Source organism: Dermacentor andersoni, chromosome 1 (genome assembly GCF_023375885.2).
Source record: "Dermacentor andersoni chromosome 1, qqDerAnde1_hic_scaffold, whole genome shotgun sequence".
In the NCBI taxonomy this organism is placed as follows: domain Eukaryota; kingdom Metazoa; phylum Arthropoda; class Arachnida; order Ixodida; family Ixodidae; genus Dermacentor; species Dermacentor andersoni.
In genome coordinates this window covers 349,817,398-349,868,486 of record NC_092814.1, presented here as the reverse complement: position 1 = coordinate 349,868,486, position 51,089 = coordinate 349,817,398, and the positions used below count along the sequence as shown (strand labels likewise).

The window sequence follows — 51,089 nt, the reverse complement described above, 5'->3', positions numbered from 1 at the left end:
GTCGACCAACAGATTGAACTGGTGGACTGGGCGGAGAAGGCCAAGCAGGCTCAGGGCCTTACTTGAGCCCGATCCCTCAGCCACGTCCCCTTTACCCTTCCCCCTTTCAATAAAGTTTACCACCACCACCACAGATGACGACTATTATTGTGTGGCAAATATACACACCAAAAGGTGTGCATTTGGTTAAGAGTGTACTGGCATTTCTTACGCTACATTTTCAGTTTTTAATTGTATTTTCTGACAGTTTTCATGGTTGATCAATCTCTACACTGCATCAAATAAGGCGAATAGACGCTAATTATCGCGCGAATTTGTTTTCTATTTTGCGACCGCTGCATATTCATGCCCATAAAATGCCTCAGTACTCAGATATCTGCGATCGGGAGACCTACAATTTGGCTCGCCTCATAGCCCGCAGTGTGACATCAGAACTTTAAAATTCTTTAAACAATTGAAAACGGTTGGAAAAGTCGGCGAACAGCGCTGCGAACATCTTGGGAGGCCGCTTCTTGCCCCCCGTAAGATGGCCGCTGCCGGCTTCACCCGAGCCCATAGGCGGGTACAGGTCACTTCCACGCCATCAATTTTTCTTTAACCTTCTTGGTGGCCACCTACCTAAGGCCGCACATTTGCAGCGAACCACTTCCATGCGTCAAGAAGAAAAAGTAGCGACACACGCTGAGAGCACTGAACTGTTTGAAGAAACGTGAAGGGTGGCGGCACCACAGGCAGCAAAAGACGTCATACGGACGCAGTTTTTCCTGTCACTGTCTGTGATGGGAAATAATTGCGTCCATACGAACCGGTGCACAGTATGGTGTGGTGCGGTGTGGTGGGGTCGGCCGTTGCCATCATGCACTACACCCATTTTAAAATTGTGGCTACTATCATCGCCAACCAATCTGCTTTGCCTGTAGCCATTTCATGCTTACATCTTTTCTCTATTACGGGAGAGCCAGCATTTTTTTTTTTTTTTTGTCGCATCTAACGTTTTTCTTGGGATTTATTCCTGCGGTTACTGCCCCCTTGGGTAGTTTGGCTAACGAAAAAATACACCAAGAACACATTTTCCAAACGCATGAAAGCTATTATTTTTTAAAACGATGAATGAGCGCAACTATGACAAGTGCAAGCGTGGCCTTTATTCCAAGTCACAAAGAAAAAGCACTGGTTTCAAGTTCACAAATGCTACCATGACTTGTTGTATCACCGATTTCGCCCAGCTCTATAAAAGGATATTAAATGGCTGAGTTCTAAAGACTATGCGTAAATACCTTTTTTTTTTGCATTGCATTTTATTACTCCGCAGCTGCCGAACCTATTTACCACATTCCAGATGGCAACGACTCAGGAAACGGACTGTTCTTTCCACCGGAATGTACGTGCCATTAACAAAGGGCATTAGTTTCTAGCTGATTTATACCCGGTGGTGACACACGCACGCTGCAATATTGGCTCATCCTGTGCTGCTAAGTTCATACGCGGTGGGCATTCAACTTCAAGGCATAAAATAATTTACAAAGAAAAACATACTTGTTTCCACTCATAATTCGATGCTGTTTAAATAGCGAGTTCATAAAGCCCTGAGCTAGTAGAGAGGAGCTAAAAATACAGTTCATATGACAAACTTCGTGCTTGTTTTATAATAGAAAAAGTAGCAAATGGCGAGCTTTTCGACCAGAGAGAGAGAGAGAGAAAACTTTATTCAGGAAAAAAATTTTGCATTTATTTTTATTTTATTTTATTGTACCCTCAAGACCGAAGTATTACAGACGGGAGTGGGTAAAAAACATACACAAATAAATAACACAACAGCAAGAAATGGTTCGTTATTACAGCAAAATTGATTAGTTAATTGTGTCCGGGAGTGATGATGTCTGATAAGGCCGTACAAAACTTTGGTTTGTCCTTGATTGCGACAACTGCGCCGGGAAGGTGGTTCCATTCCTGAGAAGTCCTAGGAATAAATGATTCGTTACAGGTTCTGGTGCGGCATTGAATGATTCCAACTATATGGCTATGCTCTATGCAAGAGGAAATGTAGGTAGGTGATCGCGCAGGTAGGAATTGTGAAAATATAGTTTATGAAATAAAGCAAGGCGAAAGCACTTACGCCGGGCTGAGAGAGGAGCAAGCAGCAAGGAGTTTTTCATGGCAGTTACGCTTGTTGTGCGGCTGTAATTGCTATGAATGAAACGTGCGGCATTGTTTTGGATTAGTTCAAGTGCTTGAATAAGGGTTTCGAGGTGCGGGTCCCAGATGGATTAGGCGTACTCTATTTTACTCTTAATAATTGTTTTTATACGATTAATTTCAATGATGTAGGAGCAGAAGAAAAATTTCGGCGAAAATAACCTAGCATGCGATTAGTATTGTTAGTTACATTATCGATGTGCAACGACCAGGAAAGTGACGAGGTTATGTGGACGCCTGGGTATTTATAGGAGGTTACGACCTCTAGCGGAGTATCATTAATGTAATAGTTCGGCGGAAGAATATTGCTGCGAGTTACACGCATACATTTACATTTAGTTACGTTAAGTTGCATTAACCATACGTCACACCAGTTAGAGATAGCGTTTATATCGTCTTGTAAGAATTTGTTATCAGATTTGTCCGAGATTTCACGGAGGATAACACAGTCATCTGCGAAAAGGTAAATATTAGACCAAACGTCATTGGGTAAATCGTTAATGTAAATTAAGAAGAGAAGAGGGCCTATAACTGATCCTTGGGGCACACCATAGTCTACAGGATTAGATGGGGACATATGATCGACACAACATACTGTGACCGATTAAGGAGAAAATGCTCAAGTCATGCAAAAAGGTTAGGATCTATATTAAGTTTACTAAGTTTAAGTAAAAGCAATTTATGACACACTATGTCGAAGGCCTAGGTGAAATCAAAGAAAACACAGTCTGCGAATGAACCTTTGTCGAGAATGAGATGAAGGCTGTGAGTAAAAGAAAGAAGTTGGGTCTCACAAGACAAGTTTTTTCGGAAACCATGCTGTGCTCTTGAGAAAAATAAATTATTCTCTAAGTGCTTTGCTAAATGTGAGTACAAAATATGTTCAAGAACCTTGCAAGGAATGGGGGAAATGGGGCGATAGTTGAGGGGCGAATGTGTGCTACCGGACTTATGTAGTGGGACCACCTTCCCGACCTTCCAATCTGCAGGTAGCTGATGGGTATCTAAGGATTGCTGAAGAAGTTTCGAAAGCAGAACAGATGAATAAACAGCAGTATTTTTCAGAAATATTGCGTTAACCAAATCAGCACCATGACTTGATGATAACTTCAGATCTTTAATTACATTTTCGACCTCAACAGGTTCAATGATAATAAAGTCCATACGTCGGTAATTGCAGCACTTGAGAGTTGGAAGCACAGGGTTGCTACATACGACAAAGTTATTACAGAACACAGAATTAAGGATATGGGGACATACATCTTCGGGTACCGGTGAACCACTCGAATCAATCAACATGACTGAAATATCTTTGGAAGGGTTAATAACACGCCAAAACTTTTTAGGGTCATTTGCAAGCATTGTGGGTAACGTGTGTACTTGGAATGCCTTTTTGGCAAGTTTTATAGCTTCTCTGTAAATACTGTTCGCCTCCTTATAAGCGTCCCATTTCGATGCCAATGAACTTTTATTCGCTATTCGATACATTCGTTTTTTCCGGTTGGAGAGCCTTTTTAACTTGGAATTGAACCAGAATTTCTCAACATTGCAGGATATTACTCTTGAAGGAATAAACCTGTCGGGCAGCTCATGCATTTTATTTTTGAAAACGGTCCAGTTCTCATCAACTATGCGATCGTCAAATTGGCTTAGGAAAGGATCAAGAAAATTAGCTAGCTTAATATTAATAGCGTCAAAGTTTGTCCTATCGTAATGGTCAATTATTTTTTTTCAACAATTGGTTTTATCACAGGAGTTAATATGTTGGAAGAAAGACCCAGGTGATCGCCTAAGCCCGGTAAGCATCAAACATTGGTAACTATGTCAGGGTGAGAGCATAAGATTAAGTCAAGGAGGTTAGGAGCGCTTTTCGAGATCCTAGTTGGTTTTAATACTAATTGTGTTAGGGAAAACAAAGAGCAGAGATCTAGAAAGTCGTTACTTTGTGAAGAAAATGGATAACAGTGCGGAGGTTCACTTGTACAGCATATGTTGGGGAAGTTGAAATCCTCCAATAATATAATGGGGTTCGAAGGATACCGCAAAGTAAGGGTGTTAAGCACATCGTGAAGCTCAACGGTGAAAGTGGATGGGTAGGATAGAGCGCCGCAGCCAACAACGATCGTAATTTTACGGTAACGGATATGAACGCACGCACCAACAACTTCCAGGTTACAGTGAATGTGGACTTGATGACATTGCAGGGATTTCGAAATAGCGAGTAGTACGCCTCCGCCTTTGAGATCAGTGCGATCGCAACGGAAGATACGAAATCGAGACAAGTCAAAGATTTCACAATCTTGCACATGGGAGTGTAGCCACGTTTCCGTTAATGCAATAATACCAGCATTACAGCTATCAATGAGTGATTCAAGTTCGTCGCGTTGGCGAAACACAGCTCTAGTGTTTGCAACAACCATTGTTGCGAAGTCATTGTCCTTTGCGCATTGCTATGTAGTAGGATGATGACGCAGATTATCAGGTGTGCTTGCGTGATCTGTAACACCACTATTAACTCGCTTAACGCTGTGACTTGTTGGATCGTACATGAAACATTGTTCATTAATGAAAAACTTGTTAAAACGTAGCGTAAATGAGGGGGAATTAGGCTAGTTTTTACCAATTTCTAGAAGCTTTTTTTCGAGCGAGCCTTGTCGCAGGCGAGAAGTCCTCAGATACTGAAACGTTACTACCTTTAAGCTGGCTGCGCGACGAAGGTATGCTCTCCTTAATTTTGAAGTGTGATAGTTTCATTATAACCGGACGACATTTCGTATTTGAAGAAGTCCCGATTCGATGCGCCCGTTCAACTGAATTTGGTGGCACGGCATTTCCCAATAGTGACGACAGAGCATCCAGAGTTTTCTGTTCAGTTTGCAGCCATGACTCATTGGAATCGAGTATGCTGTAAAAAACCAAGTTAATGCGCCATGATCTATCTTCCAAGTCGTCTAAGCGTGAGACTAAGGTGCCCTGCTGCTTTTTCAGTGATGCACAAACGCGCTACCCATGCACTGTGCAGATTTTTGACCACACGACCCACAGCAGGCAATTCTGTGGGTGACAAAGGCGGAATTGTCCTAGTCGATGAGAAGGCGTTAACTGTTCATAAAAAGATGGCGTCGTTTCCGATTAGAATTTGTTACTTTCGCTGTAAAGGAGTCGGCAGAATGAGGAATGGCTGATATCTGCAGATTCTTATATTGTCACGTAGTAGTGACGTTAAAGAACACAGTAGCAGTACTGTGAAAGACAAAACTAGCTTTTATTGGGCGAACCTGTGCCCACAAAACAGGCTACACTTAAAGCGCAACGATAGCGGCGAACACAGTCGGCGATCGTCGAAAATCTGATCAGCGGGTCCAGCGCGTCGGCTTTTATACAGTAGTCATCGAATGTTCCAGACCAGTCGTTGGGACCCGCGTGCCTTCCACAAAGTTCTACACCGTCGCGTCACGCGATGAAATCAGATAACACAAGGTTCGGCGACAACAGACAGCGGATAGAAGCATCGATAACTTTCCAGAAACTTCGGATACATGCAGGCGCGTCCCGCGCTGTGCGATAACATTTGTTCGGCGGCGAAACGTGGTCGCCCGATAAAGATAAGTACACGTGTCAATATTAACTTGAACATTCCAGTGCAGCCTTATTCAGTGATGCAATGTATCCATATGTAATTAAACATTTCATGGCTAAGATAGCGTGGTGATCATCTGTGCACAATGCATGCATTCAAAATTTTCGTCCACTGTAGAGGGTGTTTCACGTAACTTCAACCAAGGATTTAAAAAAGTAGTTAGCCACAGCTGAATGAAACCAATGGCATATTGTGTGCCGTCATGTGGCGCTCCTTTGAGTATTTTATTATATTCCGCCTAATTAGTTAAATAACTAAGACGAATTATGCAAAATTTTCAATGTTCACTTTAGGGCCAACACTCTAAGAACAGTTTACACCCTTTGGCTTGCCCCTTCTGCCACACAAAAATAATCGTCATCTGCCTTGATGCGTTTCCTTTCTTTATCGCTGCGAGCCCGGAACTTTCCAGTAACGAACGGCACGCGCGTTATCAGCATAGAACAGTTTACACCCTTTGGAGTGCCCCTTCTGATAACGCGCGTGCCGTTCGTCACTGGAAAGTTCCGGGCTTGCAGCGATAAAGAAAGGAAACGCATCAAGGCAGATGACGATTATTGTTGTGTGGCAGAAGGGGCAAGCCAAAGGGTGTAAACTGTTCTTAGAGTGAAGTGCGTTTCGTTGCGTTGTAGAGGGAATTCAGAAACAACCGATCCAATTTCTTGTGGCAACGTACAGGCTGCGTGGTGATTTTTATCGGCGTTTAAGGAAAGTCCGCGAAATATGAAATAAAACTACGTGACAGTGCTCATGCGCTATCGTATGCAGCGCTCTCCACCACGCTTCATGCAAACGAACCGTGCGCGCGGACCGTGACGAAGTGAGCGGCCGTGGCTCTAGGCATCGGATTCGTAGTGCGTGTGTGTGTTTTTTTTTTTCGGTATCCCACTTTTTGCCCGACTGCATTCCTTATATTGATAAATGTTTTTACTGTGCACGCCATTAGTTCCTGCGTTTTTATCATGCCCTACCATTGTGCGTATTTTAAACCCTGCCAACTGTTCATGCGCCTAGATTTCGCATATTTGTCAGTCTACCTTTGGTTGTAGTTTCTTTTCTTGTTACTGTTGTCATTGTAATCGGTATACTTTATAGTTCTTGTATCCAGTTTTGCCATATGTATAATGCCAGCCAATATTTTTTTTCTCTCTTCATGTTATCCTTTTTCCCGCCCAACCTTCCACTTGCCGCCATACCACATTATCATCGATTCCTCTCCTTTATGTTAAACTGCAAACTTGAGCCGTACGTTGCACACCGACAAGTTACTTTGCACTTTTTTATTACCCCCCTTACTCAATGCCCTGTCAAGGGGCCTGTAAGGTATGTTCAATAAATAAATAAATAAATAAAGTATATGAAATGCGTGACATGTTCATTACTACTGAACGAATTGAAAAAGACATGGCAGAACAAAAATACCATTACTAAAAACTGAAATACACTTTATCACATTGTTTTGCAGTTGGCCACAACTTTAGTAACGGTGGCAAGGGGGAAAAGAAGGTAGTCAACTTTTGCAGCAGCACATACAAAACGTTCGCAGAAAGGCCTATTCCTGAATCGAAGACCAGGTAAAATAAGCCAACAACACGACTTTTCTTTCACCCCGAATGCAATGCTTAGCAGTAAAATTACGTCACTTAAGGCACTAAGTCGTACCAACTGGGCACTCCTTTGTGTAATAAACACGAACTGCAAAAGTCTGCATTTAGGACACTTGCAATGCTCATGCTTTCCAGAAGAAAAAAAAGCGTATCATGCCTACACATGAAGGTTGTTCGCGCGGTTTTCCCATCGGCGATTACTGAGATAATACGCAGACACGAACAGTAATTTTCCAGCTGTTAGTACGTTTACTGAACGTGACACGCAGAAAAAGCACTGAGGGCGGGATGGAAAGCTGGGCAAGTTACTAAACTTGCAGAATGAGACTTGGCACAGAAAAACACAAGTCATAGACCAGGGGGCAATGTGGAGGATCATCAGCTTTCACAACCGGTAAGAGAGAAGTGTAGCACAATCAAGGCGCAACGACGTCCGGAGACTCATGGAGCACACACATGCACAGGGCCGTGTTCGTGTACATGCGTCTTCTGATGTCCTTGGGTCTGCGCGCTCACCTGTTGTCTTTAGGCACCCGGAACAACCTTGCAGGGCTTGGTTTTGAGGTATTCGTGCAGCACTGCACGATGTACGAGAGGTGCGAGTCGTGAAATGGGTGAAACCTCATGGAGCACAAGCACACAGCTATCGAGGACCACGAAACTAACGAAACTGCCCACGTCGGTCAACGCACAGCAGCGCACGCTTCCCGATAACAGCAGATAACGAAACATGAACCGTCATGCAGCGGGCTAAGCTTGCGCTGGGCCGCCAGGCGCGCGTGGAAACCGTCAGAGGTGAGGGCGTTGCGAGACAGGGGAAGGGGCAAGAAGTTGAGAGGAGGGGAGAAAGGGCACCGCTTCCTGGATCGGCTAGCGCGGGCGCGCGCCCATCTAGGAGGTCGTACAAGGGAAGCGGATTTGCTTTCCCGCCCTCCCGGTGGATAGCGCTTTTTAACCGCTGCCACCGGAGTGGCCGAGTTTCCTAGGCCGGCCGTCGTCCCTGTTAAGCGGTAGGCTCTATGCATGGTTGAGAGCGCTGCAATACGATAGCGCACGAGCGCAGTCACGTGTTTTTGTTTCATATTTCGCCGGCTTTCTTTAAACGCCCAAAAAGAAATCACCATATAGCATGTACTATCGGCCCAAAAAAGTTACCGGACCACGGCTTAGGTGGCCAGAGCGGCTGGGGGGCCACACCGGGGCGCTGCTATCTCGCTCCGCGAGCTGACGGCAAGACTGCCCCGAGTAGCGCCAGACTTCGCCCTCACTCTCACGCGGAGCCTTGTCAGGCTTGATAAATTTCTAGTGCACCGGTCGGTTGCTCTGCTGCTGACGGTCGCGACGAAGGGGACTGTGCATCGCCGGTAGTCTAGCACATGGCGCTGTCGCACAACTGCGGACGGCAGTGGGGCATCAAACCGCGGAACTGAGAAAGCACGAAGAGCAGTTCTGATTGTTATTTTGCTTATATTCACCTTATCGTTCATATAAGTGCATGTCGCCGGCATCCACCGCTGCTCGATCGCGCGCTTTTTCACGCCGGCGCGATAAGTTACAGGCGCAAAACTTTAGTGAGGGCCCGGCTTTTCTGTCGAGATTACTTTTCCGGCATTGTCATCAGCAGTGGGTTTAATATTTATATCAGCGTCGCGTCTGAAAGCTGCTTTAGTTAGCTACTACAATGCGTAGGCGGTTATGAAACTTTACAAAAGTACGGCCAGGAAGAGATAATTGGGAAGGCGAATCGGCATAACTACTCAATCATGAAAGTTTCTTCACGGAAGCATTCCATGGCTTGAAGGGGTCCTCAGTGCGATGAAAAGTTGCCGTCGAACGCGATGACTTGGCTTACTCGCCTTGACATCGAGTCCTAGAGCGCCGCCGCCATAGCTCCGGCCATCCCCGCAGCGCTTCCCACTCTAACTCCCCGCAGGGGCGTCTGTGTCAACAGGCCTTTGGTGTGTGGCGACACCACGTACCCGAGCACACGAGGGTTGGACCCTCCCGCGTGTGGCCATGCGCGGCTTAGCCGTGTCCGGGGAAAGGGGAATCCTGGGGGTTGAGCCGATGCTGGGTGTTCGGACCTTTAAGGCCCCCCGGCGGAGGCAACACACCCCTTTTGCCTCTGCTTCGCGTAGACGGCACCCCCGGACTGACCCACCCGGGGGAAATCGGTAGTTACCTTTTGCTATCCTCCTCTCCGATCTTCGTCTTTCTCTCTAGCCTTTACATCTTTCCTATCTCCTACTCATTTTTTATTACTTCCGATCTTCCTGGCAGCAAGGGTTAACCTTGTGTGAGTAGCCAACCTAGGTTATATCATATTTGGTTATAGTGGTAGCGTACAGCTGGCGTTTGTAGGCCCTGTTTTTACGGGCCCTGCAGCATCCCCCTGTTGGGCTCCATGGTGGGTGGCTGGTGCTACTGCCGAAAAATACTCTCACTTATGGCTAGTTCCTTCCCTCCACTACCTGATCGCTCCCTGAAGAGGGGGCGCACTGAAGAAATCGTTGAATTTTTCGGACGCCAAAAAGAGACTTTCCCGCGATTTCATGTCATCTATTCTGGAAAACAAGAAAAACAAGCACGAACAACCTCACCTTTCGTTGTTTTGAAATCCCTAACTCAGGCACTTGGACCAGGTTATAAAGCATCAAGGATGGCTAGCGGTGAACTCTTTTTGGAACTCCGCGACAAAAAGCAACACGAGAAACTGCTTAACATTGTATCATGTGGAGATGTCCCAGTGACAGTGACCCCGCACCGCATGATGAACACCGCCTGTGGTGTAGTTTCAGATGATGATCTGATGGAGCTTACGGACGTTGAACTATTAGAAGGCTGGAGCGATCAAAACGCAATCAATGTTAAGAGAATTCTGCTAAGGCGCGATGGAAAAGAGATTAAAACAAAACATCTAATTCTTACCTTTGGTTCAAGTGTGCTCCCTGGGACTATTGAGACAGGATATCTGAAGATCCGGGTCAGACCATATGTGTCCAAACCCTCTGAGATGTTTTAAATGCCAGCGATTTGGCCACAGCTCATCGAACTGCCGCAGTCGCCAAACTTGTGTAAAATGCAGTGCTCATGAGCACTCCGCGGAATCGTGTGAAAACACTCTCCACTGCGTGGACTGTGATGGGGACCACGCCGCGTACTCGCGGTCGTGCACATCCTGGAAAAAAGAAAACGAAATTGTAATGATCAAAGTAAAAGAAAATATAAGTTTCAAGGAGGCACGCAGGCGGGTATCCTACATGCACAAGAACTATTTTGCCGATGTGACGCGCCAGGGGGCAGCGACACAAAGGCTTCCTGCGGCTGTCCGACCCACAAGCAGTCAGTCGGCAGTTACGCCAACTGCCCCCGCGGCGGTTGCATCTAGCTAGCGCGCCTAAGGAGCGGCAAGGCTCCCACGAACGCTCCAGAAAGGACAAAACCCCCGTTACAGGGCCCCGAAAGAGCTCTGTAATCTAATCTCTGTAATCTCTGTAATTACTACTTCTGTTTCCGTACACACAGCACCTATTTACTTCCAATATGGATGCACAAATTATTCAATGGAACGTCAGAGGTCTTCTTAGAAACCTTAATGATGTGCAAGAACTCATCCACAAACACAATCCAAAAGTGCTGTGTTTCCAGGAAACACACTTAAAATCGAAACACACAAACTTCCTCCTACAGTATGTTACGTTTCGCAGAGATCGCAATGATGCTGTCGCATCATCGGGCACTGTTGCCATTGTTATTCATAAAAGCAGTGTGTCAACGTTTGCAGCTACAAATGCCCCTTGAAGCAGTGGCGGTTCGAGTTGTTCTCCTAAACACACTCATCGCCATTTGCTTGCTTTACATAACCTCGCATTACCAATTAAACAAACATCAAGTTCAGTCCTTTATAGATCAATTGACAGAACCTTATGTTGTTCTTGGCGATTTCAATGCACACAGCAGCCTGTGGGGCGACTCGTATAGATGCGCGAGGTCGTCTTGTTGAACAGTTCCTTTTTTCTTCTGGTGTGTGCTTTCTGAATAAGAAGGAACCCACATATTACTGTCTTGCAAACAGAACCTTTCTTCAATTGATCTTAGCCTAGTTTCCCCGTCTGTACTGCCTGAACTCTAATGGGAAGTTACCAACAATCTTTCCGGAAGCGACCACTTCCCCATACTGCTAAGAGCACCTAAAGAAAACGAATATCCATCACAGGTTCCTAGGCGGAAGATTGATACAGCTGATTGGGAGAAATTCCGAACTTTCACTAGTATCTCATGGGATGACATGTCCTCGTTAGGAATTGATGCTGCTGTGGAGTACCTTACAGCCTTCACAATAGATGCCGCATCTAAGTGCATATCAGAAGTAAATGGCTTGGCATGCAAACGGCATCTCCCGTGGTGGAACGACGAACATAGAATCGCTCGTAAAAAACAGAACAAAGCGTGGGGGTTGCTACGCGCCTCTCACACTGCCGAGAATCTTATTAACTTTAAGAAAGTAAAGTCCCAAGGCAGGAGAAGGCGCCGACAGGCCAGAAGAGAGAGTTGGCACACGTTTTTATCAGGCATCAACTCGTATGCAGATGAGGCCAAAGTCTGGAACAAGGTTAATAGGATAAGAGGGCGACAAGCATATTCACTCTCTTTGGTAAATACACAGAGCGATACACTGAAATATCAGGCAGACTCACTTGGGGAGCACTTTGAGCGTGTTTCGAGCTCAATCCACTATTCCCAATCCTTTCTTAAACATAAAGAAATAGAAGGACGTAAGCCAAACATACGAAAATCCAGACAGAATGAACGGTATAACCGGCCTTTCAGTATTGCCGAGTTGAGGGCAGCCTTGAACACATGCAAAAGCACTGCACCTGGACCTGACAGAGTCATGTATGACATGATGAGAAACTTACATACTGACACACAAGTTACACTACTCACACTTTTCGACACTATTTGGGCTGCGGGATACCTCCCATCCACATGGAAAAAAGCGACTGTGGTTCCTGTTCTGAAGCATGGAAAATACCCTTCCTTGGCAGCAAGTTATCGTCCGATAGCTCTTACAAATTGTCTGTGTAAGCTTTTTTGAGAAATGATTAATCGCAGACTCATACATTTCCTTGAACTCAACAATATGCTCGATCCCTATCAGTGTGGCTTCAGACAACGGCCGTCGACAACCGATCATCTTGTGCGCATTGAATGATATATCCCCGATGCATTTGTACACAAGCAGTATTTCCTCTCAATATTCCTCGATATGGAGAAGGCATATGACACAACATGGCGTTACGGGATCTTGCGAGACTTGTCGGGAATGGGCATCTGTAGAAATGTGTTGAAAATAATTTAAAGCTATTTGTCGAATCCTATCTTCCGCGTGAAAATCGGCAACGTATTATCGCGACCTTTTATACAAGAAACTGGTGTACCCCAGGGAGACGTACTAAGTCGCACACAATTTATCGTTAAGATGAACACATTTCGTGCTTCTCTACCACTGGCAATTTTTTATTCCGTCTACGTGGACGATATACAAATAGGTTACAAATCGTGCAACCTTACAGTGTGCGAAAGACAGGTACAGCAGGGCTTAAACAAGGTGTCCAAGTGGGCAGACTAAACTGGATTTAAAATCAACCCCCCAAAAAAGCTCTTGTGTTCTCTTTACAAGAAAGAGAAGCCTGGTCCCTGATCCTTGTGTAGAACTGGGTGGACAACAAATTCCCTTCAACAAAGAGCACAAATTTCAAGGTGTTATCCTTGACTCCAGGCTCACTTTCATTTCACACATAAAATGTCTTAAAGCAAAATGTCTAAAAACTATGAATTTACTTAAAATCCTATCCCACACAACATATGGGGTAGTGACAGGAATTGTTTACTGGATCTTTACAGGAGCCTAGTGCGATCACGGTTAGATTATAGTGCCGTAGTATATCACTCTGCCGCACCGAGCGCGCTTAAGATGTTAGACCCCGTTCATCGTCTGGGTATCCGCCTGGCCACTGCGCATTTAGAACAGGCCCTGTCGAAAGTCTATATATAGAGTCAGATGAGTGGTCACTCCATCTTCAGAGAACATACATCAGCTTCACCTATTTTCTCAAAGTGCGCTCTAATAAAGAACATCCGTGCTTCACAACCGTTAACGACTTCGCATGTGAAGCATTTTTCATAATAGACCCTCTATGAGACTTCCTTTGTCACTGTGTGCAAGAGAGCTTAGCGAAGAAATGGATGTCCCAATTCTCGAACATCGCTTAATGCCTCCAGTTAACCTACTACCGCCCTGGGAGTGGCAGGTGATAGACTCTGATGTATCCTTTGTGGAGGTCACAAAGCACGCTCCTGACCTCGAAGTTTCTATGCATTTCCGTGAACTTCAATCGAAGTACTGCTGTTACGAATTCTACACAGACGCGTCAAAATCACATTCTGGTGTATCTCATGATGCTGTTGGTCCCTCTTTTTCTAAATCTGATGTATTGAATCCCTTAACGAGTATCTTCACTGCAGATGCCTATGCTTTACTGTCTGCATTAAAACATATAAAGAAATTAAAGCTTGACAGAGCACTAATATTCACAGACTCGTTAAGTCTTGTAAAAGCGCTGATCTCTTCACAAAAGTTTACAAATCCGGTTCTCATTGAACTTTATTTGCTCTTATGCAGCATTTATTTATCATATAGACATGTAATGATGTGCTTGGTACCTGGCCATAGAGGCATCGACGGTAATGTACTAGCTGACAAAATGGCCACATCACTCACATCACTAGCTATTATTCCTACGGCTACTGTCCCTGTCACAGATCTGAAGCCTTTCTCACGTAAGAAACTGCGGGACTACTGGCAACGCATGTGGGACGCGGAAACAAATAATAAGCTCCACGTGATAAAGCCACAGTTAGGATTCTGGCCCTCTGCAACAAAATCACGCCGAACAGACATCCTATTCTGTCGTCTCAGAATAGGACACACAATTGGTACCCATAATTTTCTACTCACTGAAAGTAACCGCCATTGCGGCTACTTGCCCGATGTTGCCTAAAATGTAGCAGCAGTGGACGCCGGCCACATGCACTAATATGAAAGACAAGGTGAATATAAGCGAAACAACAATCAGAACGGGTCTTTGTTCCTTCTCAGTGCCGCGGTTTGATACCCTTCGGCCACCCATGGAATGGATGGATGGATGTTATGAGCGTCCCCTTTGGAACGGAGCGGTGGGTTGCGCAACCAAGCTCTTGCTATTATACTGCCTAATGTCCTACCTAGGTTAAAAACGAAAAAAAAAACACTATGAACTCCTACAACCAAATTTTCTGACCCCCTATTGAGAACTTTACTTTTATACGTCTCCGTTTCTTGTTGTTTCATTACTTCTCTTCCACCAATCTTCCAATTGCCTCTTACTAATCTCTATTGCGGACATGTTTCCTTTTCCACTGCTCTCACTGAACCCAAGGGCTTAAAGGAGGCCAGTGGTGCCTAAATCGACCGCGGGGCAGACGTCTTCACATTCTAATAAAACATGCACCATCGTTTCCCTCGCTTTACCGCAGCAAGCACATGATTCTTCTTCCTTGTTATACCTTGCTTTATGGGTGCGTGTACTAAGGCATCCCGATCTCGCTTCGGAAAGTAATGAGCTTCCTTTTGAGTTATCATAAATTGTTTCTTTCCCGATTTCATTTTTTCCTCTTAAGTAGTTGCTCATGGCAGGTTTCTTTTCCATTGCCGCCACCCGTGAGATTATTTCACCCTCTCTGACTTTCCGCTTGACGTTCTTTGTTGCTGTGTTGCCCACCCTACAGGCCGCATACTTGTTGATAAGCTTCCTAGTTCTTTTCCTCCACTGTGAATCAATGTTTTTCCTGTACAGATACCTCAACACTTTCCCAGCCCATTTACTTTTTTTCCATAATCCTCAGTCGTTCTTCATAATCAATTTCATGCGAGCTTCCCTCAGTTCAAAACTACTCCAGCCCATATCACCCTACACAGCTTCATTTGTAGTCTTCCCGTGAGCGCCCAATGCGAGGCGTCCCACTGAGCTTTGGTTCCCATTGAGTCCTGATTGTGCCCCTGATTTAAAGCAAACAACCGCTTCTCCAAAAGTAAATCCTGGAACCATTACACCTTTCCACATACCCGGGAGCACCTCGTACCTATTGTATCCCCATAGTGCTCTGTGCTTCATTATGGCTGCATTTCTCTTCCCCTTCACTGTTATTGTTTTTTCCTGTGTTTCCATATACCAGGCCGCCATTGGAATATGAACCTGGCAACGTTTAACGCTAGAACGTTATCTAGTGAGGCGAGTCTAGCAGTGCTATTGGAGGAATTAGAGGGCAGTAAATGGGATATAATAGGGCTCAGTGAAGTTAGGAGGCCAAAACAAGCATATACAGTGCTAAAAAGCGGGCACGTCCTGTGCTACCGGGGCTTAGCAGAGACACGAGAACTAGGAGTCGGATTCCTGATTAATAAGAACATAGCTGGTAACATACAGGAATTCTATAGCATTAACGAGAGGGTGGCATGTCTTGTTGTGAAACTTAATAAGAGGTACAAAATGAAGGTTGTACAGGTCTACGCCCCTACATCTAGTCATGATGACCAGGAAGTCGAAAGCTTCTATGAAGACGTGGAATCGGCGATGGGTAAAGTCAAAACAAAATACAGTATACTGATGGGCGATTTCAATGCCAGGGTAGGCAAGAAGCAGGCCGGAGACAAGTCAGTGAGGGAATATGACATAGGCTCTAGGAATAGCAGAGGAGAGTTATTAGTAGAGTTTGCAGAACAGAATAATATGCGGATAATGAATACCTTTTTCCGCAAGCGGGTTGGCCGAAAGTGGACGTGGAGGAGCCCGAATGGTGAGACTAGAAATCAAATCGACTTCATACTTTGCGGGAACCCTGGCATCATACAATATGTAGACGTGCTCGGCAAGGTGCGCTGCAGTGACCATAGGATGGTAAGAACTCGAATTAGCCTCGACTTGATGAGGGAACGGAAGAAACTGGTACATAAGAAGCCAATCAATGAGCTAGCGGTAAGAGGGAAACTAGAGGAATTCCGGATCAAGCTACAGAACAGGTATTCGGCTTTAGCCCAGGAAGAGGCCCATAGTGTTGAAGCAATGAACGACAATCTTATGGGCATCATTAAGGAGTGCGCAATAGAAGTCGGTGGTAACGCCGTTAAACAGGAAACCAGTAAGCTATCGCAGGAGACGAAAGATCTGATGAAGAAACGCCAATGTATGAAAGCCTCTAACCCTACAGCTAGAATAGAACTGGCAGAACTTTTCAAGTTAATCAACAAGCGTAAGACAGCGGACATAAGGAACTATAATATGGATAGAATTGAACAGGCTCTCAGGAACGGAGGAAGCCTAAAAGCAGTGAAGAAGAAACTAGGAATAGGCAAGAATCGGATGTGTGCGTTAAGAGACAAAGCCGGCAATATTGTTACTAATACGGATGAGATAGTTCAAGTGGCTGAAGGGTTTTATAGAGATTTATACAGTACCAGTAACACCCACGACGATAAGGTGAGAGAGAATAGGCTAGAGGAACTTGAAATCCCACAAGTAACACCGGAAGAGGTAAAGAACGCCTTGGGAGCTATGCAAAGGGAGAAGGCAGCTGGGGAGGATAAGGTAACAGCAGATTTGTTGAAGGATGGTGGGAACACTGTCCTAGAAAGATTGGCCGCCCTATATACACAATGCCTCATGACCTCGAACGTACCGGAATCTTACAAGAACGCTAACATAATCCTAATCCATAAGAAAGGGGACGCCAAAGACTTGAAAAATTATAGACCGATCAGCTTACTGTCCGTTGCCTACAAATTATTTACTAAGGTAATCGCAAATAGAATCAGGAATACCTTAGATTTCTGTCAACCAAAGGACCAGGCAGGATTCCGTAAAGGCTACTCAACAATAGACCATATTCACACTATCAATCAGGTGATAGAGAAATGTGCAGAATATAACCAACCCTTATATATATAGCCTTCATTGATTACGAAAAAGCATTTGATTCAGTCGAAACCTCAGCAGTCATGAAGGCACTACGGAATCAGGGTGTAGATGAGCCATATGTAAAGATACTGGAAGATATCTATAGCGGTTCCACAGCCACCGTAATCCTCCACAAAGAAAGCAACAAAATCCCAATAAAGAAAGGCGTCAGACAGGGAGATACGATATCTCCAATGCTATTCACAGCATGTTTACAGGAGGTATTCAGAGACCTGGAGTGGGAAGAATTGGGGATAAATGTTGATGGAGAATACCTTAGCAACTTGCGATTCGCTGATGATATTGCCTTGCTTAGTAACTCAGGAGACCATTTGCAATGCATGCTCACTGACCTGGAGAGGCAAAGCAGAAGGGTGGGTCTGAAAATTAATCTACAGAAAACTAAAGTAATGTTTAACAGTCTCGAGAGAGAACAACAGTTTACGATAGGTAGCGAGGCACTGGAAGTGGTAAGGGAATACATCTACTTAGGGCACGTAGTGACCACGGATCCGGATCACGAGATTGAAATAACCAGAAGAATAAGAATGGAATGGGGTGCGTTTGGGAGGCATTCTCAAATCATGAACAGCAGGTTCCCACTATCCCTCAAGAGGAAAGTGTATAACAGCTGTGTCTTACCAGTACTCACCTACGGGGCAGAAACCTGGAGGCTTACGAAAAGGGTTCTGCTGAAATTGAGGACGACGCAGCGAGCTATGGAAAGAAGAATGATAGGTGTAACGTTAAGGGATTAGAAAAGTGCAGATTGGGTGAGGGAACAAACGCGAGTTAATGACATCTTAGTTAAAATCAAGAAAAAGAAATGGGCATGGGCCGGACATGTAATGAGGAGGGAAGATAACCGATGGTCGTTAAGGGTTACGGACTGGATTCCAAGGGAAGGGAAGCGTAGTAGGGGGCGGCAGAAAGTTAGGTGGGCGGATGACATTAAGACGTTTGCAGGGACAACATGGCCACAACTAGTACATGACCGGGGTAGTTGGAGAAGTATGGGAGAGGCCTTTGCCCTGCAGTGGGCGTAACTAGGCTGATGATGATGATGATGATGATGATGATGATGATGATGATGATGATGATGATGATGATGACTCAAACCCAAATTGTTGCCTTCCTCTTCACAGATATTAGCCAGATGTTGCAAATCACTTTGCTTGTTAGCTAGCAACACAATGTCGTCCGCATAAAATAAACCTGGAAGCTGCTGCTATCCTACTGTACCCACCTGTTTATATGAGAGATTGAACCTTATATTGCTTCCTTCTAGCGCCTTCTCCATCTTCTCCATGTACATCATAAACAGCAATAGGGATAAAGGGCACCCCTGCCTCTGTCCCTTGTTGATATCAACTTTCTCCTCGCTCCTCATCCCTTCCCATTCAACGCACACAGTATTTTCTAGGTAAATCTCTCTCAAAAGCTATAGACAATCGTCACCTAACCCTTCTCCTTCCAGAATATCCCACAAAATATTGCGGTCTACGTTGTCATAGGCTCCTGTAACGTCTAAAACGGCCACACATAACGGTCTGCTTTCTACTTTTGATATTTCAATACACTGAGTAAGAACAAATAAGGTATCATCCAAACGTCTACCTATTCTGAAGCCATTGTTAAGTTCTCCAAAAATGTCATTATTCTCTGCCCACGCTTGCAGCTTTAATTTGATTGCCTTCATTGCTAGCCTGTATGTTACTGATTTAATGGTCAACGGTCAATACGAGTGAATTCTATCTTTCTTCCCCTTACCTTTATAAATTAAATTCATTCTACTTTGTCGCCAACTGTCTGGTATTTGTCTATCTTTTAAAGTTTTTTCCGCTGCTTTCACTAGAGCTTCCTTACTTTTTTGTCCTAGTTCATTAATCAGCCTAACGGGAACCTCGTCTAGCCCTGTGGCTGTGCGCTTACGAATTTTCTCTTCCGCTTACTTCCAGTTTAAATTTGTCAGCACCAGCTCCTTTTCCACTTGGGTCTCTTTCATGCTCTTCTTTTTCTTCAAGTACAACCTCGTCATTGCCTTGGAAAGATTCGGCTGTTACTTTTCGGATGTAATTTATTGCCGCTTCTCCTTCCAGTCTGTTTCCATCTTAGTCTAGGATATGTTCTTGTATTGTTGTTGACTTCCTGCCTAATAATTTTATGTGGCTCCAAAATATTCTAGGTGCGGGCTTCTTTTTCTCACGTATTTCTGACAACCAACGTTCACTGCGTGAACGTTGGTTGCACCAGTATACTGCTTGCACCAGTATTTGAACCATAGACTTCTTCTCCCGGTATATTTCGAATTTACTGGCTACTTCATCCTGCGGCAACTGCGCCTTCTTTGTCTGCCCGTGCTCTCGGGATGCTTTCTGTCGTTCGGCGATCGCTTGTCGTATCTCCCTGTTCCACCATCTTTTTGGTTTCTTTTTTCCTTTCCAACGAATATGTTGTTTCTCTTTTCGTATTTCTATTGTTGTTACACTGAGAAGCTCACTATATTCCCACTCTTTACTTGGCCATTTGCCAAGTTCTTCCTCGACTCTAGTGACTACATTTGTTATTTTTTCAGTGTTCACATTTGGACTGGCCATTTTGCACTCCTTGCTCTCTTTCCGAACTATATATCCCGTTTTCAAAATGTTGCGTTTATGGTCCTTCCCTATGCTGCTATGCCCTTCCTCATCAATGACCATTTCTCTCAACTTATCATGAAGTCCTTCTGTCATCAGACAGGAATCAATGGCGGATTACCGTTTTCCCACTTTCCACGTGATCTACCCTTCACACTTAGGCCCTGTATTTACGATAACGAGGTTATGTTGCTCACAGAGGTCTAGAATTCACTTCCCGTTGTTCTTGGTATAGCCATCTAAATCTTGTATGTGGGCATTCATGTCACCTAATAGGATAATTTCAGCATCATTCCCGTAACCCTTAATATCAGCACTTATGCATTCCATTAACCCTTTATTCTTCTCTGTGCAATTATTTCCGGTCCACAAATGCTTAACGCCCAGCCAAGTTTTTTCCCACTCATTGTACCTGATAACCAAAGGTGCTCTTGACATTTTGAATTTACTCTTTTCCATTTGGCTCCCTGATGGATGAGCACTCCGACTCCCCCTCCCTTTGTTTCCGACTTAGTTATGTTGCACCATTCCCAAACATAATTATCAATCACTGGCGGCTCTTCCGAGTCTCTAAGGTGCGTTTCTGTAACCGCATACACCCCATTTGTTCCCTATTGAACTTCTCCTCAATCTCTGTTCCCTTTTCCTTTCTTCTGCCTCCCTGCATATTTATGTAGCCTATTGCATGGCGAGCTCTCTTTCTTCCTTTCCTCCTTTTTCTGTTATTGACGGCGATGCTATACTTGGGTTCCCTCAGGGGAATTTCTTGATTACTAGTTACTGTGGCCTCCTGAGCGCCCGCGGGCCCCCTAAAAAAGCAACAGCGCGACGAGCCAGTCGCCAGCCCACTTCTCCTGCAAGCCTGTAAATGAAGTTGACCCCGTCTCGTTAAAAACCACCACACCTTCTCACTTCCCTGTTTACTTCGACAACCTCGAAGCCTTTCTCTCGGCTCATTTTCCGTATCGCCTCATTAGTAGCCACTACGACTCTTTGTACGTGACTGTCACGTGCAGGAACCTCCGGCACCGTGCACACCACGATCTGCACCTGAGGGGACAGCTCGCGCAAGTTGTCCACCCACTTTGGGAAGCGCTGGGCTAGTCCAGTCCCTTTCCTGTTGAGGACGTCATTTAGCCCACCTGCTACTATGACAAGGTTGCGCACGTGGGTATTTTCCGCGAGCTTTGCTTTTGCTCGATCCTTGACAGAACCCAGCGTCCGCCCCGGAAATGTCCCTACCGCCACTCTTTTATTGCCTTTCACCCTCTCCACAATTGCTTCTGAGCACCTAGCCAGGTTTGAGTCACCGGCGATAATCACCATTTCACTCTCTCCTACCTCTCCCTGCTTCCCTTTGTTCTTTTCCACGTGATTCGAACTTGACAAGGGGTATTGATCCATGCGCTCCTGCTTTTTCCGCGTGGCGGCTTCAAGGTAGGTGCCGCTCTTTCCAGCTAACCCCTCACCACGTTGACCGCATTCCACGTACTTTGCTGGCACTCCCTCTCCTGTCACGTCGGGGGACTGCGTTCCATTGTCACGACCATTCTCGTTCACAATGGCGACCCTGTTTAGCTTTGCCTCGGCTGCTTCAAGTCTTTTTTCCACTAGCTTCCGTGCATCACGCTCCCTATTTAGCTCATTTTTGAGCTCTTGGACCTGTTTCACAAGCTCTTCCTGGAAAGCCTCCATTTTCTTTAGCCTCGCATCGACATCACAGTGTGTGCCGATTGATTCGGTTCCCTCTCCATCCTCATCCGCCCCTCATCTGCCTTGAGGGACCCCGCGCACACTTCACGCCTTCCGGGCTTTCTTCCCATACATTGCCCGGCTTTTTTGAAGCAATTTTTGAAACACAGTCGCCCAAGTTCACGTGGTATCCATAAAAACCCGAGCGTATCACTTGCGGGAGCCTTGGAAGCCGCGGCCGAGTCGTTTAGTCACTCGCACCTATCGTCCCGTGTCATGCTGTTAACGGTTCGATGCCCTGCTGCGAGAGGCTTTTTTACCAGCACGTAGGTGGCCGAAACACAAAACTCAAGATTTGGTTGCAGTATTGGTTTTTGCAGTGGTGCTCTTCAAATATTATATTTTCAATTTTTACTTCTTAAAACATATCAATTTGTTGCTTATTTATTAAGTAATTGCTTTTAGTCTCAGGTTTTATTCCTTGGACAATATAACAACAAACATGCGCATCTCTTTGTGCTACATAAAAAGAAAGCTATAGTGCCTTGTAGCATGGACATACTCAGGAATTCTGGACAAAGCACATTCACCATCCTGTGGAAATTCATGGCAAGGCACATGCGTAACTGAATGGGCAAGACTTAAAAAAATATTTCTATACAGTAGCCGAGTATCAACAAGTTTCAACTGTCTGAGCCAAGAGGGTACCTTGTAACATACGCATTGATGGCACTTAGTCGGAACATTGGTGGTGCGTGAAAGCAGCGTTTTGGCCGGGGATGGGCGGTTATGTCACACGACAGGAGCAAATGGTTTTGCATCTTCTCAGCAGAGCGCATGTTGACTTGAGGAAGCGCCAAATTTAAACACTAAAGCGATATATTACAGCTGGAGTTTGGACGGTAATTGCAGAGCGATTGTCATTCAGCCTGTTTGCCCACGCATGTTTTTGTGAGGCAACAGCGAAAGAGAGGGAGGGCATATGGGTGTGCTCGCCTTAAGCTTGCGTGCGTGTGTACTTTCATTTCCGTGTTCGCGCCTGTTTGTGTCTCAGTATTTGAATATGCGTACGCACGAGTGCGTGTATGTGCGTGCGACCATACGCGTGTTTGCGCGTGCAGGGGCCGTATTTTGAAACGTTCGCCTTCCGCGATAGTTTCGCCGCCGCGATAGTCACCTTCCATAAATCAAGCGACTGCTTACCCGTGACGTCAGCGTGCACTACCAGCACGCGCTCTCGAATGCTTCACAACGCACGAGAGAGCGCACCGTGCGAGTGCAGAGCAGCTCGGGTGTGTTGTTTTCGAGTGTAGTGGCCGCAGTACGGGTTCTGCACACTGACTACGATTAGTTACGGCCACTTTAGGTTAAAAAAAATTGAATAAGAAAATGTGAAATGCTTTATTTTAAATTAACCAACAGATATCGCCGTGAAACAACGCGTGTAAGACGCCACTAAAAAGACTACTATAAACTACCACCTATTTTATCTCTGGTACACTCCACCACCAACCGAACGCCAAAAGGCGCCAAAGGACATGTTCGTTTATTCAATATATGTCGAGAGCACCCATCGACACCATGACGTTAAAATGACGTAGTCCGGAGCTACTGGATGGTGCTGTTTATTTTCCGGTTTTGCTAAAACATCCAAGCAGGGCGCGCCGATGGCGGAGGCGTGGCCAAGGTGATAGCTTCGCGGAAGGCGAACGTTTCAGAATACGGGCCAGTTCCGTGTGCGTGCGTGCGTACATACATATTTGTGCGTGTGTGCAGGCGTGGGCGCGTGCAAACGTGAATGCGGGCGAACATGTATCATATCTCTCTGTGCGTGCGTTTGTGCGAGCGAGCACTTCCCCGCTCACACCTACTCTTGGGGATGAATGGGATATAGAGTTTATTGAAACCCATATTTAAATCTACGAGACAAGAACGAATGGCATTGCGTTTATATCATTATCTCTTTCTGAAAGCGAAACCAGCGCAAAATACTCAGTTCCCTTCCACTCTGGGAATAAATATGACCAGCGAAGCTGTGTATGTGGGTCCCTTATCCCGGCCACGGCGGCCGCATTTCGTTGGGAGAGGGGGGGGGGGAATGCGAATACACCCGTATACTTAGATGTAGATGCACGTTAAAGAACCCCACGTGGTCAAAATTTCCGTAGTCTCCCACTACGGCGTGCCTCATAATCAGAAAGTGGTTTTGGCACGCAAAACCCCATAATGTAATTTAATTGAAATGTGGGCCCCTTAGCGGCGAACTGCATCTCCGCCGCGGGTCGGCCCGGCATTGCACTAACTTCGGGAAGTTGTTCTACGCGCGGACATGGTAGTGGGGAAAGTAGCCCTTAACATCTTTGCTGTAAAAAAAAAGGACAGAAAAAAAGAAAGCCCTCAGCCTCAATATCGCCGACCCAGATTTCGTCCCGGTGGCACCGTCACCACCGACACGGCTCCGTGAGCAGCTACCAAGCTGTTCACTTTTGTAACTTCATTCCCTCGGCGCCAGCGTATTGTCTTGATGCCAGAGATGCGCTAAATCTGCACCATCAAGGAGTAATGCATTGCATCTGCGACCAAGCAAGCTTTCGGCGGCACACGCTCGCTGCTATATCGACATTAAAACTTCAGACTGCTTGCCTTCGAAAAAACAGCGTGAATAAAAATCGAAAGCGCACTGGCCACGAGGAACATGCTCACGGAGCCATACTGTTGATGACATCACAAAAGGCTAGGTGCGGTCAGGTTGACTTTACAGGTTTGGAAGGTATGACTGACGGGCTAGTTGCTTCATTATCACATAAAGAACAGCGCTTAATATTAGCACAGTTTGTGTGTGATTCCTCCTTTGTGTCCCGTCGTGAAGTGCTGTTCTTTCTGTGACTTTACAGATGTTCTTTTTCTGCGTCAGTTACGCTTTTCAAGAGCGTTTGATTGGAAAATTTTTTGTTCGCTTAGCTCTTACAGAAGCATGTTTGATCAAAATTTATTTGCTCGGCTAGATAATGTCGAGCCACTCATTTTCATAGACACCTAAGATCAATTATTGAAAAGTTATTCAACATAGCTTGGTTAATTATGCACACAACTTCTCAACTTACTCCGTATCCAGATGTTACCAATCTGAACACTCGAATGATAAAATGATGTCACCAATATTTGTATTGGTTTATTAGTTTTGTTTGTTGCCGTTAAAAGCAGCCGGCATAGCTATGGTCCCGTAGGCTTGTTATAAGGCAAGTGTGAAAGCTTGGTCAGGTTATCTTGGCGCAAATCAACTTCATGAACTTATGCAGCTGTGCCCAATTGTACACTTCTGCCTTTATAACCGATTCTCCAAGATTACACAAGTACTTCAGCGCTACGGTACATCTTACAAGCTGTGCGAGAACATTGTGCGCGCTCCCGATTAGATTGCTGGGCGTTGGTGGCATCAGGCTCGGTTTCCTGGCATCATCAAGAGTAATAACCGCTGCACGGGGGAAAGCATTGGATACATTTTCAGTACTTTGTAACATATGGATCAGCGCGGACATGTACGTTAGAAGGAAAAGTACTGAAATATTAAAATGAGGATTTTGCTGCATTTATTTTGGCTGTGTAATGTTAAGGTGTAAAGAAGAAAATACTGTGATTTTGTGGCAATTATTGGTGGCATACGTATAGTCACGTGAAATATGAGCTCCGACACAATACCCGTGGTGGAACTGGCCTCAGGACTACAGGGCTACATTCAACCACGAAATGCTGGTTTGATAAATACCAGTAATCGGAAAGTGCTTAGCTCTTGAATTTTTGGTATGTCGGTGCCGCTGTGCAGTCTTGGGGGCCCTTTTTACCACGAGCACTACGTTTCAGCTAATATTCAAAGCAACTGTACCCTATCTTCTTTTTTTGGGGGGCGGGGGGCGGTGGGAGAGCTTTCTTTAGCGTCTAACCGCTGTTCCAAGGTTATCGCTTGGCTCAAGACGCGCCTGCATGTACTGCAAATATCCATAATGAGTTCACAGATTCAATAGCGAAACAGCGTTATCTAATCAGTATGCGCGCGTGAAGCGAATGCTGGCGTATATTCTATATTATTATATTATGGGGTTTTACGTGCCAAAACCACTTTCTGATTATGAGGCATGCCGTAGTGGAGGACTCCGGAAATTTCGACCACCTGGGGATCTTTAACGGGCACCTAAATCTAAATACATGGGTGTTTTCGCATTTCGCCTCCATCGAAATGCTGCCGCCGGGGCCGGGATTCGATCCCGCGACCTCGTGCTCAGCAGCCCAACACCACAGCCACTGGCGTATATTCTCGATGACATTTAAGCGCCAGAGTTCGCGCTGCAATCTACGAGCATTACAATTCAATGGACCGATGCCTTGATCCGTAGATTAGATTAAGAGGAAGCACTGCTTTGCGCGCAGCCATCATGCTTTGAATACTTTTTTTTTTTCAACGCAAGCTCGCCTTATAATGACTTAGATTCGTGATTCACTCTTTTGGATCGGCCTTGTTCTTCACCTCACTACAACGTGACAGTGTACACGTGTTACACTTTTACTGAGTCAATACTGGGAAATTTACTAGGACTTTTGTTGCGGGCGCGTTCATTTAACGCGATAATTTATTGTTCATAACTTCCTTTTTAATTTAGGAGGTTTTAAAATACGGCAACTTTGTATTAGCAGGAGGTCCTAAGAATAAAGAAAATTTAAATGCTTATTAGTCAGGTTTCATCTCATAGCAAGGCAGGAAATTTCAATAAAAAATATCCTTATGATAATTAACAGCCTATCCCCTCGAAAACGTTTCATCTGAGTTCCTCCTTTGCAAGCTAATACCCACCGGAAGGTGGTTTTTATCGTGGGCCCTTGACATATGTCCAATTGCCAAACGGAGGGTTACTCCGTATGTTTCATTTCAAGAAGACGAAAATGCTGCGTGAAGAGCGTCGTTAGTTCAAAGCCACGAGCTACCGTAACTCCCCTCGCCTATATCGCTGTCATTCAGGCTTAGAAAAGAAATGTGTATTTTATATCGACGCATCACGAATCCGAAGAGGGCTGCCCGCGACCAGCCCATGGAGCTATGTTTCTTTCATTTCGTACTTCGTCCTAGCGGCTAACGGTAGCTCACGGCCCAGCAGAGTGCTGAGTGTGGAAGTGGCAGAGAAGGTGCTGTATACTGTCTCGGCACCCACCGGAAATTGCATGCCGCGCTGCTGGCCATTCTTAGAAAATTGTATATGCGACGCCCAGCCATTTGCAACACAGCAACATTGTTTTGCGATGGGAGAGTCCAGGTGAGAGACAGGGTAGTTATGGAAATGAAGACACGCTATTTTTTGCAGCAACTTAAGAATGAATGAATGAATGCCTTCATTTATCGAGAAAAAGGAGGAGCAAATATCGGTGGAAGCATGCCTCACCACATGGGGAAAGAAACAGGGGACAAAGAGAGGAAAAGCTAGAGTCCGGGGGGCAGGCGATGTCGCAGTTTAGGGTCAAGAGAATATAAGCCAGAGTTGGTGAAGGCAGTTGAATTCTAATGTAGATGTGTGATGTGGCGAGTAAATAATTGGAGTCACCACCCAGCATCCGTCCTTTGCGGTAGTATAAGCACTCCCCGTTCTTGGTATTAAACGTTTACTGAATACCAATCTTGGCGATTACTTATTCATCGGCCATACCTCGCCGCGTCTTCCTCAGTGGCAGGCTCTGTGGCTTACAAATGCGCTGTCGCGCGACAAGTTACGACCATGCCATGACGCTTGCGGTTACGGTTGCCATACTTGTGACTGTTGCTATTGCGGTAACACAATAAACATGGGTTTACTGCACAAGTTAGAGAACAGACAGTTTAGAACAGCGTTTCTCACCTTACATACGCTCAACGCAAGCACCTTTGCAGCATGTTACGGTGCGCATCCCTTCAAGACAGACGCCAACGCATAAGAACGCGTTAGAAGACAGGGTGCCGTCTTAGGCCTCTTGCCAAACATATCCAATCCAACAATCTATTAGCAACCATGCTGTCGTTTCTATGCAAGGAGGTTATATACTTAAACTGCTAGAGTGCTATACCTATAGCCGCCGCCTTCGGGAGCGCGTGAAGCCGGCGGCGGCCATCTTGCTAGAGGAAAAGGAGCACGGCTAAAGTACGTGGCCGCGGTATACGCACGGCGCTCCCTGCGCTTGCGGTTCAGCGATGAAAAATAAAATTAAAGCGCATTAAGGAGTATATCAGTCCACCGTTGTGTGTCGCTGTAGTCGAAAACAAATATGTCATGGTGGCGGGTGCCTTATGTTGTGTATATCTGTTGTGTGTATCTTGTTTGTGTGTAACTGAAAAACAGTCGTATTTTCTGTTTTCATCATTCAGTAACCTGCGTCCTGTATCGGCACGGCAGTGTGATGCCCTTTCCTCACTGTAAACACAAATGAGCCCATATGGGCGTTTTAACAGTTGATATGCCATTTTCCCCCCTAGCTTAAAATGAGTACTCCCACGAGAAGAAGTAAAATAAGCTAGAACCATTATTGTACCCCCGACCCCATTTGATGGGGCATTGCGGTTGTAAAATGGGGGTTTTCAAGGAATAACGGTGGCGTAGGGGAAATTGAGACGAGCCAAACAGAGAAAGGAATAACTCAGCCATGACCAACAAGGCAGTCAGCCGCAGCGACAATTTCAGTAGGATTATTTCTGCAGTCAGATTCGAAATATCCCGCGCAATGTGTGTCGGCGCTGTTTTTCTGTTCGGAGTAGCCGCGCCTTGGTGCTGCAGAGGACGCCGAAGTCGGAACTACGCGCGGAGGAACACCAGCCTTCGGAGCGCGCGCGCGTGCGTTGAAAGCTGCGATCGAGCAGCCATTTGCCAGCGACGGCGCATTCTTCTACCGTGGTTGATGTTTCTCACTGCTTTGAACCCCCAAGACTCCACGGTAAGTGACTTTGAACGATTATTACATGTTCTATGAGTGTGCATGTGTTCTAAGTGAGGAGACGCGCTGATATGACTTATTGAAGGTCTCGGTACAACATGGCGCGACAGTTGGCCGTCCAGAACCATTTTGCACGATCACTGTGTTTCTTCGAGCTTTGTCGTAATCGAATCGACTTGAGTGCTCAGAGTCAAGCGAGTGTACTTAAAAATTAGAATTTTATATAATGAGGGACTTTGCCGCGTCTTTAATTGGGCGGATGTGAGCATTCGACATGATCCCCGAAGCGCAAGCCACTACCACAATAGTTACGTGCAGTGCGAGGTTAGCTAAGCTTCGCCGCCTAACCGCGGCCTGAAAATGTGGCGGCTCGTTAAGGGTTTACTGCGGTGCGCGTGTGTGAGTGTTTGTACAGCGATCATTTGAGCGAGAACCGGCGGCGCTTCTTTGTGCGCGGTATCTGCTAGCTGGCGCGTACGTGGCGCCAATCCCCTAGCTCGTGCGATTGTGTGCAGTAGGTCGCCCACTTAGCGCGCATTGTGCAGATTTGCCAGTACGCTCCTTTCTATCGCCTGTGTCTCTTCGCACCCACGTCGTTGATTGTGCAGGCAGTGCGCGACTGCGGCACGCAGCATGTAGAGCCTGCGCCCGTCGACTTTGATCTACGGGCGTGAAATGTCGGCGGCGCGTTTGTGGTATTAAAAGCGTGTGGTGAGCTTCCAACGGCACTACGGGTGAACGCCGCATGAGCTGCCGGTCAGAGTATAAGAACCTCTTTATTGTTAGCGTACTGCTTGGCGGTAACAGGTGTCCTGCTTGGGTTCAGATTACTGGATACGCCGTCACTTGAACCTCGGCGGCCGGAGCAGGTGAGTACCAGTGGCGGCGGCACCTCGGCGGGCAGAAAACTGTGCCCGTGCCGTGACGAGATATATCAATTTACGCGATAGCATTGCCGGTGATAGGTCATACGGGCGCGTCGCTCCATGCCTGTGTTCTTTGCTGAGGCCGCCACTACGCCTGCGGTGCACTTACTACGCTATATCTATATAGTCGATGCTTGTGCAATGTTGTTATTCAACAGCTGGCGCTGTGCTCTGGATACCTGAACTTGTTTAATGTTTAATTACTTTGCTGCTGTGCCACTGCGTATTGGGTACAGATATTTAGTATTGAATTCTAGGTGCCAAATTCACACAAAGAAGTTGCGCTTTTCAACTCAGGATCATATCACACATCACAGCGTCATCCTATATTGCACGAGTATTAATAACAAAATTTCTCTTGCTGGTGAAAAAAAAAGGCAGACCGATCAACCTGTATCTGTGAGAAAAATGTGCTTCAAGTCCGCCATTGTCTATAAAAAAAGGTACTACCTTGGTATTCAATGTCAGTAACACTCATAAGTTATGCATCCTTTTGTGTGAAATAATTTGTCTTAGAAGCCATTCATTGTAAGGGATCAGTAAACATCTCATAGCTTAAGTAGTGCATATGTGCATGAGTTGGGCAAAGGTATTGGTTTGTAAAGAGCAAAGCCATTAAGATATAAAATATTGGCAAGCTTAGTTTAACAATAAGCTGACGAATATACAAAACCTAATGTAGCAGCAGATGTTCTCCAAGATAAGCTTGTGACCAGCTTTTTTGTGTTCTGTGTGATCATTGTAGTGTCAAATTTTTCATTTTTATTTCAGGACTGCGGCTGCGGTCGTTTCATTGCCAACTGTGAGGATGAAGCAGCTTCATGGCCGGAGATCGGGTGCCTCCCATCAGTTTCCCTTTTCAGCAATAGAGGCCTTGGTATGCTCTTACCTAGAGTTTGCTTTTTTTACCCTGTATGTTTTGAGCGCAATGGCTAGTTTAGCGGCATTACTTAGAGTGATTGGTGTGACACCTGTTCCATAGGAGGTATGCAGGCTATCCCACGTAACTTTAGCAAACTTTTAAAAATATGAATATGCCACCTAGCTGCACAGAACCTATGTAATGTTGTTTCCTGTCTCTTGGAAATACTTGGATTTGCTGCATTTTGCCTAATTACCTAATTAGTCTTAATCAATTAATTAACTTCTCAAATGTAATTAGATAAAAAGTCTTAATTATAAAATTGTAGAGCAACGTGAAAATTTCCCAGTACAGCTATCTGTGGCTCAATATGTGCTACATAATGTGTTTTTAGAGCATGAAAGAAGCCTGAGAATCTCGCAAAGTGCCTTGAGTATGTTTCTGTGTGACAGCGCCTGTGTTGTGTTCTTCCTTCAGTCCTCGTCTCTTGCGCTGTACTAACAGTCGACCTCGAGTGGCCATTCCCGTGGCAGTCTTGCATGTATTGAGTGCTTGCCCTGTATAGGCATGTGTGTTTCCAGTAAGAAAAAAATACTGAAGGAGCCCAACGTGATGTATTTCAGGACAAGTGTATGGTGTAAATTACTATGTGACAATAAAATAAACTGAAACAAGACTTCACAGTAGAGGTATGCAGGTGTGTGCATCAGCATAATGACGAAAACCTCATGCAAGTTTCGAAAAATATTTATTAAGTTAGTTTCTGTCATTCTTCTCTGTCACATTATTATTGCAAAAATGTGCTCTCTAGTATGGCACGATTAAAAATACAGTTCAAATACATCATTTGCTGGAACCTTGATATTCATAGCAACATAGAGAGGAATGGTTAAAAATTTGCTTTGCTTCTCTGACCTTCATTTTAGGTCCTTCTCATGTTTGCTAAGCTTCTTAAACTATCATAGACCCCTTCCAGGGTTTACAGGTAGCTTGAGCACATTGTGCCAGATTGTGGAGAAGCTGCAGAGGTCGCAGTGTGTATAGTGGTGTCCGGTAAATGCAAGTTTATTGCAAGATGCATTATGCTCAGTACCAATTATATTAAGTTATAATTTTAGCAAAAATCAGTTTTCCAGATATATATCAATGTGTCTCCAAAGAACTGCACTTTTTAAAAGAGTTGCTCATTCTCTGTCTACTGTTCGGTGTTGTTAAATGCATGTATGTTGGACAGCATAGTACTTGGCCTTCAGCTGAAGGTAGTAGTGTAGGTAATAGGTAGTAGTGTAGCAGTAGAGTGGCAGCAGTAGTAGCTTTATGCATGTGCATAAAGCTGCAGTAAGCCAAATGTGAAAAGATAAGGGCTAATACGATACAGCCACGTAGCAAAATTTACACAAGCAAACTGTTTGATGCAATCCCTAGGGAAGTAAGCAAAAATATAAGAATGTGCTTATATGATAAACAGTACCTATGTTTCAGGCGCATGGCCTTCTACCGCCATATTCCATAACAGTTCATTATTTAACACTTTAAAACTACTTGCCCTGTTTATGTCTAACTGCTCTAAATTCGAAAATTTTCATTGATTGCACTATGAAGGTTTTGGCCGTGGCTTAAGTTACTGCCAGAATTAAATTTATAGTTGTGGCCGTCCTATGTGTGATAACAAAAAGCCATTTTGGAACCAGGTGACTGTTATGCAGTATGCTAAGTGTGCATATTAGAACAGCCACTTATATTTTCATTGTAACCATGTATTAAGTATGTATGTACACATCTCGAAGCCATAGACTGTGTACTCTTAATTGGAGGTGTTATTGTGTGGAGTAGGTATTTTTGTAAGCATTGTCTAGAATTTGCACTACATCAAGGTGTAGTGAAGCCAAGCGAAAAATATTGACAAAATGGCTAAAGTACATTCTTAAGAGTATTAAGCGCACTTAGATGACTTTACAGCATGTAGTAAAACAAGAATGGGAACTGAAGTGCTTAATTTTTGTTCATTATTACCATATGGCACCAACATGCAATGAAGACAAAAGAGGAAGAGAAGTGAAGTGCACTAAAGGGCAACTCGCTCCTGATGGGAGCTGCATTCACATCTACATGATGCATGCAATCTTGGAGTTATAGCAGCAGCTAACCACCTGTTCACTTTGTTGCACATTTGTATTGTTTATGTACTAAGTCTGGCCCTGGAAGTGTTAAGCAGTGCCACTTGTGGCATTGGTGCTGCATGCAAGACATCCTTCTAACCACAGGTGTTATGTATTATGTAAACCTAAGTTCTTTTAAATTCATGTAACCCACAAAAGTTACATTTGAAAGGATGTGCCATATTTGCCACCATTGCCATGAGTAGCATTGGCTGACAGTCACAGGGCGAGACGTTAACCTTGCTCAGCTATTATGCAAAACTATTTTACATACAAATGTGGTAATTAGTATACATGCCGAAAGCCTCACAGAATAAAATTTTTTATTCGCATCTTACAACGATTGTTATTTTGCTTTAACTCAGGAGGCCTTTCTACCTGCGTTGCATCCTGTGGCTGGACCACTCGAACGATCTCGGCGGAATCGTTACACAGGTGTGTTCTTTTGTGATTCTCAGTACTGATATTTTCTAGTTTACGTTCAATGTAAATGCACAGATCAAATGAAAAACAGGTTAAAAGATGAGCTCACAGGCACTGTATCCAAATGTTTGTTAGGAAGGAAAATCTTTTTTACAAGTTGTCGTTATAGCAACACAAGAGAGTGTGTACATCACACCACCAGTACCTAGCAAGCAACAGCATTATACCGTAGAAGAAGCCAAAACATCAGGCGAAAACCTGTACTAAACTAGAAACTGTATTAAGACCTTTTCGAGGCTTAAACTATTTCTTGGGTTACTCTGTCTAATTGCTTGAACTGAACTGACGTGTCCTGCAAAACAGTTTGCAGTCGCATTTGATACAATCTGCAGCAAAATATGAACAAAGGGCTGCAATACTCTAAGGGCCTACTATTGAAGTTGCAACCAGTCTTCCCAGTGTACTGCAGCCTCAGGAACATGAAATGTGGTACACTGTACCACATGCACACACAACAAATTTTAATCCATGGGCATCTGTACACTGTGCTTGTGCAGGACTGTGCAACTGGCTGTTTCTTCGTGACTGAAACAGCTACGTACATCAAGACTGTATTGGGAAGCCACCATTTTTTTCAGTCAGTGTAACAGTCCATAAACATATGGATTTCCATGAGCATTTTGTCTGCCACACTTTTCTTTGTCGTTTTTTGTGCACTCCAGCTTTTATGGCTGCAAGACACTTCAGGCTGGCTGAAGAGACAGTGGTAGCCTAGTAGGTGGCCTCACAAAGTTGTTACTTTGATTTTTAAGAGCCGACTTGCTTTTGACAATGCTGAATAACACATCAAAAGGCACGGGATTATTGACAAGGTTAGAATGACTTTGAAAGAAGTTTAAGGCTTCTTTTTAACTCTGATCTGTCTGCTGAGACCAAATCATGTCAGCTTTTAATGAAGCAATGTTCAGGTTGGAAAGCTGCAAGGCTGTGTGGGTACTCAAACACCATCATTGCTTCATATAGCTGAAGTTGCTGTGACATCAAGGCAGAAGCAAATGACATGGCAAAGGAAAGGTTGGTCGACAAAGGACTCATTGGCAATTATGTAGGTTCAAGGGCTATTGCACTGAGTAAGAAAATGTGTTCCTGATACAGCATGAACAGTGTTAATGCTGAAGAACAAACTGGCACCATCTCCCCAGTCCTACACAAGCACGTGCATAGAAAGGGATGCCTGTTGGCCTTAAGGGCCACCACTGGAAGGATCACCTGCTATCGCTATGACATAGAATGTGACATCAGATGACTATGACTATAGTTCACACCTTTGCTGCAGCTCGCTGGCTGGGCAATTGAAGCCTTGATTGTAAGGATGAAAAGTTTCAATCACAAGGTGGCAATTTAGTTGCCAACTCTTACAGCATGGTTCACTACTCAGTGCTGCAGTGCTGGACGTATTTGACCAAGCCTGGTGCGAGTTCTCATGAGTACCCATGTTCAAGCTGCCGCTAGATACTTAGTTGATGAAGTCACTGAAAATGAAATTTGGTCATCGAAAGAGTCATGAAAACGATGCACACAAGGCTTGTAGCGTGCTTACTTGGTATGACCTCAGTCAAGACACCCTGTGTAGAGATGCTGACAAAAGTGCAGCAGAAGTGTGGATTGAGGAGACAAAAATATAAGCTGTTCAAGTTCCACATATAACAAACTGATAATAAATCGCCGTTCAGCAAGAACTCCGGCAAAAGGGGCAAGCCGCACTCCCCACAACGAATGCTATAAAAACAGTACTGTTATTGCAGCAAAATTGCCTATAGCTCTTTTGATAGCTTGATAGCTGGTAGCTGGTAGCTACTTGGTGGTAGCACTTGATAGCTGGTATCACACAATGTTTTCTATTCCACGGAAATATTCCAGCACGTGGGGGCCACAATTCTCCTAGAGGCCAATACAGACACAGGTTGCCAGCAAGCATGGACTAAAGATTTTTCCGTTTGCATTGATGTAGTCTACCACATTTTGTTTTCTTGGGTGCACAGTCACACTGGGGTAACAATTTTCTGCCTGAATATTCATCGCAGGGAGCACTGCAGCCAGCTAAAGCGAGTTTTTTGTTCACACCTTGCCACAGATGTGACAAGATGTAGACTTGACCCATTTTTCTAGGCACATTTGTTGGGTTCAAGAAAGAACACAGAGTAGCTTAAAAACTTTATTCCTTCTAGATTTAAGGCGTGGGGCCAGGTATTAACCATTGTTTTAAGAATTTTACCAAACCGGGAAAGATTCTTTCTTGAAAGTCTTCTCATATCAGCTTGATACAGTCCCTGGCTTAGTATGGGTGCATGTGCTGTGGCTTTGTTTTAGTCTGTTTAAAAGGTCGTTTTTCTTTTGAGTGTTCCAGTCGCAAAGAAATCACAAATATATTTTGATTTCAGGAACCCTTGTGACATTACACAATTCCTTTACATGTTGCAACCAAGCTTATTTTTTAAACACATGCCTTTCTTTCAGCATGAAAAAAACATCTTAGATGAAACAAGGCAAAAATGGCTGCTTATGCATTTGTACGATATTCCAACTGAGAGGGGTGAAAAGTAATAAAATGTTCTACTTTCATAATTTTTCTACCATGTGTACAACATTTCTTAATAGGCATGAAGCAAATTCACTTTTATCACTAGCCTATTACAGAAACAAAAAATGACAAACTGAGCTTTTAAGGGGGCCCTCAGAAGGGCCCAGTCCGTGCGTCTTCTTTTCTAGCGCCATGGCTGTGAGCGCATCTGAGCACATCTGCAGCCTGCACACCCTGTTCTAGAGGTGATCTGCTGCGTGTGGAAAGACTAGACGTGCTGATATGGCGTGGTATTATGTGCACAGTCTTCCCATGTGTTTAGTACACGGGGTTGCATAATCTGTAGTTTCAGAGATGCATTGAAGTTTGAGACAGACAAAGCATTCGCCTCCACTGCCAGCACTTTTCATGATCGTGTCGTTCCACTGTGTGTGGCAGTATCAAAGAGGACAGGGTGGATGCGAAAGCAAGGCTGGGTTTGCTTCATGCTACCTATGTGAAGGTATCGTTAACACACCGTGAAACCGTATCTTTGGTCGCTGACTCTCAAATTCAAAATTTTTTTCTCATTCAGATTTGTGTTTTCTGACTGCGGCCCTTTCCGTGGGAAAACAATCCATTTGCAAATGTACTTATTTGACTAAACGGTCGAATCTGAGTACAACAAACCAAATCGCTGATTTTAGTGCATTCGTTATGTTGGGGTTCCTTTGTATATGACTCCAGAAAAAGCCGACCATTGTCTGCTCACACTCCGCCGTGCCCGTCCATATAGGAATAAACTTAATTTTGGTTGGCCACGATGCTTATCGGTGTAGTAGCTGTCGTGTGTCCACCCATACACATTTTGTTGGCTTCCCGAAAACCTCAAAGAACAGCTGTATTTTGCTTATGTGCATTCACTAATCAAATAAGTACATGTTTGCTAGAATCCCCATAATATTGCGTCAGCTGGTCTGCTTGAAAATGTTCAAAATATGGCAGTTAGATTTGTAATAGGAAGTCATACTAAAAGGCTTTGTATTACTGAGAGTAAGGGTAAGCTGCAATGGCAGGATTTAAAAGACTGGGAAATCTCTTCAGTTAAAATTATTTCAAGCATATACTGTTCCAAACATGTAGAGATAGAGAAATTCATATCAGGCTATCATCATACCTCACAAGAAAGAGATTACACTAAAAAGGTTTATTAATTTCCTTTTACTTATAGGTGATGCCTCACATTGTTTTTTCCTTGGACCAAAGGGACTGCAAGGTTTTTCAGCCTACAATTGTTTGCATAGTTTTGAAAGATAATTCCCTCCCTGCTTTGTGTGCTTGATTTGAATGTAAGTTACATTACACAGAATGTATACCCCCCCTGCAATGCCAGTACAGGCGAAGCAGGCACTAAATGAATAACCACGAAAGGATTTTGGAGCGAGCAAAAATGGCATGTGCAATAGATATGCGTAGATGTCCCGTTTGTGTTGCTGTCAAACAAGAAATTGGGATATCGAGGAACTGAGCAAAGTAACTACATGTGTGCTTGCCAAACTATAGCTGTCATTTACACCTTGATTGTGACTTAGCTACCAAAAGAAGTTCTTTTGTCTTGTTCTTTTTCTGTTAAAATGTACTTTTTTCTTTGTCTACTTTCATTTGGGTTTTTGTAGCTATATTGTGCACATGTGACCAATAATGCCGTGTGGAAGTTAGTGGTTGTTGGTATTCCTCACTGCCTGTCGTTTGTTCAATGTGTGTACTAAAGTCAATAGAGCACCAACCAGTATAAACCAGTGTGTTGAATTTGTTTTCTTGTTTTAGTACAAATGATCTGACTGGTTATGTGCCCAAATAAACAATTAGATTATGATAACAAAGTTCATCAGAACATGTCATGCATTTTACTTATAATTACCCTATTTCAACTGCAGAACCCACATATTAAGGCATGTAGATTTAAGTAGAACAAGTCTTTTTGCAATCCTTAGTTCTGAATAGGTGAGAGCAGTGCTAAGGACACAAAGTGAGTCCACATAGATAAATGGCATGGTGCACTGTGCACTGACTAATAATTGATGTGCTTTTGCAACAGACAAGCAAATAAATATCCAGTAATGCCTTGTCAAAGGCACGAAAGCACATAAAGAGGCAGGGGGTGGTCAGATACAAATGTGCCGTGGTTTCAGGTTTGTTAACAAGCATACCACTTTTCTGTAACTTCTGAGAACAGGTGCTGCGCTGACACATTATTCTTTTTTTTGCTTGTTATTTTGTGGGATTTGATTAGTTTCTGGGTTAATGGTTGCTGCTTTCGCTAACATGTTGCACTTATGAAATTTGGGCTGTCATCTGCACTGTTTACAGTGTATGTACTCTTATGGTCACATTATAGTGGTGCTTAATCGTGAAGGCTCTCATTCAAATATAAGCTTGTCTGGTCTACATATGCTTTCCTTCATGCCAAAGGAATAAGATATACTATGTTTGTGTCAGAAGGAAAAAAACTGAGACTGGTGTCTATTATTGCACATAAATCTATGCTTAGTTGCGTTAACATTTTTGCGTAATTTCAACAACTTATTTAGTGCATTTCTGTAACATTCACACTCTTTCTTATCCACTTAGGTGTAAGGAATAAAGGCAAAAAAGTAAAGCATTGCAGTGGATTTAACTTAATGCTCTTGATTCTTGTTACCTTCTTGATAGCTTTTCTATTTGGAAGAGCATATTTACAAAAGCATGTTTTGACCAAATAGGCTGCTGTTTGGGAGGCTTTGCAAGCACCACTATAACGTGACAAAAGCAGTGTGTGGCCATTTGGTTATATAAATTCTGGTGTAATGACACCACAAAAAGTAAACAAAGATATGTACGCACATGACACAAGCACCGGATCTCACTTCAAGCTTTAAAATAAGGAAACAGGCAATATTTAATAACAGGTGGAGACATGATGTGATGATATCTGTTAAAAGAAATTCTTTATGCAGTGCAACTAATGGATCACTGATACATTCGTCATTCTTTTTAAATGTTGCAAGCCACAATTACCTTGCATGTTGTCAGGTCATAATACCTGGCTACAACGCAAGTTTTGTGGAACACAGGACCGCAGTCACATTCTTTGCAGTATTCAACATTGTGTGATGGAGGATTGTTTCACACGGATGACTCATACTCCCTCAATTTCCCTGATTTCGCATTAATAGAGCATCCCATCTGTCCAATGTAGGCACGGCCTTATGATGGCAGCAGACTACACAACGCTTGCGGCCTAGCTCACTAGATGCATATTGTGCTTCAACCACAACCAACCTTTTCCTTTTTTTGGCTTCTGCCTTTTATTACAGCACAAAACTCTCCTAACAAGGGCCTGAGAAAACAATGATTTGCGCAACTAAATTAGGCATGAATATGGAATATAATGAATGAGATGAAGTAAAAAAGTGGTTGCAGTTGTTTCGTATGCATTTGTAATTTTCATGGGTAATTGTGTAGCTGGTCTCTACGGGCAAAAATTTTTTTTCTGTATGAAACATGTGATGAGAGATTTGCTCTGATGAGAAAAAAAGACAAGCCAGGAAAACAAATTAATTTGTTGCGTGCAGCACAATTTGCAGGTGGTGCACTGTGCAACGGAGGTTATGTACAGTCAGCCATTCCCATCCAGTCATGCTTGCATTGCATACAAACATTGTATTAATTTGAGATTGCGGCTAATGAAGTTTGTGTGGAATAACTCTCATTCGCACATAGTGATGCACTGCAAAATAGATTGGTTCGTTCCTGTGTTCATCAAAACTCTTAGCCAGAAATTATGAGCAGATGTACATAAGATAATTAAGCTTTGGCAGATTAGCACGAAAAGGACAAATGCATCAGTCATTCTCAGTTACATTGCACAAAGAATTTGTTTTTGAATTAATGACATCACTTCCTGTCACTATGTGTTGTATATGATGTCTGTTTTCTTGTTAAAGCGAGACTTGAGGTTAGGCACTTGTGTCCTGCATGTCTTTGTCTTCGTTTGCTTCTGTGGTGCCATTACACCAGAATAAGTCCATGACAGGAGCTGCCAGTCTATGCATTGGGCTCAGTACGCCTGGCGGCCTGAATGTGACGAGTTTCGAAGTAGCAGTAAGAACTTCAGAAGGGTAGAATTTTGTGTCGGTGGTGCATATTACAGTATGGTGAAGCGCTATAGATGGAACAGTGTGAGGCGAGACAGATGGGAAAGTGCTACAGACAACTGTGAATGTTTACTGGAAAGTTTCGCTGCAGTGGGACAATGCATGCGTTATCCTGGTGCAGCAAAATTTGCCAATGTTCATAGTTGTCAGTAGCACTTGCCCATCTACATTACACTTCACCGTACACTAGTAGCAGTAACAACAGCAACCAACTGACCCGAGCAATAATGAAAGCCCACAGAATTGCCAAATTGTAGGAGAAATGTTTCAGTGTAAAACATGTTTTGTTAACTGACAAGCAAATGTCATACATGTCTGCGAACCGATGATCAGATGCATTTTTCATGCACATACATTATTTTGTACAACTGCTTCCTGCTTTGGTTTTTTATGGCTTTTAGGAAGCATTCCAAAGTACTTAACTGTTTGTCTGTTCTAAAATTGAATCTGTTCTCAGCCAGCACTATGTGGCATTACTGCATAAGCCCTTACTTCGTCAGTGTCCTTCGCACTGTTCCCAACTAAATATGAATAACCAAATAACCATGTTTTTAAATTTTCAGATTATGAAGAGAATGCTATTAATATGTATTTCATTAGAAAAATTTTCTCAATTTTAGGAAGAAGTCTGGCTGGCCCCAAGCCTGGTGCAAAATGAAGAAATGGCACTCCACATCAATTCATGTTTACTTGTCGTCATAACCAGTCTGTTAGCTTAATTTTTGGTTCTTTCTATTGAATTCTCAAGAAAGGTACCAACTCTGTCATTCATTGAAAACAAATTTTTGCACTTGGGGATGCAGCCATGCACAAAGCCTTTGAGCTCATTAATATCTTTATTTTTTAAAGAAAGTGCAGCTCCTGCGTGGAGCAATAGGTTGAATAAGACGAGGGTAAATGAAAAGATGGCGAAATTAGTCATCAACAGTTGTCCAACAAAGGAAGTCTCAAGCTAGAGGCAACATCTTTGCAAGAGAACCAAATGGCTCCAGCCTGAGACATTCGTTGTTCAACCTGGCAAGTCTCCTTCTCGAAATATTTCCTCTAGCCTGAGACCTATATCCATTCCACCACCCTTGACCAACAATACACCTATACATTTGGTAACCCATGGAAAGGTAGCAAATTCACATTCAAGGAAAGGGAATGTAGTGTGCACCCTGGAAGGTAGCATGAACAGTATTTTATTTACTTAATGAAATGCAGATTTGCTATCCAATTACTTTATTTTGATCCCCGTTTTATAATTGGACAGCATGGTTCCTCGGAGAGAATAATAATTCGAAGCTTACACAATTTTGCTCCTTTATGTCCGTTAAATCTGTCCTGGTTGCTACACTATCAGCCCTGTCTGCAATTGCATAGCAGTGTTTTGAGCATGCATCCAAATTCAAAAGAATAGTTAGGCTTCTACCTCAGAATGTTTGCTACTGTGTTGCAGCTCGAATTCTATGTCTAGGTGGTCACTGTGATGCCATGTGCTTTTTAAATAAGACCAATATGCTATTTGAAGGGCAATTAAATGCAATCTCAAATGACCTCAGCTCGGGGAATGACACAATTGGAGGTCAATGTGATAAGGAGGATCTGATTTCTGAAAACAAGGCACTTAAACGGGAGAAAGCATGACTAATTTCGTCTAAAGATGCTGCTATTGGATATGATCAGGGAAGGTACTTGTTCGTGGCTGCATTTGCAACATGTTACATTGCTGGCTTTATATATTGCACTGGGTACAGTGAAATGTTGCTGCTTGCACAATATTCAACTAAACATGGTAGCCATGCTAATGTGTCCATGCAGAACACAACTCATCCACTATTATGGACTACAGTGGAACCTCAATAAACGAAAATCGCTTCGAAACTGCCGCTTAAATAGGACACCATCCTGATAATTGGTTGGCCCTCTGCAATGTCTCTCAGTAAATATAATGCCTGGTAAATGGAACCAATTTCCCTGGCACCTTGCGGCTCCATTTAAAGAGCACCCACTGTAAAAATATAGGGGGGATCGTGTTTGGAACTTTCGTAAATGTAGTCTTAAACAAAACCGCATTTCAGTGGGAGCGAAATGCAAAAGCACCCATGTACTTAGGTGCATGTTAAAGAACCCTAGGTTGTCCAAATTAATTCGGGGTTACTCGCTATGGCATGTGTCATAATCAGAAGGTGGGTTCTGGTTCGTAAAAGACAATAATTTTTAATAGCTTGCTCAGAAATCCAGCACTAAATTATGTAGCTCGTTTGTGATGAGTCCCAATTTCTTAATTTAGTACTTTGACATTTATCATATTTGTGTGCTAGTCCATGCAAAATACAACTGATCGGCCTCATTATACCAGCCACTGTTAATTAGGAATGGCTTAGTCAAGCAACTTAAACTTACAGCACAAACATCTAAGACGAACCACAAAAGGAAGATACGACACACACTGGTGCTAACAACTTCTTTATTTCTTCGTCGTCGATGCAATATAAACCCTAGGCCACACTACCGCGCAGGCACTCAGATTACATTACAGAGATCTGCCAAATTATCACATACGCAAGCGTAGGAAGTCAAATTCAGATGGATGCAGGGACAAAGATATCTTACTAATGCAATTATCGCCCTGCCTTTCTTGTGGTAGGCCTCTAAGGCAAGCCGCACATGCTCATTCTTGCTTTTGCCAAGAATCGACGTCCCATCAAGTTGTGCCTCAGAATTGTTGCAAGAGTTTATATGCGCACCAAGGTGCGCTCCTCTATCTACATTTTTGTTTACTTGTTGCGCATGTTCCCTGAGTCGCTCATTGACGCAATGCCCTATCTAGCCAAGCTATGTCTTACCACATGAGAGTGAATGGTATAAACCACGCCGACCGCGCACAACACGTATGAAGCATCATGCCGAATTTGGCATCCTCCTCTGCCCTCTCCGCAGGTGCGGGAGCATAGCTTTAAAAGCTTGTTCGGTGCAGAAAACGCCAAAGGAACACTATGCCTGCAAGCAATTTTCTTGAGTTGATAGATGACCTTATGTGTTTAAGGGACCGCGCAGGGAACATGCACAAAAAGTAAACAAAAATGTAGATAGAAGAGTGCACATTGTTGCGCATATAAACTCTTGCAAAAATTGTGAGGCACGACTTGATGGGACGTCGATTCTTGGCAAAAGCATGAATGAGCTTGCGCCTTAGAGGCCTACCACATAAAAAGGCAAAATGATAATTGCATCAGTGACATAGCTTTGTCCCTGCACCCATCTGAATTTGAGTGCCTACGTTTGCATATGTGATAATTTGGGAGATCTCTGTAATGTAATGTGTGCGCCTGTGCAGTTGTATAGCCTAGGGCATATATATGCATCGACGACGAAGAAATAAAGAAGTTGTCAGTTAGCGCCAGCGTCTGTCGTATCTGCCTTTTGCGGTTCGTCTTAGGTGTTTGCGCTGTAAGTTTTAAGTTCAGAATTATGTACCAACTAGGCCAAATGAAGTTTTACTCTTAGTCAAGCGAGCTCAATATATAGTCTGTGCAAAAGTGTGGAGTGTCAGTACAAAGTAACAGTTCAAACACATGGCTCTGTAGTTACAGTTCAGTATGAAAGGAGATACGATTTCTTAGCATTTCTTTCATTTACTAATTTCATTGTGTTAGGACATGTAGAATACTAGCAACTGGCATGCTTACAATGTACAGTGCTCTTTTTTAAAATCCAGACAATTGTTTTACTGGGGCAGAAATGTGCTTTCTTTTGGGCCCGGAAGTGAACATATTATATTTCTTACATTTGGTGTAAAATAAATTTTCTTCACTGTCAGTGTGTCTCGTGCATTTTTCCTTTCAGCAAGTAGCAACTGCTCTCGAAGGCGTTTGCTGGCCTCGGAGGCACTGCCGATAAGCTAGGACGACTGTATAAAAGCTTTGCAAAGAGGGGCTCTGTGATCAGCGAAAGGGAAAAAAAATGAAGACGTGCGGTGACGGGTTCATTCGCCATTGGACCACGTGTGCGCGTGACTTGGTCGATTCAGCGGTGGCCCTGTGCCGTCGATTGGACCACGTGTGGCGAGCCCGCGGCGAAATGCTTCGTGGCGGTACGCCGCGCCTATGCAGCAGCAGACGGAACACCGCAGGCCAAGGTGTCGGACGCCGGCGTTCGCTCCGAGCAGGTGCGACGCCTGCTCGGGTGGCAGCTCACGGACGGCCGAGTTCCCTTGAGCCTTGATCGCCGGCGTTCGACATTTCGGCCTGCGGTGTTCCGTCTGGTACTGCGTAAGCGCGTGACCCGCGCCACCATGCATTTCGCTACGAGCTTGCCGCACCTAAACTAAAATGCCTTTAATTCCTTCACAATACTCCCATTGTACCTCCCAGTCAAATAGGGGGGGGGGTGAAGTGGGCGTATTAGGTACCCCCGTTGTGTGCCCAATTAATGCCCACGTCAATGGGAGTTTTATCGTACGCCCTTTCAATGGGAGCAAAAAGATGTACAAAAGGGAATGCGCTAGAGGACAAGCAAAAAACGCCCATCTGGGTGTTTTCTTGTTTACAGTGTGGATACGTGGTGCCGGCCCGTATTGACAGTGACATGACCTCGAGATATGGTGCCCTTATACCATTTCTTAAAGAAATCACTATTTGTGTAAATGAGCGTTCAAGTCGCTGATGATAAAGCTGTTGCTAGATTTAAAGTGAGGAATGAGCGTTCTTGGTTTAAACCTAGAAAACAAGAAAAAAATACAATGGTAGAGGAGGCGGTAGCGTAATGGTTAGCGTGCCCAGCTCCCAAATGCAGAATGCTGAAAAAACATGGGCTCGAATCCCGATGCCTTGTTTGTGAAGACAGACTTCTGTGCTCTCTGGTGATGACGAAGCTAAGAATGAGGCGGCGGCCTGACGACAACAGTCACCGTCAGCGTAACAGCATAAGCGGGCGTGTAAGATCTCACCTAAAGCCCAAAGTATATTCAGAGGAAATACAGTATATTCCTGCCGGGAAAAAAAAAAAAGCGATGAATAATGATGAATAAAGAGTGGTGTTGTTGAGCGAGGCTGCAGACAGATATGTCACCAACGACAGGGCCACGTTCCTATCCCGGCGATCAGCGGAAATGTACATCGACAGCATGTCAACTATCGTGTAAACGATACTTCAAGAAGGTGGTTGCGTGCTTGAGTTGTGTCTCGTACGAGCGAGTAATGTAAGAGATGACACTGGAGAGAAAGCGGTGAGCTAAGTCCGCGAAAAGCACTTGAGGATAGCCATATTGAACGTCAACGCGCTTACCCTTATCCTAACATGCAAGCCTTGAGAACAGGTGGATAGAATGGTGAAAGTTCACGTGGTATCTATAAAAACATGAGCGTACCGTTGGGCGAAGCTTTGGAAGCCGTGGCCGCGTGGTAGAGTCGCGTGCACCTTCAGTGCCGCGTCGCGTTGGCCGCGGTTCGATTCCCGCTTCGCTCGGTTTTTTTTAAGCCGCATAGGACCTAGTTTTGTAGTCTCTCACTAGATGGCAGAAACACAAAACCAAACACTTGCTTTCGGTTCTGGTTTTTCAGCGGCGCAGTTTTTTTTAAAGCCACATAGGCCATAATTTTATAGTCTCCCACCAGATGGCAGAAACACAAAACTCATGATTTGCTTTCGGTTCGGGTTTTCCGGTGGTTCTCTTGAAATATGTTTTCTATTTTTCCTTCCTAAAACATAGCAGTGTCGTGTTCATTGGTTAAGTCATCGCATTTATGAAGATTTTATTCATTGGACATGATAACTCGAAGCTTGCGCATAGCTTTGTGTTATGCAAAAAAAAAACTCTCGTGCTTTGTAGCGTCGAACCTGGGAGAACAAAATGGCTATTCTTATTGCGTTCTTCTGGAAGGTCCGTTTTCTTCGACTTTCGCCTGTCCTTAATGACACATACTCCGAGCGAATCAGGTCCACCTGGGCCACAATGCCACGCGGTGGCCAATGCCATTCCTACGCAACATTCGTGCTGAACAAAGGGTCTGCTAAGCTGAGTCGCTGCCCGAACGTTAATTATTTCTAAAGATTCATCGAAAGAAGAAATGCACCAATTAGGAAAAGATGTGCAGCGTGTCGATTAATAGCTACTGTTAATGTGTTCCCTACAGCCAAGTGGTATGAATCCGTAGGTGTGGCCGTAAAAAAACCTTTTGAATAAATGTCCGGTGCTGTGTCTACCCCGGTCGCTCTACAGAGAAGCTAACTTGGCTAGCCGTCAGTATTTAGAATCAACATATGGCGTCGCTCGTTCGGTGCAGTTGCTTTTATTGCGCAGCATTCTTTGGCGAGCACCCCAGCAATTTGGTAGCAAAATCGTGCAAAATCTGTTCTGTAACGCCAAAAAACTTGACGCGTTTTCCATATGAATATATCGGTCTATGTAAAAAGGGTGGGGTGGCCAACTTGAAATTGGAAGTGGTATCAGCATAAATTTCGGCGTGATACAGGGATGGGTTGAGTTGAATTTGGTAGTGATATGGGAGTGGCCCAACCTAAGTTTGGGGTGAAATGGTAATGAGCCAAGCTGAATTTGAGGCTGATATGGGGGTGGCCCAACCTAAATTTGAGGTGATATAGGGGTGGGTAAGCCTAAGTTTGGGGGAATATGGGGGGTGGGCCAGCCTGGATTTGGGGATGATACGGGGCTGGAAGAACCTAAATTTGGGGGGGGATATTGGGGGTGGGCCACCCTAACCATGGGGGTGATGTGGGGCTGGGCGAAGCTGAATCGGGGGTGATATGGGGATGGGCTAACCTAAATGTGGGAGTGATTTGCGGTGGGCCATCCTAAATTTGAGGTGATAGAGGGGTGGGCCAGGCTAATTTTGGGGCTGATATGGGGGTGGGCCAACCTGGATTTGGGGATGATATGGGGATGGGCCAACCTAAATTTGGGGGTGATATGGGGACGGGCTAACCTAACCATGGGGGTGATGTGCGGCTGGGCCAAGCTGAATTGGGGGTTCATATATGGGTGGACTAACCTTAATTGGTGGGTGATTTGCGATGAGGCATCCTAAATTTGAGGTGATTGAGGGGTGGGCCAGCGTTAGTTTGGGGCAGATATGGGGGTGGGCCAACCTCGATTTGCAGGTTGTATTGGAGTGAGCCAACCTAAATTTGGTGGTGTTGTGGAGGCGGGCCAATCTGTATTTGGGGGTGATATGGCGTTGGTCCTACCTAAATGTGGGGGCAATCTCGGGGCCGGCCAATCAGAATTTGTGGGCGATATGGGGGTGGGCCAACCTAAATTTTGAGGTGCGTCGACTCGAAATTTGGAGGACGACTTATGGAAATTCGTGCGGGAACCAACGTGGAAATTAGGGGTGGCCCAATTGATATTTGGGATTCGGCCAACTTGAAGTTTAAGGCTGGGCGAAAAGAAAATCGGGCGTGGCCGACTTTAAATTTGCGGGTGGACCAATTTAAATTTGAGGGTGTGCCTACTTGAAATTTGGGGGGGGGGGGGGCTACTTAATGTTTGGGGTGGGCCAATTGAAATTTGGTGGCCTGTTTACCAATAGTTAGACAACACCAGTGGTGTTTCTGCATATTTTTCATCATCGCAAAATACGTATATTAATAATTGTTACCCAATACCCCTTAAGGTGAGCTACCACTCGAGCCTTCCCAGCCCACTGAGCTAATAATGTCACAGGAGTGCTCTCATCGTGACGACTGCGACGTTCAATGTGGAGATGCACAAGAACAAATCGCAGACCGAGCTGACCATTTTCACACCAATGTCATCGCTAACACTACTCGCTCGTGCTAGACGCAACACAAGCTTACAACGATCATAATTCAACTTTCAATCGTACGCTAGTCGACACGTTCTCAGTGCACAATTTCGTCAATCATCTGGATAGGAACCTTGCTGGATGTTTCACTGTTATGTTGCGTCGTTTTTCACGAAAGCCTTCTCCCGCAAAGAGAATACATATTTGAGATTGACGAGGCCAGCTAGTATATAACTCATACGAAGCAAATGTATAACGGTTTATAGTGATTTTTCAAAATATATGTATAAGTAAATAAGATTTCAGATGACATTGTTTCGACCGGGCATGACAACGATTTCTTCCCGCCTGTCACAATGCTTTGACCGAAAACCTAATCATTTTGCTCAAACGTGTTGCCCCAATACTACATGTGCTGAATGCACAAAAGTGCGCTGCGTGGTCACAGCTTCAAAGCCAGTCTATTTTGTGTACTGTTGTTGATATTGTAGTAATGTGGAGTTTTCCTCTTCATAAGAGCCCAAAAAGAAAAAAAAATATTACAGATAGTAGCTAAGCGCAAAGTACATTGGAAGATCTGAAACCAGCAATTATTTTTAGTTTGTGGGTTGGTCTTCTCCGCTGCGGGATCGCTGTCCGATCACTTCAACGAGTTTTGTTTATGCGCAACTGCAGCATAAACAAATATACTACCATTTCATTGCCAGGACATTTATGCCCTCCACACACACAAGAAGGACACCAGATAATTGACACTATCAGTTTATAAACTGATATTGTTTTTCTAATTTTAGTGTAGCGTGGTGTCTGCGAACGGAGTATTTTCTTAGTATCAGTCCAGTGTTAGCAGTGAGAAGCAGTTCGGCCTACCATCCCCATGACGGCATACTAGTCATTGTAGCGCTTTACTCTTGGACAAGCGCTAAAAACTTGGTGTGCTTTGTCCTTTCAGCAGGTCGTCCATCCATTCTGTTATGGTGACCATCAACGTTGTGTCCGTCAGGCCTCCTCCTCATTTTAGCTTCACCATCGCGAGAGTGGACAAAGAAAGGAAGCTTTCTTCACAATCAGCCCCAGTGGGATTCCACCACTCGTAACTGCTGCAATTCGCATTCAGTGGCTGGGCATGCTAACTACATCCTTAGTTTCACAATGGCTAGAGCGCGCAGAAAAAGTAGAGCTTTGGTCGCTATCACTACCACGAACCCATGTCAATGCAGATATAAGAACGTGCAGGGGCTGGGCATGCTAACTTCTGCGCTACCACCTGCCGCCGCCACCTCAGATTTTCTATGCATACCTCCTTCTTGTTTTCATCGCAGACGCATGCAGGACAAACGCGGATAAGTAATTGGATTGGATTGGGAAAACGTTTATTGAGCCTGCAGTAAAGCGCGAAGGCGCGCTTCGGACGTGGCCTACGTCGTCGTCGTGGCGGGTGCTCTACGAGGATCCCCGCTCGCCGTTGCCGGCTCGCCAGGCTACTGCCTAGCCAGCGCCTCGATGACCTGCTGGACGGCCTGGAGTTGTTTTTCTTGGTCGTCGCTCCGCGTTGCTTCCTCCAGCTTCGGTGGTATACGTCCTCAGTTAGCTTCGCTTGGATGTTTGGAGCAATCCCATAGCATGTGCTCGAATGTGGCCGTCAGCCTGCAGCACGCTCTGCACTTGTCATGGGGGTGCGATTCTGGGTACATCCTATGCAATAGCGCCGGGCTTGGAAGCGTTCTCGTTTGTAGTTGCCTGAACAGCATGGCCTGCGACTTGCTCAGCCCTTTGCAGGGCGGCGGGAGAAGTCTGCGGGCCAGCCGAAAGGCTTGGTCATTCGGTCTTTGGCGCTGAACCACAGCGGGCAGCCGTTGCCTTGGGTGCGGCCGGTTAGTCCTCGCGCTCGGGCGCGTGCCGTTTCATTGCGATTGGCATGCTTCTCCGACGCTTATCCTGCGTGCGCCGGGAACCACTTGATTCGAGTCCTCTTGTCGCGGTCTGCCTGTCGGAGCAGGACGCGTGCCGCCGTTGGGGCAATTCTTCCTTTGGCGTAGTTCCTCACTGCCTGTCTGGAGTCGCTGAGGATCATGTGAGATTCTCGGTCTACGATGGCCAGGGCGATGGCTATTTCTTCTGCTTCCTCCACTTGCTTGCTCGATGTGCTGGCGGTCGCCCGCACTTTGCCTTGTTACGTTTCGCCTACGACGCGCGGTATAGCCGGCGCGGATGCAACGGACGCCGGGGCTTCGTTCAAAGCGGCGGACATTTTGGCCCGTTCAGCGCCGCCGATACGCCTCCCCGCCAAGCGCGTCCAGGCGTGTTTCAGTGCCACGTGTCTTCGTGTGTGCGTGTGTGTGTGTGTGTGCCCACGCTTGTCAAAGCGCGGCAGCCGGGGAGAGGAGCTCCCCAAGTGAGAAGCGAGGAGGTCTGTCCGTCGCCGGGTTGGCGATGCGTCACTACACTCGTCTCAACATGTCTCTCAGTCTGACCAGGCCCAGAGTCACGTGGTCTCATCCCGAGACGTTCCTTCTCGCCCTCAACTCCGAGACTATAAGAGCAGCTGCCCCCGGACGCCAGGAGAGAGGCTCCGATTTCTTCTGTCGAGTTACGTGCTCTCCCGTCTCTCACTTCGGTCGACCTGACCGCCCGCTCTTTTGCGATGTTAGAATAAACCAGTTGTTCTGTTACCAGTCGCCTCATGCTTTGCCGAGACCTTCGGATGCTTCCAGTGCCCCAGGCCGCCAGGCCAACGCTACCCTTGGGGCTTGCGACCCGATTGCAACAACGGGTGTCAGCGCTGAGTTTGCAACAACTCGTGCCAGCGGTGCGATTCTAACAACAGCTGGTTGCCAGCGGTGAGATCGCGACAACGGAGGCCAGCAGCGAAGAGATGCGGTTGACTGTATGCTGAGCAGCACAACGACCATCCGGGAGCAGTGCAACGAGCCCTGTGTGATGACTGGTTGCCTGCAGCGGAACGACTGCGCTGAATTCTTGGCTGCGAGGTTTGGTGAGTGCGGGACTTTCTTCTTCTGAGTTTTGCCAGGCTTTTGTTAGTGTCAGAAACAGAGCTGGTAATTGTGGTTGCCGTTGCTGCCGGGTTAGTTTGCGGCAAGACAATAGTAGGCAGTAGAGAAAGCAGCATTCAGAGCAGCCATGGATTTGAAGTCGTTGCGCAAACCGAAATTGCTGGAGCTTGCAAGAGAGTTGGGTCTGGATGTCTCAGACAAACTCAGAAAACCGGAACTGCTAAGGGCTATTCTTGAGTTAGAGGCTGAGGATGACGAGCTGTCGGAATGCCTTGAGACCATTGAGGAGCGGGCAAAAAGACAGGAGCGCGAACTTAAAGAGCAAAAAGAAAGACATGAGCTCGAACTTAAAGAGAAAAAAGAGAGACAGGAGCGTGAACGTAAAGAACAGATAGAGCGAGAGCAACAAGAAAAAGAGCGCGACCGT

The 51,089-nt window shown here is 44.9% G+C and overlaps 1 long non-coding RNA gene across 2 annotated transcripts; it reads left to right on the top strand.

The window, feature by feature from the left end:
- Window positions 1–28,566: 28,566 nt before the first annotated feature.
- Window positions 28,567–43,701, top strand: LOC126516493 (uncharacterized). Of its 2 annotated transcripts, none has more exons than XR_007596060.3 (5): window positions 28,567–28,771; window positions 30,469–30,574; window positions 33,084–33,153; window positions 40,518–42,529; window positions 43,539–43,701. It is a non-coding gene; the product is annotated as an uncharacterized lncRNA (long non-coding RNA). The 2 variants fall into 2 exon arrangements; XR_011891350.1 differs by lacking the exon at window positions 28,567–28,771 and adding an exon at window positions 29,400–29,640.
- The last annotated feature ends 7,388 nt before the right edge of the window (window positions 43,702–51,089 follow it).